Below are 72,089 nucleotides of genomic sequence, written 5' to 3' on the forward strand. Positions count from 1 at the left end.
AATCTGAATGAGATCCTTGGTGGATAAGGTAATCTTGGTTGTATGTTTTTCCCTTTAATCACTTTAAATATATCCTGCTCCAGGCTTTTCTGGTGGTGCAGTGGTTGAGAGTCTGCCTGCCGATGCAGGGGACACGGGTTCGTGCCCCAGTCCGGGAAGATCCCACATGCCATGGAGTGGCTATGCCCGTTAACCATGGCTGCTGAGCTTGCACATCTGGAGGCTGTGCTCTGCAACGGGAGAGACCACAACAGTGAGAGGCCCGTGTACCACACACACACACACACACACACAATATATATATATATATATATATATATCCTGCCCCTCCCTTCTGGCCTGCAGAATTTCTGCTGAAAGATCAGCTGTTAACCTTATGGGGATTCCCTTGTATGTTATTTGATGTTTTTCCCTTACTGCTTTTAATATTTTTTGTTTGTATTTAATTTTGGATAGTTTGCTTAATATGTGTCTTGGCATGTTTCTCCTTGGATTTATCCTGTACGGGAGTCTCTGCTCTTCATGGAGTTGATTGAATATTTCCTTTCCCATATTAGGGAAGTTTTCAACTATAGTCTCTTCAAAAATTTTCTCCATCACTTTCTTTTTCTCTTCTTCTTCTGGGACCTCTGTAATTTGAATGTTGTTGCATGTAATGTTGTCCCAGAAGTCTCAGAGACTGTCCTCATTTGTTTTCATTCTTTTTACTTTATTCTGCTCTATGGTAGTTATTTCCACTATTTTATTTTCCAGGTCACATCCATTTTCTTCCTCAGTCTTTCTGCTATTGATTCCTCCTAGAGAATATTTAATTTCATTTATTGTGTTGATCATCATTGTTTGGTTGCTCTTTACTCCTTCTAGGTCCTTATTAATAGTTTCTTTTATTTTCTCCATTCTACTTCCAAGATTTTGGATCATCTTTACTACCATTACTCTGAATTATTTTAGGTAGACTGCCTATTTCCTCTTCATTTGTTTCTTCTGGTGTTTTTTTTGCCTTGCTCCTTAATCTGCTGTGTGTTTCTCTGTCTTTTCATTTTGCTTAACTTACTGTGTTTGGGGTCTCCTTTTTGCTGGCTGCATGTTTGTAGTTACCATTGTTCTTGGTGTCTGCCCCCAGTGACTAAGGTTGGTTCAGTGGGTTTTGTAGGCTTCCTAGTGGAGGGGACTAGTGCCTGTGTTCTGGTGGATGAGGCTGGACCTTGTCTTTCTGGTGGGCAGGACCACATCCAGTGGTGTATTTGGGGCTGTCTGTGACCTTATTATGATTTTAGGAAGCCTCTCTGCTAATGGGTCGTGTTGTGTTCCTGTCTTGTTAGTTTTTTGGCATGGTGTGTCCAGCACTTGAACTTGCTGGTTGTTGAGTAGAGCTGGATCTTAGTGTTGAGATGGAGATCTCTGGGAGAGCTTTTCAGTTGATATTATGTGGAGCCAGGAGGTCTCTGGTGGACCAGTGTCCTGAACTCGGCTCTGCCACCTCAAATGCACAGGCTTGACACCTGGCTGGATCCCCAGACACTGTCAGCCATATGGCTCAGAAGAAAAGGGAGAAAAAAGAAAGAAAGAAAGAAAGAAAGAATCAAGTAAAATAAAATAAAATAGAGTCATTAAAATAAAAGATAAAAGAAAATTATTAAAAATAAAAAAAGTTTTAAAGTAAAACAAGAAAAGAAAGAAAGAAGAGAGCAAACAAAGAAAAATCAAATCCACCAATGATAACAAACACTAAAAACTATACTAAAAAAACAAACAAACAAAAACGGACACACAGAACTCTAGGACAAATGGTAAAAGCAAAGCTATACAAACAAAATTACACAAAGAGGCACACACATACACACTCACAAAAAGGGAAAAAGGAAAAAAAAAACTATATATATTAAAAAAAAAGAGAGCAACCAAATCAATAAACAAATCTACCAATGATAATACACTCTAAATACTAATCTATGATAAACATAAAACCAGAAACAAATCAGTTGCAGAAAGCAAACTCCAAGTCTACAGTTGCTCCCAAAGTCCACCACCTCAGTTTTGGGATGATTCATTGTCTGTTGTGGTATTCCAGAGACGCCGGTACATCAAGCTGATTGTGGAGATTTAATCCACTGCTCCTGAGGCTTCTGGGAGGAATTTCCCTTTCTCTTCGTTGTTTGCACAGCTCCTGGGGTTCAGCTGTGGATTTGGCTCCGCCTTAAGGGCGTCTATTCTTAACTCAGACAGGATGCTGTTAAAGTAGCAGCTGATTAGTGGTCTCTGGCTCACTCAGGACCGGGAGACGGAGGGTTATGGAATGCGGGGCAAGCCTGCAGCGGCAGAGGCCGACATGACTTTGCACCAGTCTGAGGCGCGCCGTGTGTTCTCCGGGGGAAGTTGTCCTTGTATCACGGGACACTGGCAGTGGTGGGCTGCACAGGCTCCCGGGAGGGGAGGTGTGGATAGTGACCTGTGCTTGCACAGAGACTTCTTGGTGGCTGCAGCAGCAGCCTTAGCATTTCATGCATGTCTTTGTTGTCCGTGCTGATAGCCGCGCCTTGCTTCCGTCTCTGGAGCTCAGTTAGGCGGTGCTCTGAATCCCCTCTCCTCACTCACCCAGAAACAATGGTCTCTTGTCTCTTGGGCAGGTCCAGAGATTTTCCCGGACTTCCTCCCGGCTAGCTGTAGCTCACTAGCCCCCTTCAGGCTGTATTCATGCAGCCAACCCCAGTCCTCTCCCTGGGATCTGACCTCCGAAGCCTGAGCCTCAGCTCCCAGCCCCCACCCATCCCTGCGGGTGAGCAGACAAGCCTCTCAGGCTGGTGAGTGCTGGTCGGCACCTATCCTCTGTGCGGGAATCTCTCTGATTTGCCCTCTGCACCCCTGTGGCTGTGCTCTCCGCCATTGCTCAGAAGCGTCACCCCTCCGCCACCCACAGTCTCCGCCCACCAAGGGGCTTCCTAGTGTGTGGACACCTTTCCTCCTTCACGGCTCCCTCCCAGAGGTGCAGGTCCCATCCCTATTCTTTTGTCTCTGTTTTCTCTTTTTTCTTTTACCTTACCCAGGTACGTGGGGAGTCTCTTGCCTTTTGGGAAGTCTTAGGTCTTCTGCCAGTGTTCAGTAGGAGTTGTTCCACATGTAGATGTATTTGTGGGGAGGAAGGTGATCTCCATGTCTTACTCCTCTGCCATCTTGAACGCCTCCTCAAGAATTAATATTTAAATGCAGTCATTTTTGCTGGAAGAAAGAAGAATCCTGACTCCCAGCTAGTTCATTGTCTGGGCTTCACAAACTGAGTTCTATGTTCACTTGAAACAGGATTATTATGACAGAGTAAATGGTGCTTAATTTTATTTATCTAGTTATAATTTTATGCTATATAAGCCATGATATCACTGCTCGTATTATTTTTTTCTTAACAGATTCATTTATTACATTTTACTAATTACTTAAGTAATTTAATAATAATTGTAAATTTTATAAAAGTACTATATTAACACAAACTTACAATTCTCTAAATATTAGAATAAAACATGAAATAATCATTTGCCTCTTTTCTAGGGTAGGAACAGCCTTCTCAACGTTCAGTGTATATTACTCTAGAGGTTTCAGGGAAATACACATAAGGATAGAATAATTGTTAGTGCATCTTTCAGGAATATTGAGTTTTACTTGGAGTTTTTAGAATACAGTCTTGAATGTTTGTGCTCTCAGCATTTAAGCAATCTCCTTTTATCTTGTAAGTAAATGTATTTTTCCATAACATTCAAGAAGAAAAATATCTTTGTGCACGGTGAGTGGCAGGAAAGTTTGGTAGTTTTATGTTCAAACTGCACAGAACTTTATAGCTATTGTATAAAGTTGTGACATAAACAACCGCAGTTTTGTATAGTTTTGTGTAAGATGCAGATGAAAGTAAAACTTTTTAGCTTTTAAAAAGGATAGAAAAGACCCTGGGGATGAGAAGTCATATTTTAGTGCTTAATATAAATGGATAAAAGAGATTGAAATAGCTATGCTGATGTAGTCTACTGAGATTATAGGTGGATCACATAATTAATTGAATAGTAGATAAAACTCCTAAGACTAGGGCTTCCCTGGTGGCGCAGTGGTTGAGAATCTGCCTGCTAATGCAGGGGACACGGGTTCGGGCCCTGGTCTGGGAGGATCCCACATGCCGCGGAGAAACTAGCCCCGTGAGCCACAACTACTGAGCCTGCGCGTCTGGAGCCTGTGTTCCACAAAAAGAGAGGCTGCGATAGTGAGAGGCCCGTGCACCATGATGAAGAGTGGCCCCCGCTTGCCACAACTGGAGAAAGCCCTCCCACAGAAACGAAGACCCAACACAGCAAAAATAAATAAATTAATTAAAAGTAATGCATGCCTTAGGAGAGCAGTTGAATAAACTGTAGTACACTAAACAAACAAACAAACAAACAAACAGAAAAACCTCCTAAGACTAAGATGTGGGGGGTAGTGGTTAATAGCTACTGCCCAATATCATACAGAGTGAAGTAAGTCGGAAAGAGAAAAAAAAATACTGCATGCCAACACATATATATGGAATCTAAAAAAAAATGGTTCTGATGAACCTAGGGGCAGGACAGGAATAAAGATGCAGATGTAGAGAATGGACTTGACATGGGGAGGAGGAAAGGTAAGCTGGGATGAAGTGAAAGAGTAGCACTGACATATATACACTACCAAATGTAATGTAGATAGCTAGTGGGAAGCAGCTGCATAGCACAGGGAGATCAGCTCAGTGCTCCGTGACCACATAGAGGGGTGGGATAGGGAGGGTGGGGGGGGAGATGCAAGAGGGTAGGGATAAGGGGATATATGTACACATATAGCTGATTCACTTTTTTATACAGCAGAAACTAACACACAATTGTAAAGCAATTATACTCCAATAAAGATGTTAAAAAAAAAAAAAAAGCTACTGCCCACATCAGAGAAGCTGAAGGGGGAAGCTAGGGCTACGCTAGAGGAAAGGTTGCCATATGTAAGAGGATGGGGTAAACTAGAGAAGAAAACATTACATATAGCCTACATTCTTATTTGCAAATATCAGATTTTCAACATCAAATATAGATATCTAATTACTGGCAAATGATTTTGAGGAGTTTGTTTCTGAAAATTTCTTGAGTCTCTTGATTAATCCCTCCACACTGACCTTGCTTTGGAGAAAGTTTTCAGTGGGAAATGAATGCCTATCAATATTTTCAGCTTTGTTAATCATAAAATTTATCTTAACCATTTTTATGTGTGCAGTTCAGTAGTATTAAGTATATTCACAGTGTTGTAAAACAGATCTATAGAACTTATTCATCTTGCAAATCTGAAACTCTGTAAGCATCAAACAACAACTCTCCTTTTCCTAAGTGAAATAAGCCAGTCATAAAAAGATGAGCTAGATATACTGTAAGGCATTTCCTCATTTAATCCTTTTAAAAACCATGTTTTACTTAGTCTCATTTCACAGGATTTAAGTTATTGTACATCCTCACACAAGAAATATGTTAAGAAACTTATTCATTATTATTATTATTATTATTTTTTGCGGTATGTGGGCCTCTCACTGTTGTGGCCTCTCCCATTGTGGAGCACAGGCTCCAGACATGCAGGCTCAGCAGCCATGGCTCACGGGCCTAGCTGCTCCGTGGCATGTGGGATCTTTCCAGACTGGGGTACGAACCCGTGTCCCCTGCATCGGCAGGCGGACTCTCAACCACTGCACCACCAGGGAAGCGCCAGGAAACTTATTTTTAAATCTATTTTATGGGCTTCCCTGGTGGTGCAGTGGTTAAGAATCCACCTGCCAATGCAGGGGACACAAGTTTGAGCCCTGGTCTGGGAAGATCCCACATGCTGTGGAGCAACTAAGCCGTGCGCCACAACTACCAATCCTGCACTCTAGAGCCCGTGAGCCACAACTACTGAGCCCGTGTCCCACAACTACTGAAGCCCGTATGCCTCAGCTACTGAAGCCCGTGCACCTAGATCCTGTGTTCGGCACAAGAGAAGCCATTGCAATGAGAAGCCCACACACTACAACAAAGAGTAGCCCCCGCTCACCGCAACTAGAGAAAGCTCATGTGGAGCAACAAAGACCCAATGCAGCCAAAAATAAATAAATAAATAAAATTTATTTTTTAAAAAAAGCTATGTTATATGACCCCCCCCCACCCACCCAAGCAAGAGCTCCTAAACTACATGTTGCTCAAGTGGAAGGCTGAGAAATGAACACTTATGAAATTAGTTTCTTATAAAATTATGTTGTCTTATTGAAACATATCTTTAGCAAAACTCGCAGCAAAAACAAAACTCAGCTAAATAAATATAATATATATTATAGGTGACTAAAATTTGGCTATTTCTTATAGTGAGACATGAAAGAATGAGGCAACCATACTTTTATTACTCTTTTCCTACAATACCTAGTTTAATGCTTTGCACATCGTAGCAGATGCATAAACAGAACTCTTGAATGGTCAACTTACTTTCACACTGAAACTGGCATTAAGTACAATCCTAGTTTATGGAATGAAGAAAGGAAAGTGAAGGGAAGTGGAAAAAAACTAATAATTTTTCATGCCTTCTATCAGAAGAGGACCAAATTGCTTTACATCTATTAATTCCTTTAGTTCTTACAATGCCCAACTGAGAAGGTGTTAAAGGTCTCATGATACATAGAGAATAACTGAACATGAGAGAGGTTAAGTCTGGTCCATGGCATTTGGCTGGAAAATGATCCAAATCAATATTCAAACCTAGGTCTTTATGATTCCAGAGTCCATGTTTTCTCCTCTACCATCAGCCTCATGGAACTTTGATTCTCTCCTCATTTATCCATAATCAAATTATTCTTTTTGTCTATAAATAATGTATTTACTATAAATATTGATTTTAAACCTCAAAAGATATATAGAAACATTCAGAGACATAAACAACATTCCCTACTGTTTCCTTCACTGGACATTCTTAGAATGGACAAGCTGGACATTCTTAGAAAAATAATGTAACACTGTAGTGTTGATCAGAGAAAACTGATATTTTAAATGTTCAAAAATAGCATGGCTTGAGTCTTTGAAATTTGCCACACTCACATAACTTTCTGGAGAACAAATGTTACAACCTCTACAGTGAATACAGGCTAAACACAAAGAAGGACTTCCCAATAAAAATAATCAATGTAACCCGAGGTCCTATTTTCTTGTTTTCTTTTTTTTGACAAAAGAGTGTAGGTATATTTATTGAAGTTCTACCCCAGACACTTTCATGAATATAACTTCTCTGACTTATCAACTCACTCATGCAGTTTTGGGAAATGAGTACCTACTGAGAACATTTCTCAGAGCCGTCTTCACTTCTTTATTTCTCAGTGTGTAGACAAGGGGCTTGAGTTGCAGGGTGATCACCATATAGGTCACTGCCCCAAGTCGGTCCTTATTTGAGAAGTACAGGGATGTGGGCCTCAAGTAGATAAAGGAAGCACAGCCATAGTGCACAATAACCACTGTGAGGTGGGAGACACAGGTGGCAAAGGCCTTATGTTGTCCTTCCACTGAAGAGATCTTGAGGATGGTGGAAACAATGAAGACATAGGAGATGAAGATCAACACAAAGGGAACAAGCACTACCAGAATGCTGAGTAAGAAGATAACCATCTCCTTCAGGTTGATGTCTGCACAGCCCAGTTTTATGACAGGGGAAATGTCAGAAGTGGTTGATCTGATTGGAGGCACAGAAGGGTACAGTAAGCATCAGGACGTTGACAACCACAGAGATCAGGAAACTACAGAAGCTTGAGGCTAAACCCAGCAGTATGCAGGTGGATCGGCTGACGATGACTGTGTAGTTGAGAAGGGTTGCAGATGGCAACATAGTGATGGTAGCCCATCACAACAATTAGAAAAGAGTTGGTACAAGCTAAGCCCACAAAGAAATAGAGCTTGGCAGCACACTCAGGGAAAGAAGTAGTTCTAGTTGTGGAAAGCAGATTGGTCAGCATTTTTGGTACGATGACCAAGGTTTAGCAGGTTTCAGAGCAGGAGAGGACAAAGAGAAAGAAATACATAGGGATGTGCAAAGCCTGATCCCGAAGAATGACAGTCATGATGGTGGCACTGGCCATCAGAGTGGTCAGGTAGACCAGGAGGAAGATAAAGAAGAGAAGGATCTGCAGATCCCCCAGGTTTGAGAAGCCTATAAGGACGAACTCGGTGATCATGCTCTGGTTTTGTCTCTTCATTGGTCGCTGGGAATCAGACTCAGACATCCTGAAACTGACAACAGAAAGAATTTGAGAAAAGTGTATGCCCCCAGAGAAATCATGTTTGTGTTTCTGTACAAAGTTGATAATACTGGTCTGAAAAAATGAGTAAAAAACAAATCAAGCACTTTGATCAGGGGTGAGTGGAAAGCAGGAGGCATGAAGACTAGTGACATAAGAAAATTCCCAATTCAACAATACCTGAAGAAATTTATTTTTATTTGTATAAGTTGTTTCCATTTCTCTGTCTTCTTATTTGTATAGAAGTTTCATACCTAGTGTGTTAAATCAAGAGGTGATTCTAGAGCTCATCTCATCTAATCGTGCCATTTTATGGAAACCGAGTTTCAAAAAGATTAAACCATTTGCTTAACCCACATGAGAGTGACAGTCTTGAGAAATCACCTACCTTCAAAGTTATTTTATGAAAATCTGAATTGGAAAAACAAAAACAATTGAAAAGTCATCTATCCAGCCCCTCGTATACTTGACACAAATACTGTTTGCTTATATATAATGAAGTGTTGAGCTTTATTTGCACATGATCAATTGTGAAGCCTTTGGCTTGGGCTTAGAATGATACTGCATATTGGGGTTTCCCTTGTCATGAGTGCATGGGAATTTGGGAGTAAGAATCTAACTAAAGCTCAAATCATGCTCAGAGCGTGCCAGGTCTTGGGCTGACATATTCGCTCCCTTGACCTCTGCCTCAATGTCTGCTGCCTCCATAATGTTCTCAGAAGAAGTCTCACCATTATCTGTGGGGAGACCTGTAGTATGATTCAGAGATAACATAATTCTAAAACCTTTACTCTAGCCTTAGAAAATCATACAATCTTCCTAAGTGTCCATCATCAGATGAATGGATAAAGAAGATGTGGCAAATATATACAATGGAATATTACTCAGCCATAAAAAGAAACAAAATTGAGCTATTTGTAATGAGGTGGATAGACCTAGAGTTTGTCATACAGAGTGAAGTAAGTCAGAAAGAGAAAGACAAATACCGTACGCTAACACATACATATGGAATTTAAGAAATTAAAAGTACAGTGGGGTATCACCTCACATTGGTCAGAATGGCCATTATCAAAAAATCTACACACAGTAAATGTGGGAGAGGGTGTGGAGAAAATGCCCAGTAGTGGGATTGCTGGGTCATATGGTAGTTCTAATTGTAGTTTTTTAAGGAAACTCCATACCATTCTCCATAGTGGCTGTACCAATTGACATTCCCACCAGCAGTGCAAGATTGCTCCCTTTTTTCCACACCCTCTCCAGCATTTCTTATTTCTAGATTTTTTGATGATGCCCATTCTGGCTGGTGTGAGATGATATCTCATTATAGTTTTGATTTGCATTTCTCTAATGAGTAAAGATGTTGAGCATCCTTTCATGTGTTTGTTGGCAGTCTGTATATCTTCTGTGGAGAAATGTCTATTTAGGTCTTCTGCCCATTTTTGGATTGGGTTGTTTGTTTTTTTGTTATTGAGCTGCATGAGCTGCTTATAAATTTTGGAGATTAATCCTTTGTCAGTTGCTTCATTTGCAAATATTTTCTCCCATTCTGAGGGTTGTCTTTTGGTCTTGTTTATGGTTTCCTTTGCTGTGCAAAAGCTTTTAAGTTTCATTAGGTCCCATGTGTTTATTGTTGTCTTTATTTCCATTTCTCTAGGAGGTGGGTCCAAAAGGATCTTGCTGTGATTTATGTCATAGAGTGTTCTGCCTATGTTTTCCTCTAAGAGTTTGATAGTGTCTGGCCTTACATTTAGGTCTTTAATCCATTTTGAGCTTATTTTTGTATATGGTGTTAGGGAGTGATCTAATCTCATACTTTTACATGTCCCTGTCCAGTTTTCCCAGCACCACTTATTGAAGAGACTGTCCTTGCTCCACTGTACACTCCTGCCTCCTTTATCAAAGATAAGGTGACCATATGTGCGTGGGTTTATCTCTGGGCTTTCTATCCTGTTCCATTGATCTATTTTTCTGTTTTTGTGCTAGAACCATACTGTCTTGATTACTGTAGTTTTGTAGTATAGTCTGAAGTCAGGGAGCCGGATTCCTCCAGCTCCATTTCTCGTTCTCAAGATTGCTTTGGCTATTCGGGGTCTTTTGTGTTTCCATACAAATTGTGAAATTTTTTGTTCTAGTTTTGTGAAAAATGCCAGTGGTAGTTTGATAGGGATTGCATTGAATCTGTAGATTGCTTTGGGTAGTAGAGTCATTTTCACAATGTTGATTCTTCCAATCCAAGAATATGATACATCTGTCCATATATTTGTATCATCTTTAATTTCTTTCATCAGTGTCTTATAATTTTCTGTATACAAGTCTTTTGTCTCCTTAGGTAGGTTTATTCCTAGATATTTTATTCTTTTTGTTGCAATGGTAAATGGGAGTGTTTCCTTGATTTCACTTTCAGATTTTTCATAATTACTATATAGAAATGCCAGAGATTTCTGTGCATTAATTTTGTATCCTGCTACTTTACCAAATTCATTGATTAGCTCTAGTAGTTTTCTGGTAGCATCTTTAGGATTCTCTATGTATAGTATCATGTCATCTGCAAACAGTGACAGCTTTACTTCTTCTTTTCCAATTTGGATTCCTTTTATTTCCTTTTCTTCTCTGATTGCTGTGGCTAAAACTTCCAAAACTAGGTTAAATAAGAGTGGTGAGAGTGGGAAGCCTTGTCTTGTTCCTGATCTTAGTGGAAATGGTTTCAGTTTTTCACCATTGAGGACAATGTTGGCTGAGGGTTTGTCATATATGGCCTTTATTATGTTGAAGAAAGTTCCCTCTATGCCTACTTTCTGCAGGGATTTTATCATAAATGGGTGTTGAATTTTGTCGAAAGCTTTCTCTGCATCTATTGAGATGATCATATGTTTTTTCTCCTTCAATTTGTTAATCTGGTGTATCACATTGATTGATTTACGTATATTGAAGAATGCTTGCATTCCTGGAATAAACCCCACTTGATCATGGTGTATGATCCTTTTAATGTGCTGTTGGATTCTGCTTGCTAGTAGTTTGTTGAGGATTTTTGGATCTATGTTCATCAGTGATATTGGCCTGTAGTTTTCTTTCTCTGTGACATCCTTGTCTGGTTTTGGTATCAAGGTGATGGTGGCCTCGTAGAATGAGTTTGGGAGTGTTCCTTCCTCTGCTATATTTTGGAAGAGTTTCAGAAGGATAGGTGTTAGCTCTTCTCTAAATGCTTGATAGAATTCACCCGTGAAGCCATCTGGTCCTGGGGTTTTGTTTGTTGGAAGATTTTTAATCACAGTTTCAATTTCAGTGCTTGTGATTGGTCTGTTCATATTTTCTATTTCTTCCTGAGTCAGTCTTGGCAGGTTGTGCATTTCTAAGAATTTGTCCATTTCTTCCAGGTTGTCCATTTTATTGGCATAGAGTTGCTTGTAGTAATCTCTCATGATCTTTTGTATTTCTGAAGTGTCAGTTGTTACTTCTCCTTTTTCATTTCTAATTCTATTGATTTGAGTCTTCTCCCTTTTTTTCTTGATGAGTCTGGCTAATGGTTGATCAATTTTGTTTATCTTCTCAAGGAACCAGCTTTTAGTTTTATTGCTCTTTGCTATCATTTCCTTCATTTCTTTTTCATTTATTTCCAATCTGATTTTTATGATTTCTTTCCTTCTGCTAACTTTGGGATGTTTCTGTTCTTTTTTCTCTAATTGCTTTAGGTGCAAAGTTAGGTTATTTATTTGAGATGTTTCCTGTTTCTTAAGGTAGGATTTTATTGCTATAAACTTCCCTCTTAGAACTGCTTTTGTTGCATCCCATAGGTTTTGGGTCGTCTAGTCCCCATTGTCATTTGTTTCTAGGTATTTTTAATTTCCTTTTGATTTCTTCAGTGATCACTTCGTTATTAAGTAGTGTATTGTTTAGCCTCCAAGTGTTTGTATTTTTTACAGATGTTTTCCTGTAATTGATATCTAGTCTCATAGCATTGTGGTCAGAAAAGATACTTGATACAATTTCAATTTTCTTAAATTTAGCAAGGCTTGATTTGTGACCCAAGATATGATCTATCCTGGAGAATGTTCCATGAGCACTTGAGAAAAATGTGTATTCTGTTCTTTTTGGATGCAATGTGCTATAAATATCAATTCAGTCCATCTTGTGTAATGTATCTTTTAAAGCTTGTGTTTCCTTATTTATTTTCATTTTGGATGATCTGTCCATTGGTGAAAGTGGGGTGTTAAAGTCCCCTACTATGATTGTGTTACTGTCGATTTCTCCTTTTATGGCTGTTAGTATTTGCCTTATGTATTGAGGTGCTCCTATGTAGGGTGCATAAATATTTACAATTGTTATATCTTCTTGAATCGATCCCTTGATCATTATGTAGTGTCCTTCTTTGTCTCTTCTAGTAGTCTTTATTTTAAAGTCTATTTTGTCTGATATGAGAATTGCTACTCCAGCTTTCTTTTGGTTTCCATTTGCATGGAATATCTTTTTCCATCCCCTTACTTTCAGTCTGTATGTGTCTCTAGGTCTGAAGTGGGTCTCTTGTAGACAGCATATATATGGGTCTTGTTTTTGTATCCATTCAGCCAATCTGTGTCTTTTGGTGGGAGCATTTAGTCCATTTACATTTAAGGTAATTATTGATATGTATGTTCCTATTCCCATTTCCTTAATTGTTTTGGGTTCACTATTGTCGGTCTTTTCCTTGTGTTGTGTTTCTTGCCTAGAGAAGTTCCTTTAGCATTTGTTGTAAAGCTGGTTTGGTGGTGCTGAACTCTCTCAGCTTTTGCTTGTCTGTAAATGTTTTCATTTCTCCATCACATCTGAATGAGATCCTTGCTGGGTAGAGTAGTCTTGGTTGCAGGTTTTTCTCCTTCATCACCTTAATTATGTCCTGCCACTCCCTTCTGGCTTGTAGAGTTTCTGCTGAGAGATCAGCTGTTAACCTGATGGGGATTCCCTTGTGTGTTAGTTGTTGTTTTTGCCTTGCTGCTTTTAATATGATTTCTTTGTGTTTAATTTTTGACAGTTTGATTAATATGTGTCTTGGCATATTTCTCCTTGGATTTATTCTGTATGAGACTCTCTGTGTCTCCTGAACTTGATTAACTATTTTCTTTCCCATATTAGGGAAGTTTTCAACTATAATCTCTTCAAATGTTTTCTTAGTCCCTTTCTTTTTCTCTTCTTCTTCTGGAACCCCTATAATTCGAATGTTGGTGCATTTAATGTTGTCCCAGAAGTCTCTGAGACTGTCCTCTGTTCTTTTCATTCTTTTTTCTTTATTTTGCTCTACAGCAGTTATTTCCACTGTTTTATCTTCCACCTCACTTATCCATTCCTCTGCCTCAGTTATTCTGCTATTGACCCCATCTAGAGTATTTTTCATTTCATTTATTGTGTTTTTAATCGATGCTTGGTTCATCTTTAGTTCTTCTAGGTCCTTGTTAACTGTTTCTAGCATTTTGTCTATTCTATTTCCAAGATTTTGGATCTTGGAAATAGAATCTTGGATCACCTTTACTATCATTATTCTGAATTCTTTTTCAGGTAGACTGCCTATTACTTCCTCATTTGTTAGGTCTGGTGGGTTTTTATCTTTCTCCTTCTCCTGCTGTGTGTTTTTCTGTCTTCTCATTTTGCTTATGTTACTGTGTTTGGGGTCTCCTTTTTGCAGGCTGCAGGTTCGTAGTTCCCATTGTTTTTGGTGTCTGTCCCCAGTGGCTAAGGTTGGTTTAGTGGGTTGTGTAGGCTTCCTGGTGGAGGGGACTAGTGCCTGTGTTTTGGTGGATGAGGCTGGATCTTGTCTTTCTGGTGGACAGGTCCACGTCTGGTGGTGTGTTTTGGGGTGTCTGCAGACTTTTTATGATTTTAGGCAGCCTCTCTTCTAATGGGTGGTGTTGTGTTCCTGTCTTGCTAGTTGTTTGGCATAGGGTGTCCAACACTGTAGCTTGCTGGTCGTTGAGTGAAGCTGGGTGCTGGTGTTGAGATGGAGATCTCAGGAAGATTTTCGCCGTTTGATATTATGTGGAGCTGGGAGGTCTCTTGTGGACCAGTGTCGTGAAGTTGGCTCTCCCACCTCAGAGGCACAGCACTGACTCCTGGCTCCTCAATTTGGGATGATTTGTTGTCTATTCATGTATTCCACAGATGCAGGGTACATCAAGTTGATTGTGGAGCTTTAATCCACTGCTTCTGAGGCTGCTGGGAGAGATTTCCCTTTCTCTTCTTTGTTCTCACAACTCCCGGGTCTCAGCTTTGGATTTGGCCCTGCCTCTGCATGTAGGTCACTGGAAGGCGTCTGTTCTTTGCTCAGACAGGACAGGGTTAAAGGAGTAGCTGCTTAGGGGACTCTGGCTCACTCAGGCTGGGGGGGGAGGGAGGGGCACGGAGTGTGGAGTGATCCTTCAGCGGCAGAGGCCGGCGTGTCGTTGCACCAGCCCGAGGCGCACCATGCGTTCTCCCAGGGAATCCCTCCCTGGGTCCCGGGACCCCGGCAGTGATGGGCTGCACAGGTTACTGGAAGGGCAGTGTGGACTGTGACTTGCACTTGCACACAGGCCTCTTGGCGGTTGCAGCAGCAGCCCCAGCGTCCCACGCCCGTTTCTGGGCTCCGTGCTTTCAGCCGCAGCTCACACCCGTCTGTGGAGCTCCTTTAAGCAGCACTCTTAATCCCCTCTCCTCGTGCACCAGGAAACCAAGAGGGAAGAAAATTTCTCTTGCCTCTTTGGCAGCTCCAGAGTTTTCCCAGATTCCCTCCCGGCTAGCTGTGGCACATTAGCCCCCTTCAGGCTGAGTTCTCGCTGCCAGCCCCAGTCCTCTCCCTGCACTCTGACCGAAGCCCGAGCCTCAGCTTCCAGCGCCGCCCGCCCCGGCAGGTGAGCAGACAAGCCTCTTGGGCTGGTGAGTGCCGGTCGGCACCGATCCTCTGTGCGGGAATCTCTCCACTTTGCCCTACCCAGGTATGTGGGGAATTTCTTGCCTTTTGGGAGGTCTGAGGTCTTCTGCCAGCGTTCAGTAGGTGTTCTGTAGGAGTTGTTCCACGTGTAGCTGTATTTCTGGTGTATCTTGCAGTCTTTATTTTAAAGTTTATTTTGTCTGATATGAGAATTGCAATCCAGCTCACTTTTGATTTTCATTTGCATGGAATATCTTCTTTCATCCCCTCACTTTCAGTCTGTATGTTTCCCTAGGTCTGGAGTGTGTCTCTTGTAGACAGCATATATATGGGTTCTGTTTTTATATCTATTCAGCCATTCTATGTCTTTTGTTTGGAGCATTTAATCCATTTACATTTAACATAATTATCAATATGTGTGTTCTTATTACTATTTTCTCAATTGTTTTGTGTTTGTTTTTTGTAGGTCTTTTCCTTGTCTTGTGTTTCCAGCCTAGAGAAGTGCCTTTAGCATTTGTTGTAAAGCTGCTTTGGTGGTGCTGTATTCTCTTAGATTTACTTTGTCTGTAAATTTTAATTTCTCTTTCGAATCTGAATGAGATCCTTGTTGTGTAGAGTATTCCTGATTGTAGGTTTTTCCCTTTCATCACCTTAAATATGTCCTGCCATTCCTTTCTGGCTTGCAGAGATTCTGCTGAAATCTCAGCTGTTAACCTTATGGTGATTCCCTTGTATGTTATATGTTGCTTTTCCCTTGCTGCTTGTAATATTTTTTCTTTGTATTTAATTTAATTTAATTTTTTTTTTTTTTTTTTTTTTTTTTTTTTTTTTTTTTTGCGGTATGCAGGCCTCTCACTGTTGTGGGCTCTCCTATTGTGTAGCACAGGCTCCAGATGCGCAGGCTCAGCAGCCATGGCTCATGAGCCCAGCCGCTCCGCGGCATGTGGGATCTTCCTGGACTGGGCATGAACCCACGTCCCCTGCATCAGCAGGCAGACTCTCAACCACTGCGCCACCAGGGAAGCCCTGTATTTAATTTTTGATAGTTTTTAAAAATATGTGTCTTGGCAGGTTTCTCCTTGGATTTATCCTGTGGATTTATCTGCTCTTCCTGGACTTGATTGACTCTTTCCTTTCCCATGTTTGGGAAGTTTTCAACTATATTCACTTCAAATATTTTCTCTGTTCCTTTATTTTCTCTTCTTCTATAATTCGAATTCTGGTGCACTTAATGTTGTCCCATTAATCCCCTATAATTTGAATGTTGGTGTGTTTAATGTTGTCGTAGAGATCTCTGGGACTGTCCTCAGATCTTTTCATTCTTCTATCTTTATTCTGCCCTATGGTAGTTATTTCCACTATTTTATATTCCAGGCCACTTATCCAGTCTTCTGCCTCAGTTATTCTGCTATTGATTATTTCTAGAGTTTTAATCTTTTTTTAGCTTTTTATAAAAAAACATATTTATTGGAGTATAGTTACTTTACAATGGTGTGTTAGTTTCTGCATTATAACAAAGTGAATAAGCGATACATATACCTATATCCCCATATGTCTTCTCTCTTGCATCTCCCTCCCTCCCACCCTCCCTATCCCACCCCTTATGTGTTCTCAAATTACCGAGTTTATCTTCCTGGGCTATGCAGCTTCTTCCCACTAGCTATCGGTTTTACATTTAGTAGTTTATATATGTACATTTCACCCTCTCACTTGGTCCCAGCTTACCCTTCCCCCTCCCATTGTCCTCAAGTCCATTCTCTAGTAGATCTCCATCTGTATTCCTGTCTTGCCCCTAGATTCTTCATGTCTATTTGTTTGTTTGTTTTTTAGATTCTATATATATGTGTTAGCATACGGTACTTGTTTTTCCTTTTCTGACTTACTTCACTACTTCACATTGTATGATAGACACTAGGTTGATCCACCTCACTACAAATAACTCAATTTGATTTCTTTTCATGACTGAGTAATATTCCATTGTATATATGTGCCACAACTTCTTTATCCATTCATCTCTCGATGGACACTTAGGTTGCTTCCATGTCCTGGATATTGTAAATAGAGCTGCAGTGAACATTGTGGTAGATGACTGTCTTTTTTTTTTTACAACTTTATTGGAGTATAATTGCTTCACAATGGTGTATTAGTTTCTGCTTTATAACAAAGTGAATCAGTTATACACATACATCTGTTCCCATATCCCTACCCTCTTGCATCTCCCTCCTTCCAACCCTCCCTATCCCACCCCTCCAGTCGGTCACAAAGCACCGAGCTGATCTCCCTGTGCTATGCGGCTGCTTCCCACTAGCTATCTACCTTAATTTTGGTAGTGTATATATGTCCATGCCTCTCTCTTCCTTTGTCACAGCTTACCCTTCCCCCTCCCCATATCCTCAAGTCCATTCTCAAGTAGGTCTGTGTCTTTATTCCTGTTTTACCCCTAGGTTCTTCATGACATTTTTTCCCTTAAATTCCATATATATGTGTTAGCATATGGTATTTGTCTTTCTCTTTCTGACTTACTTCACTCTGTATGACAGACTCTAGGTCCATCCACCTCATTACAAATAGCTCAATTTCATTTCTTTTTATGGTTGAGTAATATTCCACTGTATATATGTGCCACATATTCTTTATCCATTCATCAGATGATGAACACTTAGGCTGTTTCCATCTCTGGGCTATTGTAACTAGAGCTGCAATGAACATTTTGGTACATGTCTCTTTTTGAATTATGGTTTTCTCAGGGTATATGCCCAGTAGTGGGATTGCTGGGTCATATGGTAGTTCTATTTTTAGTTTTTTAAGGAACCTCCATACTGTTCTCCACAGTAGCTGTATTAATTTACATTCCCACCAATAGTGAAAGAGGGTTCGCTTTTCTTCACACCCTCTCCAGCATTTATTGTTTGCAGTTTTTTGATGATGGCCATTCTTCCTGGTGTGTGGTGATACCTCATTGTAGTTTTGATTTGCATTTCCTTACTGATTAATGATGTTGAGCCTTCTTTCATGTCTTTGTTGGCCATCTGTGTATCTTCTTTGGAGAAATGTCTATTTAGCTCTTCTGTCCATTTTTGTATCAGTTTTTTTTGTTTGTTTGTTTTTGTATTGAGCTGCATGAACTGCTTGTAAATTTTGGGGATTAATCCTTTGTCAGTTGCTTCATTTGCAAATATTTTCTCCCATTCTGTGGATTGTCTTTTTGTCTTGTTTATGGTTTCCTTTGCTGTGTAAAAGCTTTGAAGTTTCATTAGGTCCCATTTTTTAATTTTTGTTTTTATTTCCATTTCTCTAAGAGATGGGTCAAAAAGGATCTTTCTGTGATTTATGTCATAGAGTGCTTTGCCTATGTATTACTCTAGAGTTTTATAATTTCTGGCCTTACATTTAGGTCTTTAATCCATTTTGAGTTTATATTTGTGTATGGTGTTATTGTGTTTTCTAATTTCATTCTTTTACATTTTGCTGTCCAGTTTTCTCACCACCACTTACTGAAGAGGCTGTGTTTTCTCCATTGTATATTTTTGCCTCCTTTATCAAAAATAAGTTGTCCATATGTGTGTGGGTTTATCTCTGGGCTTTCTATCCTGTTCCATTAATCTATATTTCTGCTTTTCTTCCATACCATACTTTCTTGATTGCTATAGCTTTGAAGTATAGTCTGAATTCAAGGAGCCTGATTCCTCCAGCTTCATTTTTCTTTCTCAAGATTGCTTTGGGTTTTCGGGCTCTTTTGTGTTTCCATACAAACGACATTTTTTGTTCTAGTTGTGTGAAAAATGTCACTGGTAGTTTGACAGGGCTTGCATTGAATCTTTAGATTGCTTTGGGTAGTATAATCATTTTCACAATGTTGATTCTTCCAATCCAAGAACATGGTATAGCTCTCCATCTGTTTGTATAATCTTTAATTTCTTTCATCAGTGTCTTATACTTTTCTGCATACAGGTGTTTTGTCTCCTTTGGTAGGTTTATTCTTAGGCATTTTATTCTTTTGTTATAATGGTAAATGGGAGTGATTCCTTAATTTCACTTTCAGATTTTTTCATCATTAGTGTATAGGAATGTAAGAGATTTCTGTGCATGAATTTTTTATCCTGTTACTTTACCAAATTCATTGATTAGCTCTAGTCGTTTTCTGGTGGCACCTTTAGGATTCTCTATGTATAGTATCATGTCATCTGCAAACAGTGACAGATTTACTTCTTCTTTTCTGATTTGGATTCCTTTTATTTCTTTGTCTTCTCTTATTGCTATGGCTAAAACTTCCAAAACAATGTTGAATAATAGTGGTGAGAGTGTGAAACCTTATCTTGTTCCTGAACCTACTGGAAATACTTTCAATTTTTTCACCATTGAGGACAATGTTGGCTGTGGGTTTGTCTTATATAGCCTTTATTTTGTTGGTGTAAGTTCCCTTTATGTCTACTTTCTGGAAGGTTTTTATCATAAATGGGTGTTGAATTTTGTTGAAAGCTTTTTCTGCATCTGTCGAGATTATAATATGGTTTTTATCCTTCAGTTTGTTAATATGGTTTATCATGTTGATTGATTTGCGTATATTGAAGAATCCTTGCATTCCTGGGTTAAACCCCACCTGATCATGGTGTATGATCTTTTTAGTGTTGTTGGATTCTGTTGCTAGCATTTTGTAGAGGATTTTTGCATCTATGTTCATCAGTGGTATTGGCATGTAGTTTTCTTTCTTTGTGACATCTTTGTCTGGTTTTGGTAACAAGGTGATGGTGGCCTCATAGAATGAGTTTGGGAATGTTACTCCTTCTCCTATTTTTGGAAGAGTTTGAGAAGGATAGGTGTTAGCTTTTGTGTAATGTTTGATAGAATTCTCCTGTGAAGCCATCTGGTCCTGTTTTTTTTTTTTTTTTTTTTTTTGAAGATTTTTAATCACAGTCTCAATTTCAGTGCTTGTGATTTTTCTGCTTATAGTTTCTATTTCTTCCTGGTTCAGTCTTGGAATGTTGTTCTTTTCTAATCATTTGTGCATTTCTTCCAGGTTGTTCATTTTATTGGCATATAGTTGCTTGTAGTAATCTCTCAAGATCCTTTGTATTTCTGCAGTGTCTGTTGTTACTTCTCCTTTTTCATTTCTAACTCTATTGACTTGAGTGTTCTCCCTTTTTTTCTTGTTGAGTCTGGCTAATGGTTTATCAATTTTTGTTTATCTTCTCAAGAAGCCGCTGTTAGTTTTATAGATCTTTGTTATTGTTTCCTTCTTTTCTTTTTCATTTATTTCTTATCTGATCTTTATGATTTCTTTCCTTCGGTTAACTGTGGGGTGTTTTTTGTTCTTCTTTCTCTAATTGCTTTAGATGTAATGCTACGTTGTTTATTTGAGATGTTTCTTGTTTCTTAACATAGGATGATATTGCTATAAACTTCCCTCTTAGAACTGCTTTTGCTGCATTCCATAGGTTTTGGGTTTTCGTGTTTTCATTGTCATTTGTTCCAGGTATTTTTGATTTCTTCAGTGATCTCTTGTTTATTAAGTAGTGTATTGTTTAGCCTCCATGTGTTTATATTTTTTACAAATCATTTCCTCTATTTGAAATCTAGTCTCATAGCATTGTGGTCAGAAAAGATTCTTGATACGATTTCAATTTTCTTAAATTTACGTAGTTTTGATTTGTCACAAAAGATATGATCTATCCTGAGGAACATTCCATGAGCACTTGAGAAGTCTAGAGAATTTTTAAGTTCATTTGTTATGTTCTTTATCATTGTTTGTTTGCTCTTTAGTTCTTCTAGGTCTTTGTTAAAAGTTTTTTGTATTTTCTCCATTCTATTCCAAGAATTTTAACCATCTTTACTATCATTACTCTGAAATCTTTTTTAGGTAGGCTGCCTATATCCTCTTCATTTGTTTGGTCTTGTGGGTTTTTACGTAGCTCCTTCTTCTGCTGTGTATTTCTCTGTCTTCTCATTTGTTTAAATTACTTTGTTTGGGGTCTCCTTTTCTCAGCTGCAGGTTTATAATTATCGTTTTTGGTGTCTGCCCTTAGTGTGTGAGGTTGTTTCAGTGGCTTTTATAGGCCTTCTGTTGGAGGGGGCTGGTACCTGTGTTCTGGTTCATGGGGCTGGATCTTGTCTTTCTGGTGGGCATGGCCATGTCTGGTGGTGTGTTTTGTGGTGTCTGTGAACTTAGTATGATTTTAGGCAGCCTCTCTGTTAATGGGTGGGCCTGTGCTCCTGTCTTGCTAGTTGTTTGGCATGGGGCATCCAGCACTGGATCTTGCTGGCTGTTGGGTTGAGCTGTGTCTTAGCATTGAGACAAAGATCTCTGAGAGAGCTCTCTCCAATTGATATTACATGGGGCTGGGAGGTCTCTGGCGTCCAATGTCCTGAACTCAGCTCTCCCACCTCGGTGGCTGAGGCCTGACACCAGACTGGAGCACCAAGTCCCTGTTAGCCACACCGCCACATGTGTGGGGATTTTCTTGCCTCTTGGGAATTCTGAGGTCTTCTGCCAGCATCCACTAGGTGTTTTGTAGGAGTTTTTCCACTTTTATATGTTTTTTTGATGTATTTGCTGTGAGGAAGTTTATCTCTATGTCTTACTCCTCCACCATCTTGAAGGCCCCCACCCTAGTCAACTCAACATGGAAGTTTCTTAAAAAACTTAATATAGAGTTATCATATGTTCCTGCAGTCCCACTCCTGGGCATATATCTAGAAGAGACAAAAACTCTAATTCAAAAGGATACACCCCCTCCCAATGTTTATAACAGCACTATTTACAATAATAAAGACATGGAAGCAACCTAAATATGTATCGACAGTTGAATGCATATAGAAGATGTGGTATATATATATACAGTGGAATACTACTCAGCCAGAAAAATGAAGGAAATAATGCCATTTGCAGCAACATGGATGGATTTAGAGATTAGCATTCTAAGTGAAGTAAGTCAGACAGAGAAAGACAATATCATATGATATTACTCATATTTGAAATCTTTCTGAAAATAAGTGATATAAATGACATTATTTACAAAATAGAAACAGACTCACAGATTTTAAAACCAAATTTATGGTTACCAAGGTGGAAACGTAGTGTGGGGGAGGGATAAATTGGAGTTAATATATACACACTACTGTATGTAAAATTGATAATCAACAAGGACATACTGTATAGCACATGGAACTGTACTCAATATTCTGTAATATGCTATATGGGAAAATAATCTGAAAAAGAATTAATATATGTATATGTATAATTGAATCACTTTGTTATACACCTGAAATTAACACAGCATTGTAAATAAATGATACTTCAATAAAATTTAAAAAAGAAAGACAAATATGTGACATTACTTATATATGTAATCTAAAAAATAATACAATTGAGCTTATTTACAAAACAGAAGTAGACTCACAGACATAGAAAACATATTTACGGCTATCCCAGGGGAAAGGGTAAATTGGGAGTTTGCAATTAACATACACTCACTACCATATATAAAAGAGATAACCAACAAGGTCCTACTGTATAGCACAGGGAACTATACTCAATATCTTGTAATAACCTATATGGGAAAAGAATCTGAAAAATAATATAAAATAATATATATAACTGAATCATTTTTTTGTACACCTGAAAGTAACACAACATTGTAAATCAACTATACTTCAATAAAAAAGAGTATATTAAAAAACACAAAAAGAAAAACAAAAGCTGAGGAATTTTTAGTCACCAAAACTTACCAAAGAAAATCTCAAAGGACGTTCTTAATATTGAAATAAAATGATTGGCAAGGAAAACTTGGATCTCCTTGAAGTAATGCAGAGTTCTGGGAATGGCAAACATTTCAGTAAATATAAAAGTTATTATTTTTTTCTGTTGGAGTATAGCTGCTTTACAATGCTGTGTTAGTTTCTGCTGTACAGTGAAGTGAATCAGCTATATGTATACATATATCCCCTGTTTTTCTGATGTCCTTCCCATTTTTAATATAACAATTTTTAAAGCTAGCCAAATACATAAAGAATAAAATAATACCTATAAAACAACATAAAACAACATAAAATGTAATATCAAGTTTATGATATTTATAAGTACAATATATGAAAAAATAGCACAAAACTCAAAATGGGTAAATGGGGGCTTCCCTGGTGGTGCAGTGGTTGAGAGTTCGCCTGCTGATGCAGGGGACACGGGTTCATGCCCTGGTCCAGGAGGATCCCACATGCCATGGAGCGGCTGGGCCCGTGAGCCATGGCCGCTGAGCCTGCATGTCCAGAGCCTGTGCTCCGCAATGCGAGAGGCCACAACAGTGAGAGGCCCGTGTACCGCAAAAAAAAAAAAAAAAGGGTAAATGAATGTACAGTGTTGTAAAAGTCGCATTATAAAGGGTTACAATATTTTTTTAAAGATTTACTGTGGTAAGTTGAAGATGCATATTTTAGGAAAAAAACAAAACAAAGATATTGCTAATAAAACAATAGAAAAAATGAAACAGAATACTAAAAACATTCTGTTAACACAATGGAAGTCAAGAAAAAGGGAAAACAGGAACAAAGTTCTGATGGAACAAAGATATCAGAAAGCAAGATAATACACTTAAAAACCATCAATGAAATGAAACATATCAAGAATAAATTACCTAAATGCATCAAGTAAAAGACAGAGATGACCAGACTTTGATAAAAAAATAAGATTCCAATTACATGTTTTCTGCAAGAAACTCATTTAAAATATAAATTTGCATATAACAGTAAGAGTTTAGAAAAAAAGCACAAAAATTCTAATCATTAGAAAGCCAGAGTGACTATTTTAACATCAGACAAAGTGGATTTCAGCATCAAGAATATTAACAGTAGTGAAGGTGGCCATTTTTAATGATTAAAAAATTGAGTAAAAGTTCTAATGGTTAAAAATGAATATGCATTTTACAACAAAGATTCAAATTCCAGGAAGGGGCAAAAGAAAAAGCAGGCAATTCCAAAATTGTAGATAAAGATTTCAAACTTCTCTTTTAGTAATTGATAAAGATAGATAAAAGTATAAAAGACCTAAACAGTAACACCAAACTTTATTTAATTGATGTTTATAAAACTCCACACCCAACAAAAGCAGAATATCATTTTTCTTCAAGCCTATTTGCCAAAGGAGAACACTTCCTGGGCCATTAAATATATGTTAAGTGATTCCTGGACTCAGAACAAATCAAGGATATCTACCTTCTTCACTTCAATGCAATGTTGCATTGAGAGTACTAGCCAATGCAACAAGGCAAGGAAAACAAATAAAAGGCAGCCATATTGGAAAATAAGTAAAACTCTATTCCCAGAAAATGTGATTATTTATGTACAAACTGCAAAGCAATCAAAGTAAAAAGTTAGTAAAACATGTTTAGTTAAAAAAAAAGCCTAGTAAATGAATTTAGCAAGATTGTAAGATATGCAAAGACCACAAGGTAATAAGTTGATATACAAAACAGAACTGTATTTCTTTACAATACCAACAAAAAAGTGGAAACTGATATTAATTACAATAGCAATATTAAATGCCATCAAAACCATGAAGTATTTAGGTACAGTAAAAATTAAAAAGAAAAACTACTGAGAAAAGACAAAGAAGACCTAAATAAATGTAAAGTTGTAACATGACCATAGACTAAGAGACTCAAAATTGTTAACATGGCAATTATCCTCAATTTGATTTATTGTTAAACACAAGTACAATACAAATCCCAGCATGCTTTTCTCTAGAAATTGACTCTAAATTTTATATGATAGTGAAAAGCACATAGAATAAACAAAACAGTTTAGAAACAGATGAAAACATTTAAAATAGATGAGCACAATTTAGAAACAGATGACCCAGATATCAAGACATACTGTAGCACAATGTTGACCAAGTGGTATTGACATAAGAATCGACACAAATAAGTGACAGAGGTCAAGAGGTACAAACTTCCATTAACAAAATAAATGAGTCATTGGGATAAAATGTACAGCATAAGGATTATAGTCATTTATATTGTAATATCTTTGTATGGTGACAGATGGAAACTAGATATAATATGGTGAATATTTTGTAATGTATAGAAATACCAACTCACTATGTTGTACACCTGTAACTAACATAGTAGTTCAATTATACTTCAGTTAAAGAAATATGTAGACACTGGGAGGAAATGCATCCAAATGGTAATAATAGTTACCTCTGGGGTAGTGGGGAACATGGGTGATTGCTAATTTTTAACTTATGCTTTCATGTATTTCTAGTTGTCAGCAATGAATATGTATTGCTTGTAAAATTAGAAAGAAAATAGATATTAAAAATGAAAAGAAGTGTAGACACATGTATCAATGTAACAGAAAGTACAATATGTAAATAGTACCATAAATATAAGGTCAATAAATTTTCAACAAAATTGTGAAGGTATTTCAATAAGGAAAGAATAGTCATGTCAACATACTGTGGATGGAAATACTGGATGTACATATTTAAAAAAATATAAACCTTGACTCTTACCTATTCTCATATACAATATTTTAAAAATATCAAAACTACACACATTTCATAATAAAACATAGGAGATAATCTGCAGCTTGGAGTAGACAGATATTTATTAGAGAGGAGAAAGACCATGTGAATAATAAAAAGAACAATAATGCTAAATTGAGCTATATCAAAATTAAAAACTTCTGCTATCCTAAATTAGATAATGTTTATGGTTACACAACTCTGTGAGTATACTAAAACCCACTGAACTGTACACTTTAAAAGTGTATATTTTATGGTATGAAAATTATATTTTCTTAAAACTGTTATAAAAAAGGCATGATTAATAAAATGGAAAAATAAACTACATAGTAGGAGTACATATTTACAAAATGTATATCTGATAAAGGACTTGTATTCAAAATGCAAAAATCACTCTTACAAAGGAAAAAAAACAAGTTAATTAAAACATAGTCAAACATTTGAATACATACTTCACAAAACAAGATGTACAAATAGCCAGAGCACATGAAAAATGATCAACATAATTAATATTCAAGAAAACACATGATAAAAGTGAAATATCACTATACATTTAAGAAATTTAAAAGACTGACTACACCAATAGTTGGCTAGGATGTGCAAGCACTTGTACATGTATACATTGCTCATGGAAATTAATTATGATACAACCTCTCTGAAAAATAGTCTAGCAGTTTATAAATAGTTAAACAGCCATTCCATTCATAGGTACTCACCAAAGATAAATGAACATGTACGTCTAAGCAATGACTTAGAAATTAATATTCATAAGAATTTTATTCCTAATAGTCTCAAACTGGAAGTAATCTAAATGTCCTTCAACAGTTCGACAGGTGAATAAATTGTGATGATTAGGGACTTCCCTGGTGGTGCAGTCATTAAAAATCCACCTTCCAATTCAGGGAACACAGGTTCGAGCCCTGGTCCAGGAAGATCCCACATGCTGTGGAGCAACTCAGCCCATGCACCACAACTACTGAGCCTGTATGCCACAACTACTGAAGTCCACATGCCTAGAGCCTGTGCTCCACCACAAGAGAAGACACTGCAATGAGAAGCCTGTGCACCACACGAAGAGTAGCTCTCACTCACAGCAACTAGAGAAAGCCAGCATGCAGCAACGAAGACCCAATGCAGCCAAAAATAAATAAATTAAAAATTGTGATTATTAATAAATGGAATACTCTTAAGCAGTAAAAAGTGAACTAAAAATTTAACAATATGAGTGAGTCTCCAAAACATTATGGCAAGAGGAAAAAAACAAGACACAAAACTAAGTATATGATTTGATTCCATTTATATTAAATTCTGGCAAAGGTAAAACCATCTCAACAGAAAACAAGATAATTATTTTTCTTGTGCTAGGACTGAGTGGGACTGACCACAAAGGAGAGAAGGAAACTCTTCAGGCTTGTAAAAATATTCTATAACTTTATTGGGTGGTTGGGGCTTTTATGTATGCATTTGTAAAACTCACCAAACTGTACATTTAAATTGGGAACATTTTATGGTATTTAAGTGAAACCTCCAGAAGGTTAATACAATTAGTTTTTGATTCACACATCTCATTTATTTTAAACTTTAAACTTTATTTGTAAGATAACAAGTAACTTAATGATAACGCTCAACTAGACATAAAATACTTGTTAAAAGTTAGGTTTTTGTAGATCACCCCAATATTCTTGACTAGAATTTTTATGAACAGGAATCTGATAAGAAGAATTTGTAATTAAGCCCTACTTTGGCTCTTATAAACACTAAAGGTGAGAATCACTGCATAAATACACCAATATCCTAACTTAAAATTCAGTGAAAAATGTCCACTTGGTCTGCTGTATTACAGACTAAATCATGGCGATTTCTCTTTCAGAATCCATCACAAATGACTGAACTTCCAATTCAGACTAATTATGTTCATAGCTCCTGATCCCCAGGCTCCTCAACTAAGGGTACCTTGAGAAACTGGAAACATTATTTTTCCAAAATAAACTTGACTTCTAATTAACCCCAAGACAAAGTCTTTAGGGCAGTAGATCAAGCCTCAGGAGTCCAATAATCACAGTATATGCTTCTAATAATCACTTCCCATGTGATACTAAGAACTGCATGAACCAGAACGTCTCAAGATCGTGACTTCAGCTGGACAAGCTGAGAGTCCTGATGGATAGGGGAGGCTACCTCTCTTGATGCAGATGAGAGCTTTTGTCTCAAGGCAGATTCACTCTCTTCTGCTGTTATTTCCTCAGGTTCTGGTCTTTGGCTTATTCTTAATGGGTTCCTAGATACTGAATACCTGCTTCTGTCTGAATTGAAAGGAGGAGAGCAATGTAGGTACTTGCTGAGCAGTGGGAATATTGATCTAGTCTGGGGTTTTGTGGGGTCAAAACCTGAGTGAAGGCTAGTGCTTGTGAACACTTTCCCCCATTACAATTCTGGCAAGTGGCAAAGTTAAGAAGGAGAAACAGGGGCTGCTTTTAACTCCAGGTACTAAAAGTGATTTGGCATGCTCCATGTTGTTCTCTAAATTTTTCTTCATGATTACACTGGGTCATTTTAGCTCCCAGTTAGATTTTCCTTTCTTCTCTCTTTCTTCGTTTTCTTCTTCTTTTTAAAGATTGGTTGATTTATGGATCAAATGAAATAATACTTATACTTCTCAAATCTCTACTTCTCTTTCTACTGTCTACTCATGAATGCATGATTTTAGCTATAACTGAAAACTGATACAGTATTTGAACTCAATTTTAATAAGGTAAATTCAGGATGTTCATGTGTATTTAAGAATATAAAATTTCCACTTCTTTACTATCTGAGGCTGCCTACATAATTTCTACCAGCTAATAGATTGATGCTTTTCTTAAGATAGATTGAATATCTCACAAGTATTACACCTGAAAAACATATAGATTTGCCCGCTTTTGAGGTACACAGTATCCTCAAATATTGAGTCACTATTTAAATCTAAACTACATAAAATCCATGTGGAGTATCTAAGAAGTCAGAAAAATAAGTTGGGAAGTGTCATCTCTAAGGATCATAACCTGAATTCCATCCACAGGCTCTAGAAAATTATAAGAGTACTTTCAGGGTCATCTAACTAGAGAATGTTGGAGTCCATGAGTTGAAAATGTTCTTAAAAGTCAGTACTCAGCTGTTACCCTAAGTCAAATCTCTTTCTGTAGGATATCATGCAAGGAGCCTCTTCTTAAATACTTTCCATGCATCTTAACAGTTTTTTACAGTTATTGACCTGTCCCCTTTAATTTTAAAATAAGGAGACAATATCCAAGTTAAGTACTTTGCCCAAAGTCACACAAAGCTAGACCTAAAATATAGATCTTCTCAGTCCAAATTGAGGGATATGTTACCTTAATCTTATAGCCTGTGGGTATTTAGCTGGAAGATCTTTTTATTCTTCTGCTCTGATACCTTTCTATCCATAGTACTGATATAACACACTGTGGTGGTCTTTGATATCTTCTTGAGCAGATGGGGGCTACCTTCTCAGGTATACTGTGCCAGTGAGTCTCCATACACCACGAAAAGGGCAAATATATCAATCATACAACTCACTTAGACTGTGAGGTTATATTAACAGTATGTCAAAATCCACTTAACTGGCAAAGGCTGTCCTCATGGGTCTGAGTGACAAAAACTCCAAACAGTTTTATTTATTTATTTATTTATTTATTTATTTATTTTTTGGTATTGGGTAGATCCAGGCACTCTTTCAGAATCAGGTAATTCTGACTTCTATGGTCTACTCTACAATTCATAGTCAGTGGAGTGAGGATATAGTGGGGATTAGACATGGGTTAGTTGAAAGGAGATCCAGAAAAATCTTGGAAAATTGACAAGACAAGGATAAGCAATGACCGTAAATTTAGATTTCCCTCTGTGTCTTGGAATAGATGGAAATTCATATGTCCAGGTGGAAGTGTTATATAGTGAAACTGTCTCATTAGTCTGCCTTTCTTTTTTTTTTTTTTTTTTTTTTTTTTTTGCGGTATGTGGGCCTCTCACTGTTGTGGCCTCTCCCGCTGTAGAGCACAGGCTCCGGACACACAGGCTCAGCGGCCATGGCTCACGGGCCTAGCCACTCCGCGGCATGCGGGATCTTCCTGGACCAGGGCACGAACCCATGTCCCCTGCATCGGCAGGCGGACTCTCAACCACTGTACCACCAGGGAAGCCCAAGTCTGCCTTTCTTGATATAGAAAACATATAACTAGTATACATATACATATGTATATAATGGGGATATACATGGTATACACATTCTTCATATTTATATGTATAACAGAAATATCTTTACAGTTACAGAGTGAAAAATTCCTATTATTTGTGTTAAAGAGCTTTAAAACAAGTGTATGTGAGTATCCTAATACTAACTTCAAATAAATGAATAATTATAACTACTAAGTTGAGGACCAGTTTCTAGTAATTAAGAAAGTACAAAAATTACCTTTAAATTCTAGGAATAGATACAAAGAGTTTCAGAAACTTCCAATCGTTTAACTTAGGGTCTAGAGAACTAAGGTTTGCTGTTGACTAGAAAAATGCAAAAAAAAAAAAAAAAAAAAAAAAAAACCCTTGTGGTAGCAGATTCAAATAATTCTTCAACACAAAGTGATGTAAAATTTATACAAATATACTGAAAAGTATATAAACAAACACTGGACACAACCAATACATGCTAGATGATTTTGTATCCAGAGAATACTTTCTTACTTCTTAGGCTTGGTCAGTGGGAAACATACCCATGAAAAATTATCTTATATAAGGCCTAAAAATGACTTTACAAATAATCCTTTCTAGCAGTTTGCAAACTGTATTTAGCAGCAGAATATTCAAAAGGAATTTTATTGACATAATAATATATAAAAGATATAAAGCTTATGGTTTATGTCATTGGTAGGAATCTCGAAAGCTCCCAGTTTTCCCATTATCTCTCGCTTTCTGTGACAAGGTCTTGGTCATTTTTTGCAAAACTATTTTTCTGAATTTCTCTGAGGCAACTATAATGGGAAAAGTGAAGGATGTTGTAAAATGTCACAAAGTTAATGAGTTTCTCTCTTTTTTAAAGCAACTTAGTGACTCTTGTCTTCCTGAAAAAGAATATTTTTTTAAAACTAATGTTATCATCTGTTCTATCCTTGGCTCAGTGCTCTAGTTTGTGGATCCTCCAGAAGTGTTTCTAATTGGTCTATCATTGGTCATTCTGTTAGAAATAACACTAAAAGCTTTTTTCTTTTTTTTTATTATTTTGGGTATTGACATAAAATTGTTGTAATGAATATTGACATAAGGTATATGATATTCTTACCACATATCTTAGCATATACTAAGTTGTCAATTAATACAGATCCCTTCACACTTTTGTTCAGGGATCATCTAATTCTTCCTCTCCCTCCCCATTTTACAGTTGATAAACTGAAGTTCACATACTGTATCTGAATATTAATTACTCATTCTTTCATTCCACTTTCTGATCATGCTTAGGTAGCTGAAATTAACCATATTTTTCACTTTTGGAGAGCTGGTTTCCTTAGGCTTGTAGTGAGCAAGAAAATCAAAATAAACCATAAGTAAGATAAAAGGGAAAATTATCAGATAATGCCTTAATCCTTGGCTAGAGAGATAACATGTCCTTGGTATTGGAAGAAAGTCTGCTAGTTGGTTGTCAGTTATTCTGTTCCATATTTAGCCTTAATTCTTATTTTGGCAGATATATTTGGAGGAAATGAATGAGTTCCACCAAACATCTGGAAATGCCTGCCACCTGTAGGCTTTGTGCTGAGTTCTCTATTTCTCCCTCCCTGGACCCTGGCCTCTGGCTCTGGCTCTCCTATATAACAGTGGCCATGGAGTGGGTCAATGAAACCTCGGTGAGAGAGTTTTTCTTCCTTGGCCTCTCATCTCTGGCTGGGCTGCAACAGCTGCTCTTCGTTGTCTTTCTGCTTCTGTACCTGTTCATGATGGGAACCAATGCCATCATCATTTCTACCATTGTACTGGACAGAGCCCTCCATACACCTATGCACTTCTTCCTTGGTGTCCTCTCCTGTTCTGAGACTTGCTACACATTCGTCATTATACCCAAGATGCTGGTTGACCTGTTGGCCCAGAAGAAGACCATCTCCTTCCTGGGCTGTGCCATCCAAATGTTTACCTTCCTGTTCCTCATCTGCTCTCACTCCTTCCTGCTGGCAGCCATGGGTTATGATCATTATGTGGCCATCTGTAACCGTCTGCGGTACACAGTGCTCATGGGTTATGGGGGGTGTTTGGGACTTGTGGCGGCTGCCTGTGCCTGTGGCTTCACTGTCTCAGTGGTCATCACCTCCCTGATATTTCACCTGCCATTCCACTCCTCCAACCATCTCCATCACTACTTCTATGATATCTCTCCTGTCCTCAAGGTGGCATCTCATCACTCTCGCCTCAGTCAGTTGGTCATATTCATGCTTGGTGTGTTTGTCTTGGTTATTCCACTGTTACTTATCCTGGTCTCCTATATTCACATCATCTCTGTCATTCTAAAAATCCCATCCTCTGTTGGAAGATACAAAGCTTTCTCTACCTGTGCCTCCCATCTCATTGTGGTAACTATTCATTATGGTTGTGCCTCTTTCATCTACTTAAGGCCTAATTCCAATTACTCTTCAAGTCAAGACACCCTAATATCTGTGTCTTATACCATCCTCACTCCATTGTTCAATCCAATGATTTACAGTCTGAGAAGTAAGGAATTCAAATCAGCCCTTCGAAGAACAATGGTCCAGACTTCATGTCCTATTAATTAAAGAGCAAATTTTTCACTATTCAGTTAACTGTGTGCATTTTATGAGCCAAGTAACATGTGTGCTTTCACACAGTTTCTCATCTAAGTGTAGAATTCACGCTGTACCATAAAGATCTTTTACATATTAGGAGAATGAGGCACAGAGAAGTTAAGATATTTTGAGTTTCTACCATCAGTGATCTCTAAGAAGGTTATGCAAATGTAGGGACTAATTACTCATTTATGGAACAAAAATTTCATTATATTTCACTGCTGTAAAGTCTGATTATTCAAAAACATATATGTCAACAGAGGAGAGCAAAGATACATCCAAGTTCTTTGAAACAGAATAAAGGAAACCTCATTTAAAAAACATTTTTTTTTGGCCTCGCCTCATGGCTTGTGGGATTTTTGTTCCCTGACTAGAGATTGAACCCAGGCCCTTGGCAGGGAGAGTGTGGTTTCCTAACCACTGGACTACCAGGGAATTCCCAAGGAGCCTCATTTTTTGACTGAAGTAGAGCTAATTTACAATGTTGTGTTATCCTCAGGTGTACGGCAAAGTGATTCAAGTATATATTGTGTTGGTCAAAACATTCGTTCAGGTTTTTCCGTACAATTTTTTATATATATGTAACATATATTATATAATTTCAGATTTTTCCCATATAGATTATTACAAAATATTGATAGTTCTCTGTGCTATACACTAGGTCCTGGTTGGTTATTTTTTATATACAGTAGTGTATATATGTTAATCCCAACCTCCTAATGTATCCCTCCCCTTTCCCCTTTGATAACAGTAACTTTGTTTTCTGTGTCTGTGAGTCTGTTTCTGTTCTGTAAGTTCATTTGTATCATTTTTAAAATTTTATTTATTTATTTTTACAGTTACTTTTTAAATTAATTAACTTTTGGCTGTGTTGGGTCTTCGTTTCTGTGCGAGGGCTTTCTCTAGTTGTGGCAAGCAGGGGCCACTCTTCATCGCGGTGCACGGGCCTCTCACTATCGCAGCCTCTCTTGTTGCGGAGCACAGGCTTCAGACGCGCAGGCTCAGTAGTTGTGGCTCACGGGCCTAGTTGCTCCGCGGCATGTGGGATATTCTCAGAGGGCTCGAACCCGTGTCCCCTGCATTAGCAGGCAGATTCTCAACCACTGCGCCACCAGGGAAGCCCTGTATCTATTTTTTTTTTAGATTCCACATATAAGTGATATCATATGATATTTGTATTTCTCTGACTTACTTCACTTAGTATGATAATCTCTAGGTCCATCTATTTTGCTGCGAATGGCATTATTTCATTCTTTTTTATGGATGAATAGTGTTACATTGTATATATGTACAACATCTTCTCTATCCATTCATCTGTTGATGGACTATTAGGTTGCTTCCATGTCTTGGTTATTATAAATAGAGCTGCTATGAACATGGGGGTGCATGTATATTTTCAAATTTTGGTTTTCTCTGGAAATATGCCACAGGGTGGGATTACAGGATCATATGGTAGCTCTATATTTTGTTTTTTAAGAAACCCCCATACTGTTCTCCATAGAGGTTATAGCAGTTTACATTCCCACCAATAGTGTAGAAGAGAAACCTCATTTAAAATGGGTTGGACAATAAATGCTGAGAGGGTGTGGAGAAAAGGGAACCCTCTTGCACTGTTGGTGGGAATGTAAATTGATACTGCCACTATGGAGAACAGTATGGAGGGTCCTTAAAAAACTAAAAATAGAACTACCATACGACCCAGGAATCCCACTACTGGGCATATACCCCAAGAAAAACATAATTCAAAAAGAGTCATGTACCACAATATTCATTGCAGCTCTATTTACAATAGCCAGGACATGGAAGCAACCTAAGTGTCTGTCGACAGATGAGTGGATAAAGAAGATGTGGCACATATATACAATGGAATATTACTCAGCCATAAAAAGAAATGAAATTGAGTTATTTGTAGTGAGGTGGATGGACCTAGAGTCTGTCATACAGAGTGAAGTAAGTCAGAAATAGAAAAAGAAATACCGTGTGCTAACACATATATATGGAATCTAAATAAATAAATAAAATAAAACAGGTTGGAAGCCAAAAGTGAGAGTCTTCACACACTACAACTTGACTTCAATTACAGACCCCTATAGAAAGGCAGCAACTACAGACCCCAATAGGAAGAATTCTCATTGCCCGGCAACAAGCACAGCCAAAGGGAAGTGCTGCACTGTCCTAAACTCTTATTTTCCTTCAATGTAATTTCATTCAAAACAACCCCTTCCAACTTCCACTCTTTTCTGTACAAAGCAACGTTTAACTCATTTGTCTGTTAGACTTGTCTATAGTTTTTGCTATAGCACACTTGTCTTAAATTGCAGTTCTCTGCTATTCTCAAATAAACCGATTATGCTGGTAAAGTAACTGGCTGCTTTATTTTTTAGGACAACACTGTCTAGTTCCATGGAACAGTAGCAGATAATCTGATTGTCTATTCTTACCCCTCCTCCTAGCAATTTTTTCTTTCCATGAAGAAAACAGGCAATCTTGGTACCCTTCACTCTGCAGCTATCCTTGGTGGCCTTTTTTGGTCCCTAATCTACCCGCCTTGACCTACATATTGAAATGTCTTTGCTTACCTTGGGATTGTTTTGTTCTTCCTTTGTTTGAGATTGGAACCTCATTATGGAGTCTCCTTCTTATATGTATGCATTTCCTTCCCATACTCTCCTGTGTTCGCCCCCACCTTCACTCCATGTCCATCATACCTGTTGCTTCTCTTCCAGGAAGCTACTAACACTGCATAATTGCTGAAGTATCTCAGGTAATCTAAGCAAAAGGATTGAGACAATATAATAAGGTAGAGAGCTAGTCTTCCCTAATGACTAGAAAACCTGTGGAAATACATTCACTGACTTCCCTTGCCCTATAGGATAAAGCCAAGAATCCACTGTTAGCAAGAATTTATCACCTAGTCTCTGCCTACCTCTCTGACATTATCATTTCTAAATTTATTATTATCCATTTCTCATAGTTGTGCCCTCTGAAGCTAATCAACCATATGATGGCCCTCAAAGTGTCATTCTGTATTCTGCTGTGTTTCCTCATGGGCTCCTTCTTCTCTGTGGAAGAACTCCTCCCCTCTGTTTAAACTGTATATTTCAAGATAGCCTGAGCTACTCTCTCACTTTCTCTGTAAAGCCTTCCTTGCCTCCTTATTGCAACCTGCTCATGATAGTAGGCTCTGCCTTGTGTTCTTATGGTCATCAGGATCTATTTTTATTATACCATTTATTATTTCAACAAAAATTTTTATTCATTGCTTAATATGTACAAAATAGTATTTTAGCAGCTTGACATCAATGATAAACAACTATGTGTGGTCTTTGCCCTCTAGAACTATGTTCTGGTTTGAGACAGTCTCAGTAAAGAGGTAAAATCAGGCAAAAATAATTTACCACATGTTGAACTGTGCTTTTTAAAGGAAAGGCATTTGTAGGTGCTAGGGGAGGAAATACTAAAATAAGTCTAATTCAGATTAAATAGTGTGGAGATGGCTTCCCTACAAAATTGATGTATAACCTATAAACTAAAGGGTAAGTAGGAGTCACCAGGTAGAGGGGATTAATTGGGGAGATCCTTTCTTCAGTGATCTCTTGGTTAGTTGGTAGTGTATTGTTTAGCCTCCATGTGTTTGTATTTTTTACAGATTTTTTTCCTGTAACTGATTTCTAGTCCCATCGCGTTGTGGTTGGAAAAGATACTTGATACAATTTCAATTTTCTTAAATGTACCAAGGCTTGGTTTGTGACCCAAGATATGATCTATCCTGGAGAATTTTCCATGAGCACTTGAGAAGAAAGGGTATTCTGTTGTTTTGGGTGGATTGTCCTTTAAATATCAACTACCTCCATCTTGTTTAACGTATCCTTTAAAGTTTGTGTTTCCTTATATATTTTCATTTTGGATGATCTGTCCATTGGTGAAAGTGTGGTGTTAAAGTCCCCTACTATGATTGTGTTACTGTCGACTTCCCCTTTTATGGCTGTTAGCATTTGCCTTATGTATTGAGGTGCTCCTATGTTGGGTGCATAAATATTTACAATTGTTATATCTTCTTCTTGGATTGATCCCTTGATCATTATGTAGTCTCCTTCTTTGTCTCTTGTAATAATCTTTATTTTAAATTCTATTTTATATCATATGAGAATTGCTAATCCAGGTTTCTTTTGAGTTCCATTTGCATGGAGTATCTTTTTCCATCCCCTCACTTTCAGTCTGTATGTGTCCCTAGGTCTGACATGGGTCTCCTGTAGACTGCATATATACCCGTCTTGTTTTTGTGTCTATTTAGACAGTCTATGTCTTTTGGTTGGAGCATTTAATCCGTTTACACTTAAGGTAATTATTGATATGTGTGTTCCTATTACCATTTTTTAAATTGTTTTGGGTTTGTTTTTGTAGGTCTTTTCCTTCTCTTGTGTTTCCTGCCTAGAGAAGTTCCTTTAGCATTTGTTGTAAAGCTGGTTTGGTGGTGCTGAATTCTCTTAGCTTTTGCTTGTCTGTAAAGATTTTGATTTCTCTGTTGAATCTAAATGAGATCTTTGCTGGGTTGAGTAATCTTGGTTGTAGGTTTTTCCCTTTCATCATTTTAAATATGCCCTCCCAATCCCTTCTGGTTTACAGAGTTTCTGCTGAAAGATTATCTGTTAACCTTATGGGGATTCACTTGTATATTATTTATTGTTTTTCCCTTGCTGCTTACAATATTTTTTCTTTGTACTTAATTTTTGATAGTTTGATTAATATGTGTCTTGGCATGTTTCTCCTTGGATTTATCGTGTATGGGACTCTCTGTGCTTCTTGGACCTGATTGACTCTTTCCTATACCATGTTAGGGAAGTTTTTAACTATAATCTCTTCAAATATTTTCTCAGTCCCTTTTTTTTTCTCTTCTTCTCAGACCCCTATAGTTTGAATGGTGGTGCATTTAATTTTGTCCCAGAGGTCTCAGACTGTCCTCAGTTCTTTTCATTCTTTTTCTTTATTGTGCTCTGTGGTAGTTATTTCCACTATTTTATCTTCCAGGTAATTTATCCGTTTTCTGCCTCAGTTATTCTGCTATTGATTCCTTCTAGAGAATTTTTAATTTCATTTATTGTGTTGTTCATCATTGTTTGTTTGCTGTTTAGTTCTTCTAGGTCCTTGTTAAACGTTTCTTGTATTTTCTCCATTCTATTTCCAGGATTTTGGATCATCTTTACTCTCATTATTCTGAATTATTTTTCAAGCAGACTGCCTATTTACTCTTCATTTTTTTGGCCTGGTGGGTTTTTATCTTGATCCTTCATCTGCTGTGTGATCCTCTGTCTTCTCATTTTCTGAACTTACTCTGTTTGTGGTCTCCTTTTTGCGGACTGCATGTTTGTAGTTCTCGTTGTTTTTGGTGTCTGCCCCCAATGGCTAAGGTTGGTTCAGTGGGTTTTGTAGGCTTCCTGGTGGAGGGGACTAGTGCCTGTGTTCTGGTGGATGAGGCTGGATCTTGTCTTTCTGGTGAGCTGGACAGTGTCTGGTGGTGAGTTTTTGGATGTTTGTGAGTTTATTATGATTTTAGGCAGCCTCTCTGCTAATGGGTGGGGTTGTGTTCCTGTCTTCATAGCTGTTTGGCATAGGGTGTCCAGTGCTATAGCTTGCTGGTCACTGAGTTGAGCTGTGTCTTAGCATTGAGATAGAGAACTCTGGGTGAGCTTTCACTGTTTGATATTTTATGGAGCCGCTAGTTCTCTGGTGGACTGATGTCCTGAACTCAGCTCTCCCACATCAGAAGCACAGGCCTGACACCCTGTCGGAGCACATAGACCCTGTTAGCCACACGGCTCAGAATAAAAGGGAGAAAAAGAAAGAAAAACATAATAAAATAAAATAAAGTTATTAAAATAAAGAAATATCATTAAAAATAAAAAATTAAAAAGTAATAAAAAAGAAAGAGTGAAAGAACAGAGCAACCAAACCAATAAACAAATCCATAAATCTAATGATAACATGTGCTAAATAATATACTAAAAAAAAAAACTGACAGAAAGAACCCTAGGACAAATGGTAAAATCAAAGCTATACAGACAAAATCACACAAACAGGCATATATATACAGTCTCATGAAAAGAGACAAAGGAAAAAAAATCTATATATATATATAAAGGAAGACAGCAACCAAATCCATAAACAATTCTACCAATGATAATACACACTTAAATCTAATCTAAGATAAACCTGAAACCAGAAACAAATTAGATGCAGAAAGCAAAACCCATGTCTACAGTGGCTCCCAATGTCCACCACCTCAGTTTTGGGACGATTAATTGTCTATTCAGTTATTCCAGAGATGCAGGGTACATCAAGTTGATTTTGGAGATTTAATCCACTGCACCTGAGGCTGCTGGGAGGAATTTCCCTTCCTCTTCTTTGTTCATGCAGCTCCTGGGGTCAGGTTTGTATTTTGCCCTGCCTCTGTGTAGGTCGCCTGAGCTTATCTTTTGGGAAGTCTTCTTTTGGATGTCTTCTGCCAGCATTCAGTAGGTGTTCTGTAGGAGTTGTTCCACATGTAGATGTTTTTCTGATGTATTTGTGGGGAGGAAGGTGATCTCCACCTCTTACTCTTCCGCCATCTTGAAGGTGTCCCAATTATTCTTAGTCTGGTTCTCCTCCCTCCTTGTGAGATTGTGACCCCCTTGTTCTTGATTTCCTTTGAAACATAGTTCTCTAAAAGGTGGTGGAAGGTCAGTGTTAAAAGAGCCTTTCCAGAAAACATTTTACAAGATGAATCTAGTGCCAATCTTAGGAAATAATGCTGGCTTGGTGGCTTCATTGCAGTGACCACAATGTCAGTCCTAGGATTCTCATCTGTGGAATGGACTTTGGTTTTCTCCTCTATTCTTCACTGAAACTCCTCTGAGATCTGAAGAAATTTTTTTCCTTCAGGAGAAGGGAGGAAGTCAAAGCCAGTATTACCCCCAATACTGTTTTTTTTTCCAATGGCAATAATTTAGCTTAGTCTGTTCAATAGCTTTGTTCTCCTTGATCAAATCTGTCCAGTCATTTAATCAAACAATGCCTTTGTTCACAAAGTTATGGAGTAAGGTAGCATGAAGTAATCAGCATAAATTTCATCTTAATACTAAAAACATCATTCAGTAAACTATGCATTGATATTCCTGTAAAGGAAGAGACTCCCACAAATTTCTATTTCATATCACATAGAACTGAAAGTTTTAAAATCTGAAAATCTGAAAGCTGTATATACTTGGTCAAGTAGTGTACCCCCTCTGAACCTCACTCTGCATATCTGTAAAATTACATATATATGTTGTCTTATATTTTATAAACATTCTTATTTTATTTTTTATTCATCTAATTTTTTTCCAAATTGACTTCCTTTTAAACATATGTACCAACTTTAGCTAATTCCTTGCATTGATATCTTTTACTACCAAGGTTTGATATACTCAAATTTTCTAATGCAATTAAAATAAATATAAAAAATTAAAATAAAACAGACTCATTTGTTTACCTCCCAAGGTCACTGCTGGTGACTACATTTGGGGAAGTGTTGCTGTACATTACTTTGTTTGGCAGCAGTTTCTCAGTTTCATTTTTACTGAGTTACAATTAACATACAATATTGTATTATTTTCAGATGTACAACATTGTAATTCAATGTATGCATACATTACGAGATGATCACCAAAATAAGTCCAATTACCATCCATCAACACACAAACTTGTTGAAATGTTATTGACTGTATTCCTTATATGTACACTATATTCCTGTGACATTTATTTTATAGTTGGAAATTTTGTACCTATTAATCCTCTTTACCTATTTCATCTGTCCCTTCTTCTTCTCCTTTGGAGACCACCAGTTTGTTCTCTGTAACTACAATTTTGTTTCTTCTTTGTTTTGTTTGTTTTGTTTTTTTAATATTCTGCATGTAAGTGAAATCATATGGTACTTGTTTTTCTCTATCTTAGTTCACTTAGAAAATACTTTCTAGGTCCATCCATGTTGCTTCAAATGATAAGATTTTATTTTTTTATGGCTGAGTAATATTCAATTGCATATATATACCACAATTGCTTTATCCACTCATCTATCAATTAACACTTAAGTTGCTTCCATAACTTGGCTATTGTAAATAGCTCTGCAATGAACATTGACATATGTATGTCTTTTTGAATTAGTGCTTTGGTTTCTTTTGGTTATACATCCAGGAGTGGCATTGCTGGGTCATATGGTAGTTTTTTTTTTTTTAGTTTTTTGAGAAACCTCCATATTATTTTCTGCAGTGGCTGCACCAAATTACATTCCCACCAAGTGTACAAGGGTTCCCTTTTCTCCACATCCTCATCAACATTTGTTAGCTGTGTTCTTTTTGATGATAGCTATTCTGACAGGTGTGAGGTGATATTTCATTGTGGTTTTGATTTGCATAACCCTGATGATTAGTGAGTTGAGCATCTTTTCATGTACCTGTTGTCCATGTGCATGTCTTCCTTGGAAAACTGTCTATTAAGTTCTTCTGCCACATTTTAATCAGGTTGTTTGTTTTTTTCATGTTGAGTTGTATGAGCTGTTTATATATGTTGGATATTAACACCTTATAATATAATATGCTATAATAATTAGGAGTATACAATTTTTCCAGAAAAATACTTTACAGTGATAGAAGAATGACCACCTTGGCCACTCTTACATACTAGTTATGGATTAATTACATCCATAGTTACATAAAAATACAATAAAAGATAAACCTGAATTGGACATCAGATCCCTCCACTTAGTGCTTCTAAAGTGGGATCCTCATAGAAATGGTGCCTGTGCTAACTTAGAAACTAAAGAATTTCTCAGTCAAAGGGACCAATACCTACTTTTCTCCATGTATAACCCCATCTCTATCAAAGTATCCCTTCATTTTCACCTATTTCATGAGTTATTTCTTTCCTTTCTTCAAAAAAACATAGCAATTTAAGCCTCTCTTATGCCTCTTACTGTGTTATGAATTGTTTAGGTAGTTATGTTCATATCTTATCTCCTGTTATCTTCTCTACCAGATTATCAGAATATGGGGGGAAGTACTTTGTCATACTCATGTACTGACCCCTCCTATTATTATCTATTTCTGTGTTACAGTATGCAGCATGCAGATGACTGATAAATGTCTCTCAACTGTATTTGAATAAATAACTACTCTATCTAGCTAAATGGAACACCTGAAAGTACAAATGAAGTGTAGTAATATTTATGTCCCCAAAACTTAGTGATTTAAAACAACAATTATCATTTATTTTGCTCATAAATCTCTAATTTGGTGAGGGCTTGAGGATACCTTGTCTCTGTTCCATACAATGTCAACTGAGCAGCTTGACTAAGTGGAAGGGCCCACGTCTAAGATGGTTCATTCACGGCTGACAAGATGGTGCTGGTTGGTGGTTAAGAGCTGATCTAGGATGGTAGACTTGGAGTCTCATTTTTCTCCATGTGTCCTCTTCATGGAGTTCCATAGAGTTCCTCACAGCATGGTAACTGGGTTCAAAGAGTAGATATTCTAAAATTTAGGAAGTGGGAGCTGGTAGTCTTTTATGGTGTAGCACCATGATGATGTATTTTATTGGTCAAGCAGCCATAATTGGGACCACAAGCAGTTATAATTGTGATATTCAAGGGGAAGGGACGTTAGACCATGCATCTCATTGGGAAAAGACTCAAAATATTTGTGGTTATCTTTAATTTTATAGTGTTCCGTTTGATCATAAATTATTTACATTCTTACCATTTGCAAAATATACTCGCCTTCTTCCCAAGCCCACTCAAAATCTCATCCAATTACAGCATCTGGCTAGCTCTCTCAAGGTCCAGGATCTTGTGATCTAAATCAGATCCACATACATATGAGTTGCTTTAAGTGAAGTTTCTTCCTATCTGAAGTTCTAAAGGACCTAAAGATGCAGGTTATCTGCTCCTGGCACACCCAAAATGCAATGGAAAGATAGGTTTAGGATAATTGAAATAGACACTCCCTTTTGAAAAAGGGGGAAGTGAAGTACATAGCAGTCATTGGTCCATAGGAATTCTCAAATCCAACTGGGCACATATTGACCCTGATTAGGACCTGGTCCTATGTCCTGGAAATGATTCTCCACCTCTCTTAGTTCTAACCTGTGGAGTCTTTTTCCCATTCTCTGATCATTCTTCCTTATCCATAAGACATAGCCAATATTTTCAGATGAAATTTTTCTCAGTCTCATTACTCTGTGCAAGAAGTTTGGGGGTCTTAATATCTCTTTCCATTTTTACTTTCTCTGTCAAATTTAGCACAAGTTAATATGATTCCTTTAAAAAATCTTTGTGTGTCTTTTATGTATCAATTTATAAAATTAATTTCATTAGATTAAAGTCAAAACCACATTCTTTTCTTTATTATGTGCTGCCTATGAGGATGATGTATGACAATTCCATTAAGATTCTTAAAAATATCTATGGTTTAACTTAGAGAATTTATGCCTTTAGGATACTTAGAAACCTTACTTGGCATAGACTTTAATATTTCTGAGTTATAACAAAGTCCTTTTTTAAATCTGGTTTTTATTTTTTATATCATTTTTTGAATTTTATTTTATTTTATTTTAATACTGCAAGTTCTTATTTGTTATCTATTTTATACATATGAGTGTATATATGTCAATCCCAATCTCCCAATTCATTCCACCACCACCACCACCCCCTCCCCACTTTCTCCCCTTGGTTTCCATACATTTGTTCTCTACATCTGTGTCTCTATTTCTGCCTTGCAAACTTTTTCATCTGTACAAATTTCTAGATTCCACATATAAGATATTTGTTTTTGTCTTTCAGATTTACCTCACTCTGTATGACAGTCTGTAGGTCCATCCACATCTCTAAAAGTGACATAATTTCTTTCCTTTTTATGGCTGAGTAATATTCCATTGTATATATATACCACATCTTCTTTATCCATTCATCTGTTGATGGACACTTAGGTTGCTTCCATGACCTGGCTATTGTAAATAGTTCTACAATGAACACTGAGGTGCATGACTTTTTTTGAATTATGTTTTTCTCTGGGTATATGCCCGGTAATGAGATTGCTGAGTCATATGGTAGTTCTATTTTTAGTTTTTTAAGGAACCTCCATACTGTTCTCCATAGAGGCTGTATCAATTTACATTCTCACCAACAGTGCAAGAGAGTTCCCTTTTCTCCACACCTTCTCCATCATTTATAGTTTGTAGATTTTCTGATAATGGCCATTCTGATCAGTGTGAGGTGATACTTCATTGTAGGTTTGATTTGCATTTTTCTAATAATTAATGATGTTGAGCAGCTTTTCATGGGCCTCTTGGCCATCTGTATGTCTTCTTTGGAGAAATGTCTATTTACGTCTTCTGCCCATTTTTTGATTGGGTTGTTTGTTTTTTTTTAATATTGAGCTGCAGGAGCTGTTTATATATTTTGGAGGTTAATCCTTTGTCTGTTGCTTCATTTACTAATATTTTCTCCCATTCTGAGCACTGTCTTTTCATCTTGTGTATAGTCTCCTTGGCTGTGCAAAAGATAATAAGTTTCATTAGGTCCCATTTGTTTATTTTAGTTTTTATTTCCATTACTCTAAGAGGTGGGTCAAAAAGATCTTGCTGTGATTTATGTCAAAGAGTGTTCTTCCTATGTTTTCCTCTAAGAGTTTTATAGTGTCCAGTTTTACATGTAGGTTTTTAATCAATTTTGAATTTATTTTTGTGTATGGTGTTAGGGAGTGTTTTAATTTCATTCTCTTACATGTAGCTGTCCAGTTTTCCCAGCATCACTTATTGAAGAGAGTGTCTTTTCTCCATTGTATATCCTTGTCTCCTTTGTCATAAATTAGTTGACCATAGGTGCACAGGTTTATCTCTGGGCTTTCTATCGTGTTCCATTTATCTATATTTCTGTTTTTGTGCCAGTACCATATTGTCTTGATTATTGTAGCTTTGTAGTATAGTATCAAGTCAGGGAGTGTGATTCCTCTAGCTCCATTTTTTCCCCTTAATATTGTTTTGGCTTTTCGGGGTCTATGTGTCTCCATACAAATTTTAAGATTTTGTTGTTCTAGTTCTGTAAATAATGCCATTGGTGATTTGATAGGAATTGCACTGAATCTGTAGATTTCATTGGGTAGTATAGTCATTTTCACAATATTGATTCTTCCAATCCAAGAACATGGTATATCTCTCCATCTGTTTATGTAATCTTTCATTTCTTTCATTGGTGGAAGCTCACTCTCACTTTTTTCATTTAACATAACATTGGAAGTTCTAGCCATAGCAATCAGAGAAGGAAAAGAAATACTAGGCATCCATGTTAGAAAGGAAGAAATAAAACTGTAATTAATTGCAGATGGTGTTATACTATATACATACACACATATATGAAAGCTTAAGGACTCACCAAAATACTATTAAAACTAACAAATGAATTAATTAAAATTTCAGGCTACAAAATTAATATAAAGAAAGATGTTTCATTTCTATACACTAATAATAAACTATCAGAAAAAAATTAAGAAAACATCCCATTTACAATTGCATCAAAAAAAAAAACACCTAGGAATAAATTTAACCAAGAGCATGAAATATCTTTACTCTGAAATCTATAAGTCATTGACAAAGGGAAGTAAAAATGACACAAATATAGGCATACCTCAGAGATACTGCAGTTTCAGTTCCAGACAACCTCAATAAAGCAAATAGTGCAATAAAGCCAGTGAGATAATTTTTTTTGGTTTCCCAGTGCATATAATAGTTATGTTTATAGTATACTGTAGTCTATTAAGTGTACAATAGCATCATGTGTAAAAAATGTACATCTCTTAACTTAATATATTTTATTTCTGAAAGATGGTGACTATTATCTGAGCCTTCACTGAGTCATAATCTTTTTGCTAGTGAAGGGTTTGAAACATTTGAGAATTAATAAACGTGACACAGAGACACAAAGTAGGCAACTGCTGTTAGTAAAATGATGCTGATAGCCTTGCTCAAAGCAGGGTTGCCACAGATTTTAAACTTGTAAGTAATGCAATATCTGTGAAGCACAAGAAAGGCAAAGCACAAGAAAACAAGGTATGCCTATGATTGGAAAGATATACCTTGCTTATGAATTGGAATAATTAATATTGTTAAAATGTTCAAAATATCCAAAACAATCTACAGATTCAATTCAATTCCTATGAAAATACCAATAACATTTTCCACAGAACTGGAAGAAATAATACTGGAACAAAAAATTTTGTATGAAATGACAAAAAACCCTGAATAGCAAAGGCAAACAAGAAAGAACAACAAAACTGAAGGTATCATGCACCTTGACTTCAAACTATACTACAAAGTTATCATAATCAAATAATATGGTACTGGCACAAGAACAGACAGATAGATCAAAGGAACGTAATAGAGAGCTCATAAATAAACCTATGCATATATGGTCAAGTAATCTATGGCAAAGGAATCAGGAATATACAATGAGAAAAGACAATCTCTTCAATAATGTACTGGATAAACTGGACAGCTACATGCAAAAAATGACTCTGAACCACTATCTTATACCACATATGAACTCACAAAGGATTAAAGACTTGAATGTAAAACCTGAAACCATAAAACTCTTAGAAGAAAACATTGGGAGTCAGATTTTGTCATAAATCTTAACAGTACTTTTAAAAATCTATCACCTCAATAAAAACAAAAATAAACAAATGGGACTACATCAAACTAAAAAGCTTTTGCATAGTGAAGGAAACTATCAACAAAGCAAAAAGGCAACATACTTAATGGGAGAAGATATTTGCAAATCATATATTTGATAAGGAATTACTATACAGAATATAGAAAGAACACATACAACATAATAAAAAAATCCACAATCTGATTGAAAAATGGGCAGCGGACTTGAAGAGACATTTTCATTTCTGGTCAACAGGCACATGAAAAAGTGCTCAACATCTCTAATCATTAAGGAAACACAAATTAAAACCACAATGAGATATCACCTCACCACTGTTAGAATGGCTATTATGAAAAAAGGCAAAAAATAAACAAATGTTGGTAAGAATGTAGAGAAAAAGAAATCGTCATTCACTCTTGGTGGGAATGTAAATTTGTGCAGCTACTATGGAAAACTGTGTGGAAGTTGCTCAAAAAAAATAAAAATAGAACTACCATAGTATCCAGGAACCCACTTCTGGGTATTTACCTAAGGAAAACAAAACACTGATTCAAAAAGATATATTTACACTAATTTCAATGCAGCATTATTTACACAAACCAAGATATGAAAGCAACCTAAGTGTTCATTGATAGATGAATGGATAAAGTTATGGGGATGTAACACACAGAATAGGGAATATAATCAGTAATATGGTAATAACTTTAGATGGTGACAGATGGTAACTAGATTTATCATGGTGAGCAGATCATAATGTGGAAAAATGTCAAATCACTATATTATATACTTTAAAATAATAAAACATTGAATGTCAATTATAATTCCAAAAAAATAAGAAATAATGGAAAAAAGATGGAAAATCTTTGTAGAGAAAAAATTGCCAGCAAAGTAGTAACAAATAGATTGATAGCAGTTTCCTCAAAAATAGATGCAAGAAAACTACAAAATATAACTCGACCCTAGAATTTGAAATCCAGATATATCTGGACATACATCTGCTATTCAGATATAAAGGTCATATGAATCCACTATATGACTTAAAGATATTGGGAGCGTCTGATTAGCAGATGGAAACTATTATATATAGGGTGGATAAACAACAATGTCCTACTGTATAGCACAGGGAACTATATTCAATAAGCTGTGATAAGTCTTAATGGAAAAAATATGAAAAAGAGTATATATTGTATGTATATATATGTATAGCTGAGTCGTTTTGCTATACATCAGAAATTAATCACAACATTGTAAATCAACTATATTTCAATAATTTTTCAAAAAGATAGACAACAGCAAAAAGAATAGTAAATCTATAAAAACAATATCATAAAATAATGGAACCCCAAAACATGCAGTGTGGATTGAAGGGCCAATAAGGTGAAAATTCAATGGGTGTGCCAATCAGTCTGTTTCAGAAGTTTAAGTCGCTCTGTGTCCAAACGACTGAGGAGCCATGTAAAATTTTTCAGGAAAAATATTTCTTACAGGTCAAGTTTGAGGTTCTTTACAACTCTTAAAAATCTGTGGATCCTCCTCCCCACGGATACACCAGAAATACAGCTACACGTGGAACAACTCCTACAGAACACCTACTGAACGCTGGCAGAAGACCCCAGACCTCCCAAAAGACAAGAAACTCCCCACATACCTGGGTAGGACAAAGCGGAGAGATTCCCGCACAGAGGATCGGTGCCGGGCAGCACTCACCAGCCGGAGAGGCTTGTCTGCTCGCCCGCCGGGGCAGGCAGCACTGGAAGCTGAGGCTTGGGCTTCGGTCAGAGCACAGGGAGAGGACTGGAGCTGGCGGCGAGAACTCAGCCTCAAGGGGGCTAATGTGCCACAGCTAGCCGGGAGGGAGTCCGGGAAAACTCTGGAGCTGCCGAAGAGGCAAGAGACTTTTTCTTCCCTCTTGGTTTCCTGGTGCGTGAGGAAAGGGGATTAAGAGCGCTGCTTAAAGGGGCTCCACAGACGGGCGCGAGTCGCGGCTGAAAGCACGGAGCCCAGTGACGGGCGTGGGACGCTGGGGCAGCTGCTGCCACCGCCAAGAAACCTGTGTGTGAGCGCAGGTCACTGTCCACACTGCCCTTCCGGGAGCCTGTGCAGCCCGCCACTGCCGGGGTCCCGGGATCCAGGGGCGGCTTCCCTGGGAGAACGCATGGCGTGCCTCGGGCTGGTGCAACATCACGCCGACCTCTGCCGCTGCAGGCTCGCCCCGCACTCCGTGTCCCTCCCTCCCGCCCGGCCTAAGTGAGCCAGAGTCCCTGAAGTGGCTGCTCCTTTAACCCTGTCCTGTCTGAGTGAAGAACAGATGCCCTCCGGCGACCTACATGCAGAGGCGGGGCCAAATCCAAAGCTGAGACACAGGAGCTGTGAGAAAAAAGAAGAGAAAGGGAAATCTCTCCCAGCAGCCTCAGAAGCAGCGGATTAAAGCTCCACAATCAACTTGATGTACCCTGCATCTGTGGAATACATGAATAGACAACAAATCATCCCAAATTGAGGAGCCAGGAGTCAGTGCTGTGCCTCTGAGGTGGGAGAGCCAACTTCACGACACTGGTCCACAAGAGACATCCCAGCTCCACATAATATAAAGCAGCGAAAATCTCCCAGAGATCTCCATCTGAACACCAGCACCCAGCTTCACTCAACGACCAGCAAGCTACAGTGCTGGACACCCTATGCCAAACAACTAGCGAGACAGGAACACAACACCACCAATTAGCAGAGAGGCTGCCTAAAATCATAAAAAGTCTGCAGACACCACAAAACACACCACCAGAGGTGGACCTGACCACCAGAAAGACAAGATCCAGCCTCATCCACCAGAACACAGGCACTAGTCCCCTACACCAGGAAGCCTACACAACCCACTAAACCAACCTTAGCCACTGGGGACAGACACCAAAAACAACGGGAACTACGAACCTGCAGCCTGCAAAAAGGAGACCACAAACACAGTAACATAAGCAAAATAAGAAGACAGAAAAACACACAGCAGGAGAAGGAGCAAGATAAAAACCCACCAGACCTAACAAATGAAGAGGAAATAGGCAGTCTACCTGAAAAAGAATTCAGAATAATGATGGTAAAGATGATCCAAGATTCTATTTCCAAGATCCAAAATCTTGGAAATAGAATAGACAAAATGCAAGAAACAGTTAACAAGGACCTAGAAGAACTAAAGATGAATCAAGCATCAATTAAAAACACAATAAATGAAATAAAAAATACTCTAGATGAGATCAATAGCAGAATAACTTAGGCAGAAGAATGGATAAGTGAGGTGGAAGATAAAACAGTGGAAATAACTGATGCAGAGCAAAATAAAGAGAAAAGAATGAAAAGAACAGAGGACAGTCTCAGAGACCTCTGGGACAACATAAACGCAACAACATTCGAATTATAGGGGTTCCAGAAGAGGAAGAGAAAAAGAAAGGGACTGAGAAAATATTTGAAGAGATTATAGTTGAAAACTTCCCTAATATGGAAAAGGAAATAGTTAATCAAGTCCAGGAGGCACAGAGAGTCCCATACAGAATAAATCCAAGGAGAAATATGCCAAGACACATATTAATCAAACTGTCAAAAATTAAACACAAAGAAATCATATTAAAAGCAGCAAGGGAAAAACAACAACTAACACACAAGGTAATCCCCGTCAGGTTAACAGCTGATCTCTCAGCAGAAACTCTACAAGCCAGAAGGGAGTGGCAGGACATAATTAAAGTGATGAAGGAGAGAAACCTGCAACCAAGATTACTCTACCCAGCAAGGATCTCATTCAGATGTGATGGAGAAATGAAAACATTTACAGACAAGCAAAAGCTGAGAGAGTTCAGCACCACCAAACCAGCTTTACAACAAATGCTAAAGGAACTTCTCTAGGCAAGAAACACAACAGAAGGAATATACCTACAATAACGAACCCAAAGCAATTAAGGAAATGGGAATAGGAACATACATATCAATAATTACCTTAAATGTAAATGGACTAGATGCTCCCACCAAAAGACACAGATTGGCTGAATGGATACAAAAACAAGACCCATATATATGCTGTCTACAAGAGACCCACTTCAGACCTAGAGACACATACAGATTGAAAGTAAGGGGATGGAAAAAGATATCCCACGCAAATGGAAACCAAAAGAAAGGTGGAGTAGCAATTCTCATATCAGACAAAATAGACTTTAAAATAAAGACTACTAGAAGACACAAAGAAGGACACTACATAATGATCAAGGGATCGATCCAAGAAGAAGATATAACAATTGTAAATATTTATGCACCCAACATAGGAGCACCTCAATACATAAGGCAAATACTAACAGCCATAAAAGGAGAAATCGACAGTAACACAATCATAGTAGGGGACTTTAACACCCCACTTTCACCAATGGACAGATCATCCAAAATGAAAATAAATAAGGAAACACAAGCTTTAAAAGATACATTAAACAAGATGGACTTAATTGATATTTATAGGACATTCCATCCAAAAAGAACAGAATACACATTTTTCTCAAGTGCTCATGGAACATTCTCCAGGATAGATCATATCGTGGGTCACAAATCAAGCCTTGCTAAATTTAAGAAAATTGAAATTTTATCAAGTGTCTTTTCTGACCACAATGCTATGAGACTAGATATCAATTACAGGAAAAGATCTGTAAAAAATACAAACACATGGAGGCTAAACAATAAACTACTTAATAATAAAGTGATCACTGAAGAAATCAAAGAGGAAATTAAAAAATACCTAGAAACAAATGACAATGGAGACACGACGACCCAAAACCTATGGGAGGCAACAAAAGCAGTTCTAAGAGGGAAGTTTATAGCAATACAATCCCACCTTAAGAAACAGGAAACATCTCGAATAAACAACCTAACCCTGCACCTAAAGCAATTAGAGAAAAAAGAACAAAAACATCCCAAAGTTAGCAGAAGGAAAGAAATCATAAAAATCAGATCGGAAATAAATAAAAAAGAAATGAAGGAAACAATAGCAAAGATCAATCAAACTAAAAGCTGGTTCTTTGAGAAGATAAACAAAATTGATAAACCATTAGCCAGATTCATCAAGAAAAAAAGGGAGAAGACTCAAATCAATAGAATTAGAAACGAAATAGGAGAAGTAACAACTGACACTGCAGAAATACAAAACATCATGAGAGATTACTATAAGCAACTCTATGCCAATAAAATGGACAACCTGGAAGAAATGGACAAATTCTTAGAAATGCACAACCTGTCAAGACTGAATCAGGAAGAAATACAAAATATGAACAGAGCAATCACAAGCACTGAAATTGAAACTGTGATGAAAAATCTTCCAACAAACAAAAGCCCAGGACCAGATGACTTCACAGGCGAATTCTATCAAGCATTTAGAGAAGAGCTAACACCTATCCTTCTCAAACTCTTCCAAAATATAGCAGAGGGAGGAACACTCCCAAACTCATTCTACGAGGCCACCATCACCTTGATACCAAAACCAGGCAAGGATGTCACAAAGAAAGAAAACTACAGGCCAATATCACTGATGAACATAGATGCAAAAATCCTCAACAAAATACTAGCAAGCAGAATCCAACAGCACATTAAAAGGATCATACACCATGATCAAGTGGGGTTTATTCCAGGAATGCAAGGATTCTTCAATATACGCAAATCAATCAATGTGATACACCATATTAACAAGTTGAAGGAGAAAAACCATATGATCATCTCAATAGATGCAGAGAAAGCTTTCGACAAAATTCAACACCCATTTATGATAAGAACCCTGCAGAAAGTAGGCATAGAGGGAACTTTCCTCAGCATAATAAAGGCCATATATGACAAACCCACAGCCAACATTGTCTTCAATGGTGAAAAACTGAAACCATTTCCACTAAGATCAGGAACAAGACAAGGTTGCCCACTCTCACCATTCTTATTCAACATAGTTTTGGAAGTTTTAGCCGTAGCAATCAGAGAAGAAAAAGAAATAAAAGTAATCCAAATCGGAAAAGAAGAAGTAAAGTTGTCACTGTTTGCAGATGACATGATACTATACATAGAGAATCCTAACGATGCTACCAGAAAATTACTAGAGCTAATCAATGAATTTGGTAAAGTAGCAGGATACAAAATTAATGCACAGAAATCTCTGGCATTCCTATATATTAAATGATGAAAAATCTGAAAGTGAAATCAAGGAAACACTCCCATTTACCATTGCAACAAAAAGAATAAAATATCTAGCAATAAACCTACCTAAGGAGACAAAAGACCTGTATGCAGAAAATTATAAGACACTGATGAAAGAAATTAAAGATGATACAAATAGATGGAGAGATGTACCATGTTCTTGGATTGGAAGAATCAACATTGTGAAAATGACTCTACTACCCAAAGCAATCTACAGATTCAATGCAATCCCTATCAAACTACCACTGGCATTTTTCACAGAACTAGAACAAAAAATTTCACAGTTTGTATGGAAACACAAAAGACCCCGAATAGCCAAAGCAATCTTGAGAACAAAAAATGGAGCTGGAGGAATCAGGCTTCCTGACTTCAGACTATACTACAAAGTTACAGTAATCAAGACAGTATGGTACTGGCACAAAAACAGAAAGATAGATCAATGGAACAGGATAGAAAGCCCAGAGATAAACCCACGCACATATGGTCACCTTATCTTTGATAAAGGAGGCAGGAATGTACAGTGGAGAAAGGACAGTCTCTTCAATAAGTGGTGCTGAGAAAACTGGATAGGGACATGTAAAAGTATGAGATTAGATCACTCCCTAACACCATACACAAAAATAAGCTCAAAATGGATTAAAGACCTAAATGTAAGGCCAGACACTATCAAACTCTTAGAGGAAAACATAGGCAGAACACTCTATGACATAAATCACAGCAAGATTCTTTTTGACCCACCTCCTAGAGAAATGGAAATAAAGACAAAAATAAACACATGGGACCTAATGAAACTTCAAAGCTTTTGCACAGCAAAGGAAACCATAAACAAGATGAAAAGACAACCCTCAGAATGGGAGAAAATATTTGCAACTGAAGCAACTGACAAAGGATTAATCTCCAAAATTTATAAGCAGCTCATGCAGCTCAATAACAAAAAAACAAACAACCCAATCCAAAAATGGGCAGAATACCTAAATAGACATTTCTCCACAGAAGATATACAGACTGCCAACAAACACATGAAATGATGCTCAACATCTTTACTCATTAGAGAAATGCAAATCAAAAGTATAATGAGATATCATCTCACACCAGTAGGAATGGCCATCATCAAAAAATCTAGAAACAATAAATGCTGGAGAGGGTGTGGAAAAAAGGGGACACTCTTCCACTGCTGGTGGGAATGTGAATTTGTACAGCCACTATGGAGAACGGTATGGAGGTTCCTTAAAAAACTACAAATAGAACTACCATATGACCCAGCAATCCCACTACTGGGCATATACCCTGAGAAAACCATAATTCAAAAAGGGACATGTACCAAAATGTTCATAGTAGCCCTATTTGCAATAGCCCAGAGATGGAAACAACCTAAGTGTCCATCATCGGATTAATGGGTAAAGAAGATGTGGCACATATATACAATGGAATATTACTCAGCCATAAAAAGAAATGAAATTGAGCTATTTGTAATGAGGTGGATGGACCTAGCGTCTGTCATACAGAGTGAAGTAAGTCAGTAATAGAAAGACAAATACTGTATGCTGACACATATATATGGAATTTAAGAAAAAAAATGACATGAAGAACATAGGGGTAAGACAGGAATAAAGACACAGACCTACTTGAGAATGGACTTGAGGATATGGGGAGGGGGAAGGGTAAGCTCTGACAAAGCGAAAGAGAGGCATGGACATATATACACTACCAAACGTAAGGTAGATAGCTAGCGGGAATCAGCCGCCTAGCACAGGGAGATCAGCTCGGTGCTTTGTTACCGCCTGGAGGGGTGGGATATGGAGGGTGGGAGGGAGACGCAAAAGGAAGGGGATATGGGAACATATGTATATGTATAACTGATTAAATTTGTTATAAAGCAAAAAAAATAAAAATAAAAAATTTTAAAAAATTAAAAAAAAAGATGTGGGATCTGTAGACAATGGAATATTACTCAGTCATAAAAAAGCAGTCCTGCCATTTGAGACAACATGGGTGAAACTAGAGAGTATTATGCTAAGTCGAATATGTCAGATAGAGGAAGACAAATACCCTGATTTTACTTACATGTGGAATCTGTAAAGCAAATGAACAAAAACAGAAATGAACAAAAATAACAAAACTGAAACAGAATCATAGATACTGAGAACAACAGGTGGTGGCCAGAGGGTAGGGGGCTGGGGCGATGAATGAAATAGGTGAGGGGGATTAAGAGGTACACACTTCCACTTACAAAATAGATGAGTCACAGGCATGGAATGTACAGGGTTGGGGAGGGTCACTGAAAATGTAACATCTTTGTATGGTGAAGAAGGTGGTCACAAGGCACACACTGCCAGTTATAAGATACATAAGCACTAGGGACGTAATGTACAACATGGTAAATATAATTAGCACTGCTGTACATTATATATGAGCACTGTTAAGAGAGTAAATACTAAGAGTTTTCGTCACAAGAAAAAAGGTTTTTTTTCTTTTTCCTTTAGTTTGTATTTATATGAGCTGACATATGTTCATTAATCTTAATGTGGTAATCATTTCATGATGTATGCAAGTCAAATCATTATTCTGTGTACACCTTAAACTTTTACAGTGCTGTATGTTAATTATATCTCAATAAAACTAGAAAAAGTTTGACTCCCCCCCCCAAAAAAAAACCTGTGGATCCTCGACAAATTTAAGCCAATCAAGTTTTCCGAGCTGAAAGGGTCCGTGAACTCACTTCCAAGTTTTGGATAAGGTGGGACGGGTCATGACATTTCATTGGTGAAGAGGTAGTGAAGAGCTATTATAGGTGCAAGCAGTATGCACTCAATTAATAACTATTGAATGAACGAACAAATGCATAAACACATACGTAAGTCAAAATATAGTTGTCTTTTTTAGATTTATTGTTAATGTTTATTACTTTGTTAAAATCACAGCACTAAAAAAAAAGAGTAATACCATGGGCTACTCATTTCCTTCAGTTTCCTCTGCCTAGTTTAGCATCTTTAGGTACTGTGACCACCTCTCAGACTGTATAGGATTGCACACAGTAGCAGCCCGAAGGCAACCGTTAGATACCAGCTCACTTGTACTTCAGTGGGAGGTCCTCTGTTGTCCTCAGGTCTGCAGAAATCTTACCTTTGGATCCAAGGTGTGTGTTCTATGATTTTGGAGTAGAATTTTAGGATATTTGTTGTATTTACTGTTGCTAGGAGTTTGGGGCAATCAGAGGTAAATTTTCACAATTTCATTCCTACCTTTTCACTCTACTTTCCACCAATAAAGGCAGGACCTTGCCTTTTGAGACTCTTGATTTGCAATAATCTTGATTTTAAAATATTTTCTTCCACGCAGGCTTTATTTTATTTTATTTTTTTTTTTGAGGCATGAGTCAATTGCAGGAGGAGTCTTTACGGTATTAGTGTGGAGTGGCTTGTGGAGAATAGTGGGAAAATAGTGAAAAAACTGGTGAAATCTGAACAAATCTGCACTTTAATGATAAAGTACCAATATTAATTTCTTAGTTTTGGCAAATTTATCACTGTTATATAAGCTGTTAATAAGGTGTTAACTTTAGGGGAAACTGGGGAGAATTTTCTGTGCTATCTTACAACTTTTCTTTAAACATAAAATTATTGAAAAAAATTTAAAAGTCCTAGTAAAGTCTAAAAAAAGTAGCCAGAGTTAATAAAGTATATGAACTGGTAAGAAGGCATACACAAGTGTGTGCCACATGAAATAGCACTTACTCAGTGGGCCTACACACTATGGTATAAACTAAGAACAACTAAAAATAAATTCCCTGAGGTAAGAGCAGTGAAAGAAGAAGACACAGACATACTAGAGAATGGACTTGAGTATATGGGGAGGGAGAAGGGTAAGCTGTGACAAAGCAAGAGAGAGGCATGGACATATATACACTACCAAATGTAAGGTAGATAGCTAGTGGGAAACAGCCGCATAGCACAGGGAGATCAGCTCGGTGCTTTGTGACCGACTGGAGGGGTGGGATAGGAAAGGTGGGAGGGAGGGAGACGCAAGAGGGAAGAGATATGGGAACATATGTATAACTGATTCACTTTGTTATAAAGCAGAAGCTAACACACCATTGTAAAGCAATTATACTCCAATAAAGATGTAAAATAAAAAAAATAGATGGAAGAGATATTGAATTACTGTACTACAAAATAGTGCAAAGAATTAGGAAATAGTAATCTTAACCATAGAATAAAAGCTATCATGGACTGGGTAGTGTGGATGGAGAAGGGTAGGGTGTCATTATGGAGCCTTCAGACTCCCTAAATGAAGCACTGCAGTCAGCATGCAAGTGCGTAAGTGGTTCCAGCCTGGGTTGAACAATGTCTTCAGGATTCAGACATGAGGGCGAGGTCTGAGCTGGACACATTTAAAACACAAAAAGCCATAGGGATGTGGATAAAAATGGAAAGTTATTATTTTCAGTTTAAACACTAGGAATGCTCTTTCCAAATTTAAACTAATGTAAACTAAATGCTGTACCATTAAAGCACAGAATAGAATATTTCCATCATACAAATAGTTTTGTTAGACAGCACTACTCTAAGATGCGGTTAGCATAACTCAAAACTCCTTAAGATACATAACAAAAATGTAACTAAAATTGGGGAGAAAGACATGTATTTCCATTTGGAATTAGCACTTTGATGGCCTCAGAGCATACAGTACTACTTTGGAGCATGTGGACCCAGTTCATGTCAATAACCATGACTGTAATGGCCCATGACACTGAATGGCTGAGGACACAGAAGACAGGGCCAAGAAACTTGTACACAGGTTTTCAAAAAGTGGGAGCTAAATGGACTCATTGGTAAGTTCATGGAAGTATCACAAAGGTGCTCTTAGGATAATTATTTAAGACTTTGGGGGATCTGAAGGAAATCCAATAAGAGGTAAGGGCAATGATAAAAGCAATGTAGATTAGAACAGACAAAGAGACCTTTTTGCACCCTGTTATTGTGGTTATCTGGGACAACATTGGCTTCATAAATTCACACGAATGGAATTGTTATCTAAATGGAAATCTCTCTGAAAAAGAATGAGACCTCAGAGGGAAAATGTCACTGAGCTTTAGAATTAGATTTGGAAGGAAAAGAGCTGGAATATATAAACCTCCTGGAAATTAACCATAGGCAGGAGTTGGCTGTGTGGGCAGAGTTGGAAGATTAAACAATTGCTGAATAGATGAATGAAGCTTAGAAATAGCCCAACTTGATCATATTGGACTGTCTGGGCACTTTCTCTCCTTTTCCCTGCATGTTTGAAGAAAGAGTGACATGCTCAAATTGAAAGATGAGATTTTATTACATAGTAATTGGTTGGTTAGATATTGAATACTTGTAGATATAACAGGAGTTGATATTATTTCTGTTAACATTTTATTAAGTTGGCACTGCTTATTCTAATATCATTAAAGTTGTAAATCAGACTTCTTTGGAGGAAATACAAGGAGGTCACCCTGATGATTACAGAGTTTTCAATAGTAGTAGATTGAACCACTTCCCTACATTTAAACAAATGTGTTTAAAAAATACTATTTTAAATCAATTCTAGGTGATTTCCCCCTACCATTTTCATACTTAGGAAGATTACGTTGTCTAAAGCCACATCTCTTGTCATGTTTCCATGACATGTTTCCAGTTAATTTTTCAGTTTTGGCAAGAACGTTAACAAAAGGGGATCTGTGACTGTGATTGTGGGTCAGCCCCAGAGTAAAGCAAAGGAGGGGGAATTTCTTCTTAAAAGAGACCTGGCCACAAAGAGTAAGTACTTTTAGTCAAAACTGGTTAGGCACTAATGAAATTTGTCAAGCAAGGAGGAAGTACTCATACCATAATGTGTACCAAAAAGTTAAATTACAGTTAGATAATTTTTCCCTTGGAATTTATCTCCTACATGATTTAAATTTAGAAGAAATCTCAGTGATTTTGTTAATTATTGTGGCTTTGTTATCAGAAATTTCTTTCTCCTTTGCTCAGTTCATTTCTGTGACTTGTGGCTTCAGTAAACTCAAAAATTGAAAACTGGTGTTTGGTTATTTTCATCTACATAAAAGTGCAATTTCTTGTGTAATACTGAAATTATTTTCTTCTCTAAATTGTTTTTTCTTTATTTTATTTTGTAAATGATTATAAAATTCTTTAAAGTAGTACAGTTACATGTAGTATGTTTGGCATATATCATTTGAATCTTTTGACCATATATTATGTTTTTTGCAGGGTAGTATGTATTCTCTTTACTATCTATCCTTGTCCATAGTCTGTAATGGTATTATGAAACCAAAGTAGAATTACAAGCATTTTATAGCTTAAAATGTATTTGTAGAGAAGAAGAAATATTGAAAATAAGTAACCTAGACATTCACTCAGGAAGAAAGTAAAATAAAAAAATGAGTAACGGGCTTCCCTGGTGGTGCAGTGGATGAGAGTCCTCCTGCCGATGCAGGGGACACAGGTTCGTGCCCCAGTCCTGGAAGATCCCACATGTCATGGAGCGGCTGGGCCCGTGAGCCATGGCCGCTGAGCCTGCGCGTCTGGAGCCTGTGCTCCACAATGGGAGAGGCCACAACAGTGAGAGGCCTGCGTACAGAAGAAAAAAAGAAAAGAGTAACACAGGAAATAAATATAAAGGCTGTATCATTAAAATAGAAATTAAAACAAATATAAGAGAAACGACCAAATGAGACACAGACAGCTTTTTTTGAAAAAAAATATAATATAACATAAAAGTAAACTCAAGAAGGCATGATAAACAAGATAATACACAAATAAAGAACACTGGGATTTAAAAACTGGTTGTTAATGGATGTAGTAAAAAGTGAAAATAAGAGAAAACTATGTACAACTTCATTTCAGGTCATTTGAAATCAAAATGAGGTGGAAATTTTTATTAAAAATTATAAATGAGTCAAATAAGACCCAAAAGAAAAAATCCTAAGGATACCAGTTACCATAAAAATTGAAACTGCGGGCAAATTTGTTAACTAATCCAAAAAGCCTCAGGCTCTTAATGACGATAAGTTTCAAGATATATAAAATAATGGAAAACAAGTGGAGTCATTTTATGAGGCTAGAATATCACAACACAAAAACTCAGTAACCCAACAAAAATACTTGAAGATAAACAAAACAAACAAATAGACCAAACACATAATAGCTATTATCCAACTGCACTTAGGTATTGAAGAAAATTGAGCTATACCATATAGAGTTTTTACCAGGAGTGTAAGAATAACTTAACATTAGAAAATCCATTAATGTGGTTGTCTATGTTAACAGATTAAAGGGGAAAAAATGAACCATCTAATCATCTCACTACTTGCTGAATAAAACTCTTAATAAAATTACACATACATTGATGAAAAAAATCTTATTGATTTTTGAATAAAAGAGAGCTTCCTTTGTATGGTTTAGTTTAGCCATCATCAACATGTAGTAAGTATACATAGTACCAAAATTTTAAGATTTACCATTATGATTAGGAAAAAGACAATGGTGTCTGCTATTGTCATTGCTATTCAAAGTGGTACTAAAGTGGTACATTCAGTGAGTAAATACCAAAAAAACATATAAAGAAAGATGAGATTGTCATTATTTGCACATGATATGATTTTCTCTACAGAAAAATAGAGAAATTAACATAAAAGGAAATAATTCAGCAATTTAGCTGGACAAAATATCAACTTGCTAAATCAATATAATAGTAAGACAAAAATTTCCATTAAATCCCACTTATCCAAAATGATATTCAGCAAAAACAAAATAAAACAGTATAAACAGAAAAACACTCTATTGGCAGGAAAAACAAGATAATTGTTTATGACATATGTAGATGTAAAATGAATACAGGTATTACATTTTTGTTAATTTTCTTCCTTTTTCTCATTACTTTTTGATGCCACCATGAATGAATAAAATGTTTCTCCATTTATTTAGATCATTAATTTCTCTCAACAACCTTCTTTAGTTTTCAGCGTACGTCTTGCATTTCCTTTATTAAATTTGTTGATATGTATTTTATTGTTTTTGAGGCTTTTGTGAATGAAATTGCTTTCCTAATTTCATTTTTCATTATCTGTTGTTAGTATATAGGAATATAATTGATTTTGATATATTTATCTTGTGTCCTGCTAGGAATTTATTGTACTTTTCAATTTGAGAATTTCCACTTAGTTTTTTTAAAAAAAATATTTTCTATTCTTTAATGATAACTCTATTTGATGCATCATGATTGACATACTTTAATTTTTGATTCTTCAACATGTGCATTATTCCTTGAAAATATTTAATTGTTCATTGTTTTCCAGCTTTGAGGTTTCTTGGTTATGTGAGTTATGTCTAACACTTGAACAACATCAAAGACAGTTTGTATTGACTTCCTTTCTCCCTGTGTATAGTCACACTTCCCTCTTTCTTTTTATACCTTCTTTTTTGTTGTTGAAAAATGGAAATTATAGATGACATGTTGATTCTGATATCCCCATGTTATTGTTGTTGTCCTTTGCTTCTTTGTATTGTATGTTTGTTTAGTCACTTGGCTGGGCTAATCTGTCAGTCTGACTCTCCCACAGTATTCAGCCACAGGTGTCTCTGCTAATTTTTTGGTAATTCTTGTTTTTCTTTTTAAGCGTGGTTTCTTAGGGATCACTCCTGTGTAAGCATAGCTTAATAAGGTCATGCTCAAACACTTTGAGCCAATAAGGCTTCTATCCTTTGCCAATGGATCTTTGTTTGAGTTGGAGAGAGTGTTCAAAGTTCAGGAAGTTTCAAGTCAGCCCTGATTCTACTTTCCCATCCAGTTTCTTATTTCTCCTTGCAGCATGTGCACAAGCCACATCTTCATCCAGGGACCTGCAGAAATCTGGGATTGGTTGTTTCTGGTCTCTTGTGAACATGCATGCAGCCTTGCTCCTGTGTGCATTCTTCCAGACAGGCAGGGATGTGTGGCAGTTTATCCATGCCCACTAAACTCTCCCTCTAAATTTTCTGGTTGTTCTGCAGGTATGTTGCTCCATTCAGTGTTAAACCCTCAGGATAACTGGGAAGTTAAACTTTTCCAGTTGTTTGCCTTTGAGTCTGCAATTATCTTCAGTGATGCCCTTGGGTTTGCCTGTTTTCCTTACTCTCTCTAAATCACATTAGCCACCTTCAGCAGGGAAGCCTCTGACTTTCATGGCCTTCCCTGCCCTAGTAGAACTTCACTGAAGGTTCTGGGCATAGGAAAAAGATGGGGGCAGTCCATCTTAGAACCACAGCTGTTCTTACCCCACTTATTAATTTGTGATATACCTTTGATCCATTTCCAGAGTCTCGATATGGCTGTTTTTGAAAATATTCTTGTTTTTCATTGTTTCACAGTTGGCTGGCCAGCACATGGGGACCTGGCACTTTAATGATTTGATAGAACAATGAGATCTGACATGTTCTTTACTGAGTTTGAGACTTGCAGATGCTGTAGACTATTATGAGTGGACTGCATCATTATTAGATGATCAGCCTCCTGAATATGCTACCTAGTTGTAAACATGGTACACCATTTACTAGTGTACTCTATGGGGTTCAGTTCATAATCATGTCAAGAAATATCTTTTGTCCATTTTTTGAGAAAAGATATAATTAAAACAGAGAAGTAGATTTTAATGATATTTGAGAAATATTGTGTTATGAAATACATAAATTGTGGCCTTTTTAGTTTCTCATATGGGTTATATTCCCTCTATTTACTGGGTCTTTGCATGTAATGTGGTCTCTTTTCCAGGCTAACTCCTAAACTTCCCTCAAAATACAGGTCTGTCGTCACTTTCTGGCAATACTTTTTTGATCTCCCTGACTTTGTCCATTCCTCTTATTATTAGTCATCATAGCACTGTGTACTTCTAAATTCAGTGTTTATGACAGCTGTGCTCATCTATTCTTCTGTATTCATGCTAAGCTCTACCAGGACAAGGACTTCAAAAATTCCCTAGAAACAACTGACAATGAAAACACGATGACCCAAAACCTACGGGATGCAGAAACTGCAGTTCTATGTGAGAAGTTTATAACAATACAATCTTACCTCAAGAAACAAGAAACACCTCAAATAAACAACCTAACCTTACACCTAAAGCAATTAGAGAAAGAAGAGCAAAAAACCCCCAAACTTACCAGAAGGAAAGAAATCATAAATATCAGATCAGAAATAAAAGAAAAAGAAATGAAGGAAATGTTAGCATAGATCAATAAAATTAAAAGTTGTTTCTTTGAGAGGATAAATACAATTGATAACCAGACTCATCAAGATAAAAAGGGAGAAGACTAAAATAAATAGAATTAGAAATGAAAAAGGAGAAGTAACAACTGACATTGCAGAAATACAATGGATCATGAATGATTACCACAAACAAATATATGGGAATAAAATGGACAACCTGGAAGAAATGGACAAATTCTTAGAAAAGCACAACCCTCTGAGACTGAACCAGGCAGATACAGAGAATATAAACAGACTAATCACAAGCACTGAAATTGAGACTGAGATTAAAAATCTTCCAAAAAACAAAAGCCCAGGACCAGATGCTTCATAGGCAAATTCTATCAAACATTTAGAGAAGAGCTAACACCTACCCTTCTCAAACTCTTCCAAAATATAGCAGAGGGAGGAACACTCCCAAACTCATTCTACAAGGCTCCCGTCACCCTGATACCAAAACCAGACAAAGATATCACAAGAAAAGATAACTACAGGCCAATATTACTGATGAACAAAGATGCAAAAATCATCGACAAAATACTAGTAAACAAAATCCAACAGTACATTAAAAGGATCATACACCATGAACAAGTGGGGTTTATTCCAAGAATGCAAGTATTCTTCAGTATATACAAATCAATCAATGTGATACACAATATTAACAAACTGAAGGATAAAAACCATTTGATCATCTCAATAGATGTAAAGAAGCTTTTGACAAAATTCAACACCTATTTATGATAAAACCCCTACAGAATGTAGTTATAGAGGGAACCTACCTCAACATAATAAAGGCCATATATGGCGAACCTACAGCCAACATCTTCTTAATGGTGAAAAACTGAAACAATTTCCTCTAAGATCAGGAACATGATATGGTTGCCCACTCTCACCACTATTATTCAACATAGTTTTAGATATTTTAGCCACAGCAGTCAGAGAATAAAAAGAAATAAAATGAATCCAAATCAGAAAAGAATAAGTAACTCTGTCACTGTTTGCAGATGACATGATATTATATATAGAGAATCCTAAAGATGCTACCAGAAAACTACTAGAGCTAATCAATGAATTTGGTAACGTAGCAGGATACAAAAGTAATGCACAGAAATGTCTTCCATTCCTATACACTAATGATGAAAAATCTGAAAGAGAAACTAAGGAAACACTCTCATTTACCATTGCAACAAAAATAATAAAATACCTAGGAGTAAACCTACCTAAGGAGACAAAACCTGTATGCAGAAAAGTATAAGATACTGATGAAAGAAATTAAAGATGATACAAACAGATGGAGAGATATACCATGTTCTTGAATTGAAAGAATCAGCATTGTGCAATAGATTATATGACCAAAAGCAATCCACAGATTCAGTGCAATCCCTATGAAACTGCCAATGGCATCTTTCACATAAGTAGAACAAAAAATTTCACAACTTGTATGGAAACTTGCCAAAGAAAAACAGAGCTGGAGGAATCAGACTCCCTGTCTTCAGACTATACTACAAAGCTACAGTAATCAAGACAGTATGGTACTGGCACAAAAACAGAAATAGAGATCAATGGAACAGGATAGAAAGCCCAGAGATAAATCCATGCACATATGGGCACCCTATTTTTGATAAAGGAGGCAAGAATATACAATGGAGAAAAGATATCCTCTTCAATAAGTGGTGCTGGGAAAACTGCACAGCTGCATGTAAAAGAATGAAATTAGAATACTCCCTAACACCATACACAAAAATAAACTCAAAATGGATTAAAGACCTAAATGTAAGGCCAGACAGTATCAAACTCTTAGAGGAAAACAGGCAGAACACTCTATGACATAAATCACAGCAGATCCTTTTTGACCCACCTCCTAGACAAATGGGAATAAAAGCAAAAATAAACAAATGGAACTTAAAGGCTTTTGCAAAGCAAAGGAAACCATAAACAAGGCAAAAAGACAATCCACAAAATGGGAGAAAATATTTGCAAATGAACCAACTGACAAAGGATTAATCTCCAAAATTTAAAAGAAGCTCATGCAGCTCAATATCAAAAAAACCAAAAACCCAATCCATAAATGGGCAGAAAACCTTAATAGACATTTCTCTAAAGAAGATATACAGATTGTCAACAAACACATGAAAGAATGCTCAACGTCATTAATCATTAGAGAAATGCAAATTAAAACTACAATGCGATATCATCTCACACCAGTCAGAATGGCCATCATCAAAAAATCTACAAACAATAAATGCTGGAGAGGGTGTGCAGAAACGGGAGCCCTCATACACTGTTGGTGGGAATGTAAATTGATACAACCACTATGGAGAATAGTATGGAGGTTCCTTATAAAACTGAAAATAGAACAACCATATGACCCAGCAATCCCACTACTGGGCATATACCCTGAGAAAACGATAATTCAAAAAGAGTCATGTACCACAATGTTCATTGCACCTCTATTTACAATAACCAGGACGTGGAAGCAACCTAAGTGTCTATCAACAGATGAATAGATAAAGAATATGTGGCACATATATACAATGGAATATTACTCAGCCATAGAAAGAAACGAAACTGAATTATTTGTAGTGAGGTGGATGGACCTAGAGTCTGTCATACAGAGTGAAGTAAGTCAGAAGGAGAAAGCCAAATACTGTATGCTAACACATATATATGGAATATAAAGAAAAAAAAAGTTTCTGAAGAACATAGGGGCAGGACAGGAACAAAGACACAGATGTAGAGAATGGACTTGAGGACACTGGGAGGGGGAAGGGTAAGCTGGGACGAAGTGAGAGAGTGGCATGGACATTTATACACTATCAAATGTAAAATATATAGCTTGTGAGAAGCAGCTGCATAGCACTGGAATATCAGCTTATTGCTTTTTGTCCAACTAGAGTGGTGGGATAGGGAGGATGGGAGGGAGATGCAAGAGGGAGGAGATATGGGGATATATGTATACATATAGCTGATTCACTTTGTTACACAGCAGAAAATAACACAACGTTGTAAAGCAATTATACTCCAATAAAGATATTAAAAAAAAAACAAATAAGTAAGTGAGTAAGTAAGTAAGTAAATAAATAAATAAATAAAAGGATTTTCTTGGAGCGCAGAATCTTGAGACCCGGTACCGCATCGCAGCACGCACGGCTGTGCTAAGGGATTATCTGACAGCAGCAGCCCTAGAAGACACAGCAGAGAGGAGGGAGAAGGGTCTTCCTCGGGGCCCGCCAGGCCACAATGGCTTCTCTCTGCTGCCTCCCTCTGGTGAAATATTTTAAAGAGGAGAACTAACTACCTAAAATAAATGTTCATATCCTGAGTCATCTATTTTAGACGTCTCTCCTAATTGTATTAAATACTAAGGTCTTTTGTGTAACAATTGTAATAAATGTCATAGTATATGTTTTACTAATGCTTACCTACTAAGTAATTACATCACAAGGATAGTATAATAGCTTAGGTAATGCCAGCTCCGCACAGGTTAAAAATGTGGTAATTTCCAGAAAAAACATGACGTTTAAAAAATTTAAAAGATATGGAAAATATAGACCTGAAAATTCTGTGGTAAAATAATCAGAATTTTATTCTTAAATATTCCCAGCCGGATCTTCATTATTTTAATCCTTATTCTTATTCATATTTTTATTCTTAGTCATTTTCTACCTCTATTTGTATTATAGAAGGAAATTAAAATAAAAATTAAAAATGCTCATGCCACGGAGCAACTATGCCCGTGCACCACAACTAGAGCCTGCAAGCCACACCTACTGAGCCCACGTGCCACAACTACTGAAGCCCGCAGCCCTAGAGCCCGTGCTCCACAACAAGAGAAGTCACTGCAATGAGAAGCCCGCTCACCGCAATGAAGAGTAGCCTCCGCTCACCGCAACTAGAGAAAGGCTGCACGCAGCAACGAAGTCCTAACACAGTCAATAAATAAATATATTTTAAAAAAAAGAAAAAAGTTAAAATGCTACCATTTTATTGAAGGAGAAATACACAAATACACACACATATAATTCATATAAATTCCCATTAAGTTTTCTTCTAGGATTTGCCTTCCCAGTGTTTCACTGATTTTTGCTAATTTCATACATTCTAGGCTTTATAATTAGTTGTGTATTTAATACCTACATATATAGAAGGATTGTGAGGGTTTAATGTTTGAATGTATTCGTGTTATTACTTAAAAGGCTTTAAGCCAGTAAAAATTTTAGTGAGTTTTCCCATCTACACACAAAAGTCTCACCGGACAACAAAAATATATATCAACAAGTTCATATTCAAATTCAGTCCAAGGAACCAGGCAAGAAACTGATATGAAGCCATCTCTCCACTGTCTTCTTCCCCTTGTAAATCTCTGCCAGTGAAAATCGTCAGAAACAAGGTCTCAGAGGAATGAGCCTCCAGATAATTTGTGGTCTTGTAGGTCACTCTGAGACTATGGAAGGAACAGATTTGGAAAGCAAAGGGAGTATTCAGTTTTAGGTGTTTAATTTGAAATGCCTATTAAGATTCAGAATGGAAGGTCAAACAGTCCATTGGGTTTAGGTCTAGATCTGAGATGAATCCATGCTAAAGACACTTATTTGAGAACAATAACAAAAAGTGTGAGAACTTCTTTCCAGTGGTGGAGATAGTCATATGAAGGGATAGTTGGAGTACAGTGCTGTGATTGCCTGTCAGAAGCAAGTGTTTTGTGTTGTGGATTAGGCTGAGGGCATAAGAGAAGGAGTGGCCAGTTCTGCTGAGGTTTACAAGAAAGACTTCAGATGTTCCACTTAAACTGAGACTTGAAAGGTGGTCATATACCAGGCCAACTCTGTGGGCACTCCAACCTGAGAGAGTGAAAACATGGAGATAGATAGACATTATTTCAGTTTTGAATGTTGTAGGGATTCTACGTATTTGGAAATATCTGAAGCACAAAGCAACACCAAAGAACAGAAGGAGACTAGGGAACATTTGCTACTTGTCCATAACAAGATAAATATAAAAACTGAAAGTAAATGTTTAGAAACTTTTATACCAGTTCAACAGAGTGATTCCATGTATGTTAATCTAATAATAAAACAAGAAAATGCCTTGTATTACCTTTTTATTTTGTGTTTGAAATCACTCTCATTTTCATTATATTTTACAACATCTTTGGTGCATAATAAATTTGGGGAAAAATTGATCTTTCACCTCAGAAAGATTGAGAAGAACAGACATAGATCATGAAGAAGTGGGCGTGGTCATATAAAAGACTGGAAATAAGGAGTGGGGCATAAAGTCTTTGCATGACATGCTGCACTATTTAAATGTGATCTCATAAGAAATGAAAGGTTGTGGCTTTAAAAATATGTTAAAAATTCTTAGAAAAAATGATATCAAGCATGTGTTAGAATTTACTACTGTACTAGCAAGTAAATCAGCAAGGTGAAGGTGATGAAATGATTAAAAAGTGAAAGTTTCAGGGATGGTGCAGAAGAGGAATGATGAATTTGTGAAACAGAACACTCATAAAATGAGTGATTATAATTTCATATCACAGTTTCATAAAAGCATCATGGCCAAGTCTTTATTTACACAAGATGTCTGTACAAGGATTACCTGAGATACCAGGTGTGCAGACATTAGGTCAGGATCAAAAAGAAAAAAAAAGCAGCAAACAATAGAGATATAACTTTGTCTAAAGTTGAAATATCATGTTTTTACTCCCCAACAACTAACATGAAAGCATAAAACTGTGTCAAACAGAGATCTGAAAGGACACAAGTTCTGGTTTTCATCATTAACAGGGGATCTTCCCCCTGCCAAGCTGTAAACAAAGCTGATGACCCAGTTCACCCATTTCTTACACTGGGGATGTTTTATTTTATTTTTTTCGACCTGAGAAGAGTTTTTGGTAAGGATGAAATATGATGTTTTCATTTTGGAAAGTTAACTGGGTCTGATGTAGAGAATGGATTTAAGGGGTCAAAAAAGAGACATTTTCAGTGATTACTGTGTACAACAAAAACAAGCCAGTAACAAAGAAGAGTTACTTTCTATGGACCTTCACCCTTCCTTGAAATTTGCCGGAAGTTTTGTCAATAGTAGCTACATAATCCCAGCAGTCTCTGTGATGGAATTCAAGGGAGACTTGGAGCCTGTACTTGGGCCCACAGTAAAGTGTGCCTCAGGACTATCTTTATGGGATGAGCACTATTGAAAAAAAATGTCTTAAGGGGCCCTGCAAGAACAGGCTTCAAAGTATCAATAGAAGCAAGAGAAAGTTAAAGATAACTTGGGGTTTTGTTCTCATTAAAGAAATAGGGGGGGCCTCCCTGGTGGCGCAAGTGGTTGAGAGTCCGCCTGCCGATGCAGGGGATACGGGTTCGTGCCCCGGTCTGGGAGGATCCCATATGCCGCGGAGCGGCTGGGCCCGTGAGCCATGGCTGCTGAGCCTGCGCATCCGGAGCCTGCGCGTCCGGAGCCTGTGCTCCGCGACGGGGGAGGCCACAACAGTGAGAGGCCCGCATACCGAAAAAAAAAAAAAAAAAAAAAAAAAAAAAGAAATAGGGGAATTGAAGTTTAGGAATGTGGTAAAAGTAATTTTTCAATTACTTCAATTTAAGCATTGCCTATGATAAACATTATGGCCCCTATTCTTAAGGAAAGCAAGAACAGTGTCACTCGAAAGTGATAAAATTTAATAAATAACCTGTTAGTACTGTGTCTGGGGAAAATGGAAAAAAATAAAGATATTTTAAGTATCAATATTTCAGCTAGAAATTAAGGAAATATAAAACATTAAAAGAGAATTGGTTACAGTAATTGATATTATTGTAAATGTCTACATTTGTCAAACATGTGACAAAATTTTAGTTTTTCTCCAAGAAAGAGTCTGTATCCACAATTTAAAAATGATCAGCGCCCCCACCCCCCCAGTAAGTGGGTCCCAGGGAAAGAACTTTTAGTGTCTGAATTAACCTTTCAACTACAAGGAGCATTCTTCCAAATGAATTTCAGTTCATGAGAAGTTTCTTATCAACTTCAAGCTGAAAACATAATTGCTACCTCTCTTAATTAATCTGCCTGAAATTACCAAGTGTCTGAAGTGACTTATGCCAGAAATGTGGACCTAGATATAGGATGTGTCTACTTTGAAAACATTATGGGGGGGGATGTTTAATGTGGAATTTTGGAGGGGAAATTTTCCACCTTCCATTTAAAGGTGAACATCTACAATAAAAGAAAAAACTTTGTCCTCACCTTGCTTTTGTTTTAGAAAATACAACTCTCTGACACTCTTCACTTCCTTATTTAAAAAAATAAGGCCACCTCATACACTACATTTATATTACCACAAAAACAAACAAAAATCAAAAGCCCTTCATTTTTCTGAGAGTAGATACCTAGGACCTATAAGCATGTGGTACGTTTGTGGTGGTGAAGAAGCCATACACTTATCTGTAGTGACAAGATATTGGGTTAAGTTCAGATAATTCAGCTGTTACTTGTGTGGCTGGGTGCCAAATGTTTTCACAAGATGCAAAAGTATTACAGGGAGGAGATAAGAAGAGACTCATAAGGTCTGAGAGACTTGACCACATTATCAACCAACTTGACTTGTTGACATGAACATTCCGTCTAACAATAGCAGAAAGCATATTCTTTTCAAGAGCACAAGGAACATTCATGAAGAAAAACCAAATTCTGGATGGTTAAACAAATTTTCATATATTTAAAATGATTGAAAATCATATGAATAATGTTCTGTGATCACAAGGCAATTAAACAAGAAAAAATAATGAAAAATTTCTGGAAACTCTTCATATATTTGTCAATAAGCAATACTTTTGAATAACATGGTTCAAAGGAAAGTTAAAATAAAGATTGGACAATATTTTGAATTAAACAAAATGAAAAGCCTACATATGCAAATTTGTAGGATGCACCCTAACAGTGTATAAAGGAAAATTTATAGCTTTAAATACTTAAATTAGAAAGGAAGAGCATCTAAATTCAATGATTTAAATTGCCACCTTAAGAAACTAGAAAAAAAGAAGACTATATTAAATACAGTGAAGTTGAAGGAAGGAAATTTTAGAGAAAAGAGTGAAAATGAATGGATGCAAATGTGAAGAATTATAGAAATCAATTAAATCAAAAGATAGTTCAAAAGATAAAAGAAGCAGATAAACATCCAGCCAGACTGATAAAAGAGAGAATATTAAAATTATTAATATCTGGAATGAAAGAGCAGGCATTTTTATTATTCATGGAGATTTTATAAAGAGGATAAAGGAATAATATTAATAACTTTATGTCAATAAATATGACAGTTGAGGTTAAATAAATAAAATTCTTGAAAGAAAGAGCAGGGGTGGCTATTCTTTTTTCAGACAAAATAGACTTTTAGTCAGAAAAACAGGAAGGAGAGATAAAGAATGCCTTTATATAATGATAAAATGGAAAAGTCATCAAGAGAATATAACAGTTGTAGATATTTATGTACCCAACAATGAAGCACCTAAATATATCAAGCATTATTAACATATGAAGGCAGAATCACGCAACAACCCATAATGGTAGACTTCATTACCCCATTTTCAACAATAAATAGACCATCTAGAATGCAAAAACACTGATGAACTTGGAGAGCATAGTGCTAAGTGAAATAAGTCAGTGAAAGAAGGACAAATACTGTATGATTCCACTAATATGAGGTATCTAAAGTAGTCAAACTCATAGAAACAGAAAGGAGGATGGTGGTTATCAGGGGCTGGAGGGTGGGGGAAATTGTGAGATTCTGTTCAATTAGTACAAAGTTTCAGTTATGCAATATCAAAAATTTCTAAGGATCTTCTGTACAACATTGGGCTTATAGTTAACAAAACTGTACTGTACATTTAAAAATTTGCCACACGTTTAGATCTCATGGTATGTTTTTTGGTTTTTCTTTTTAAAATTTTTTTAACATCTTTATTGAAGTATAATTGCTTTACAACGGTGTGTTAGTTTCTGCTTTATGACAAGTTGAATCAGCTATACGTATACATATATCCCCATATCTCCTCCCTCTTGTGTCTCCCTCCCATCACAATTAAAAAAAGACACATGCATAAGAGGTGTTTCTAAAAGCGCTTATTTTCTGTTGCATGAGTAATGTTACTGCAGTGAATGTATGTGTTCACCACACTACAGTGCATATAATACACTATGTAGACACAAGTATAAAAGATGTTTCTAAGAGTGATATCTGTGCATATGAATCAGTACTGTGCTGTTTCAGTGAAAGAGTATGTTCATCATACTGTGATGCATGTAATAAATTACATAAAGAAACATGTTTTAAGAAAGGGTATACATGGTTGTGGATCAGGAGTTAAGATGCTCTTTCTTTTCTTTTGTGTTTGAGGGTTAATTTGGCCCTAAACTTTTTCAAGGAGTATGAAGTC

General features: G+C 37.0%; 2 protein-coding genes across 2 annotated transcripts; one reads left to right on the forward strand and one right to left on the reverse strand.

Moving 5' to 3' along the window:
* Positions 1-7,292: 7,292 nt before the first annotated feature.
* LOC132503694 (olfactory receptor 10T2) lies at positions 7,293-8,233 on the reverse strand. Its single transcript, XM_060120381.1, is given in 3 exon segments — positions 7,293-7,701; positions 7,703-7,845; positions 7,847-8,233. Coding segments are annotated over 3 exon segments (939 nt in total).
* A 23,293-nt stretch (positions 8,234-31,526) lies between these two features.
* On the forward strand, positions 31,527-32,468 carry LOC132483058 (olfactory receptor 10K1-like). The gene has a single exon (XM_060088303.1). The coding sequence runs from the start codon at positions 31,527-31,529 to the stop codon at positions 32,466-32,468; it is 942 nt and encodes a 313-aa protein (XP_059944286.1).
* The last annotated feature ends 39,621 nt before the right edge of the window (positions 32,469-72,089 follow it).

The sequence above is a fragment of the Mesoplodon densirostris genome, chromosome 2 (genome assembly GCF_025265405.1).
Source record: "Mesoplodon densirostris isolate mMesDen1 chromosome 2, mMesDen1 primary haplotype, whole genome shotgun sequence".
NCBI lineage: Eukaryota > Metazoa > Chordata > Mammalia > Artiodactyla > Ziphiidae > Mesoplodon > Mesoplodon densirostris.

Bases quoted from the DNA above. Each gene is read 5' to 3' on its own strand.
- LOC132483058 (XM_060088303.1), top strand. From the start codon at position 31,527: ATGGAGTGGGTCAATGAAACCTCGGTGAGAGAGTTTTTCTTCCTTGGC.